The sequence below is a fragment of the Ammospiza nelsoni genome, chromosome 14, assembly GCF_027579445.1.
Source record: "Ammospiza nelsoni isolate bAmmNel1 chromosome 14, bAmmNel1.pri, whole genome shotgun sequence".
In the NCBI taxonomy this organism is placed as follows: Eukaryota; Metazoa; Chordata; class Aves; order Passeriformes; family Passerellidae; genus Ammospiza; species Ammospiza nelsoni.
This window is the reverse complement of record NC_080646.1, coordinates 13173142-13244772: the sequence shown is the minus strand read 5'-3', so window position 1 is coordinate 13244772 and position 71631 is coordinate 13173142. Positions and strand designations below refer to the sequence as shown.

General features: G+C 42.7%; 1 protein-coding gene across 1 annotated transcript; it reads left to right on the top strand.

Annotated features, from left to right (window-relative positions):
• The first annotated feature begins 14730 nt into the window (after positions 1–14730).
• RFX7 (regulatory factor X7) lies at positions 14731–63932 on the top strand. The gene is made up of 9 exons (XM_059481935.1): positions 14731–14959; positions 36388–36421; positions 43442–43524; positions 44302–44424; positions 50322–50438; positions 52221–52305; positions 52994–53201; positions 55448–55743; positions 56636–63932. Exons 1-9 carry the CDS (start codon positions 14811–14813, stop codon positions 59945–59947), a joined length of 4407 nt encoding a protein of 1468 aa, XP_059337918.1. The 5' UTR covers positions 14731–14810; the 3' UTR covers positions 59948–63932.
• Positions 63933–71631: the final 7699 nt, after the last annotated feature.

Below are 71631 nucleotides of genomic sequence, written 5' to 3'. Positions count from 1 at the left end.
GGTAGATTATTAAGAATGACAGTAATTCCCACATAAACAGGACTGAAGCCAATTTCAGTTGCAGTTGTCAAACTGAGCTAAGCTGGCAAGGGAAGGAATGTGTGTTTGTAATCAGTAGCTGTGCACTTGCAGTGGAGCAGGGACTTGGGCATGGCACTCTTGGCCAGTCTCAGCTCTTCCAAATTTGCTCAGCCTGTACAGTATCCTGCATTTTCCCTCTTTGCTTTGTTTGGTCCCAGCTCACAGATGTGTGAATCATCCAAGGGGAAAGTTTGAGAGATGCTGTGTGTCAGGTCAGTCCAGGTTCATTCACTGTTTATCCTTAGAAAGCCAGAAACACTGGTGTGTAAACAAGGGGGGAGGGGAAAGGAAGGTTTAATAAGACAATCAGGGTTAATCTTTTCTTTCAATATTGCATGTAATTTGGTTTTCTGATTATACACTAAACAACAGTTGTATTTTCTTTAATTCAGTTATACAAACACAGCAGCCAATTAATATTCCTGCACTCTCTGTGTTGTGAAGAGTGTGCAGAGAAAACCTTTGTTATTTTTTTAGTGCTAAATCTGTCCATGTTAAACCATATTCCTCTACACAGCAACAGCAAAGTAAATGACAGCATCAATTCAATCGAGAATGCTTGATAAATTGAGAGGGGTTGTTTACCTAGTGTATGAAAAAGTCCCTTGGGGATGGGTTTTATTGCAATCTGCATAGTCATCCATATTCCTGTACTGTCTGTGCTCATGTTTGTGAGTTAAACATATACAGTAATTTAGCATTCAGATAATCCCACGGCTATAATCCAGACAGATTTAGCTCAAATTTCTCTGGGATTTCTATTATCTAGATTTAGCAATGTGGTGTTGACTGGATATTTTGAATTGCTGCAAATGCTTTTTTTTTTTTTTTGCAATAAACAACATATTTTGATGTTCTCATAATTGAAGCTGTAGATTCTTTCTGGCATTAACCACATATAAAAATGTATCTTTGTGAGGACAGTGATTGCACAGCTGGAGCATGCTTTTAATGGATTCCAGCTATTTGACTATATACCACATAAGATCATAGAATGTTTATATGAAAACCAGGATAACATATGTGAAAATATTAATAACAATTATCTGAGGAATGTTCATCTCCACACATCATCTCCTTGAAAATGAACTCAACTGCTTCAATTTTAATCATGTTTTATTACAATATATTCAACAATATAATAATACAGAGCCTGGCTCTCCTACAGCACTTTTCTTAAGTAGACCAGAGCATTTATTGTTTTCAGTTTCCTCAGATGGAACTTCTAGTCTTTCTCACTCAGCAGTTTTGAGGAAAAGAGGGAATCTAGGGGGAAGAAAAGGCATCATTATCCCATGAAATGAGGGGATATTAAGCCCAAGTGCACTGGGTACCTTTCACAGCAGACCACCCTTTGTCATATGTTGCTCTGATTAAGTGCAAATGTATTCAAGGGAGCAGAGCAGACACTGTAAAGAGGGTCCAAATGATCTTGTACCAAAAATGCCAGCCCTCCCACATGTGCTAGCATTGGTGGGGCTGCAGGAGTAAGAATGCTTGTGTGGGAGACTTTTAGGAGGGATGTACTGTGGGAAAAATTGTAAAGCTGCTTCTTCTACCAGAGTAGCTGGAGTGAGAGTGTCTGAATCGAGGCAAACGGAGCAGGGCAATGCATGCTCTGTGCTCTGCCTTGTAATTGTGTTGCAAATGCACCAAGTACATTATTCACCCCCAGGCCAGATCTTCTGGGAAGAGGCTTGTGCACACTTGGCAATAATTTGATGCTAAGATTGTGTCATCCAGAAGTGTCCCAGAAATTCAAAATAAGCAAGCCACTTAGAAATATTTGGAAAACAAACTATTTGGAACTATTTATGGGATTTAGCAGCTGTGTGTCATATTTTAGTTCCCCAAACTGGAGGATTGAGACACCAGTTCAGTAAGTGAGTTCAGGTATGCTGCCCCTTAAAGCATCCCCATCATGCTGTATTCCAAATGCCTTCTCTGACTGTGCATTACTGCCAGCCTCAGCAACTGTAAAAATCTTGAGAGGTATCTTCAATGTGAAAAAAGAAAGAGGATGTTCATTAATTCAGTTGTGATAAAATTGTTCCACATATAAAATGTATTTGCTTAGTCCCCAAGCAGCAGGTTCACAAGAATGCTGGAAAAAAAAAAAAAACAAAACAAAACAAAACAAAACAAAAAAAAAAAAAAAAAAAAAAAAACAAAAAAAAAAAAACAAAAACAAAAACAAAAAAAAAAACAAAACCAAAAAAAAAAAAATAAACAACATGAAAAAGCATTATGAGAAAGACTTTTATAGCTATCAACCATAATTCTGGGCAAAAACCCTCTGAAAGAAATATGCTGTGTCTGTGTGGCAGCACTTTTGGTTTCAGGCTTGCTCTGAGTTCCTCTGCAGCACTCCAGCAGCTGGGTTTCAGCAGCAGCAGGGCTCACGTTCTTGCCATGAAAAGGAGACTGTGTGTTCACTGTCCTTGCTTCAGTGCCCTGCTAAAGCAGTGGGCCTGCTCCTCTTGCACTAAAAGCTGCTCTGAGAAGTTCTATTTATGCCAGATAGCTATCAATATCTGTGTTTGATCCCTAATAAGTCAGAACTATGAAGCTGCAATGCCAGTGAGATGGAAAAGCCATCTGATAGCTCTTAAACTGCTCTTCTTCCAGACTGTGCCTCTGGCACCAGCTGTTGGAACTGGGAATTTTCAAGGCCCAATTCTTTTCTTTCTCAGAAGAATTTCTTCAGGCCCCTAAAGAGTGATGTCAAAACCCCAGATGAGCAGAAGAGTTTAAAATGGACCTGACATAACTATGTATCTGCTGCATCTTATTTGAAAAGAGGTATAAATCAATTTCAAGTTTTACAGTCAGTGTCTGAGGAAGTTGTCAGTGCACCCACAGGCCTTCTCATTGCTGCACAGAGCAGCTCGACTCACCAGACTCACCAGTTGGGTTCTGGCCACCTGCTTTATTTTCTTTTGCATTTTTTTTTCATCGTACTATAGCTTGACCTCTCATCCAGCAATTATTTTGAATCATGCTGAGGACACTTTTCCTTTCCCTCTTTGGATTTACTCCAAATTTGAGATGCAAATGCATCTAAAAAAACCATCTTCCAAAGTTATTACATCCAGAGTTGGTGATGTGTACTGGGTTTAGCTGAAGTATCAGACCAGCAAAGAAAGAGCAAGAAATGAAAGATCACCATGTAAATATTGACAGATTGTTTTTATGAGTAAGCTATGATTATCCTTCATTAATTTGTCTATGCTTTCAGAAAGAGAGGAAATTGCTCAAAAGCAGAATAGTATTTTTTGCAACAGACAACTGTGTGCTCAGATTGTTAAAATTTCTATTCAAGAAATCCCTCAAAATGAAAGAAAAGTAAGAAAATAACCCACTCTCTTACAGAGAGACAGGTCTGCATGTTTAAAAGTAACAGCAGTGTGTTCTATATCTGTGTCTGTAATTTGAGATTAAATACACTGTGGATAAGGTTAAAAACATAATCTTTTCTAACCACCTACCAGGCATTTATGCAGTATATTGTTTCCTTTCTGACAGTTAAATTACTGGTAATGAAGCTCTGTAACTGTGCCAGGACAGTGTTTGTCCTCTAACATGGCTGGGCAACTGCTTCACCTGCTCTGAGCTGCACCAGCACTGTGAAGGCAGAATCTGGGCCTGTAACATTTCTGCCTGATTACATTTCTGTAATCAAACTGTGTTCCAGCAGCTGAGCTGATACCTTTCTACCCTCTCTCTTACCTTGGTGCTGGAGGAATAAAGGAGCTCAAACGAGTCAATTGCTGCAATTCTGAAAACAGATTTTCTGTGCACAAACTTGCCATCTGCACAATCATCCTTTTCCTCTTCAAGCAGCAAACAGCCAGAAGGTACTGAGCCCCCTCTGTGCTGCAGAGGGAAGAATCCCACACATGGCTTTGGTGGCTGAGACCTGCTGGCTTTTTTAACTCATTGAAGTATTTTCTAAAGATGCTCTTCTTTCCATGTGCTTGGCTGGTGTTATGGTGACCATGAGTGAATATATCAAGTTACTGGTATGGGAGTAGCCCTGCCAGGAAGCAGAGGGCACGGTCAGTGCTGACTGTTTTTAGATGCCTGAACAGGCACAGCTCTAAGTTGGGTGCCTGCTAAGTTAATAAAAGGACTAAACATTATTTCTCCTACCTCCTGTGTGTGGACAGAACACAGCCTGTATCTGAGGCAAGCCTTACTCCTGGGCTAATTGGCCTTAAAACATTGTGTAAATAGCAATATTCTAAAACTACAGTTAGAATTTTTGAGTTTGAGTTCTGCTAGAATTTGAGGAGAGGACTTTAGAAAAACTGAAAGGGGAGAAACTAAGAAAAGAAGCAAACAGAGAAATGCCCCACCACGAAAAAAATTATGAACAAAATGTGATCAGTTAATTCTCAAAGTTAAAGCAAATGAGCAGAGAGAATCTGCCCCTGCTTCCTTTCTTCTTAATGCTGAAAGAGATCTGTTCCTTGCTTCATGAAGGAAAGAAAATTATTTGAGTCAGGAAAATCAAGTTAGGAAGGTGATCTGCCAATTTATTTATTTTACTTTTTGCATGGTGGTAGAAAAAATCCAGCTGCAAAGTGTACTGGTTTGTAAACTGAGCCACTCCACTAGAAATTGTTCAGATGAAAAATGCTGAAAAGTTTTGAGCACCATCCCAAATAGTGAAGTCCAGCATTTTATTAATTATAAGCCCCATGCCTTCCTCCTATTCCCAGATCATATAAGTCATAAAGTGGTAGTTTTAGGTAAATTTCCATAATTTCACACATAATATTTATTTAAAAGGTATTTAAATACATGAGTCATCTCTTAGGTTCACTTAAAAACAGCAGAGGATATGAAGTGGTCTCTTGTATTAAAGTTTATACCTTTTTTCTTTTCTCTTTTGAATTGTTAGAGCAATGTTAGAAACCTGATAGTGTGGTAACAGCTGTTTCTTGGCTCTATGTGGTATTGATTTGTGAGAGTGGTGATACAGAACTGTTCGGCTAATTAAGACATTGATAAAGTATCTTGATAAAGGATGCCATTCTTCTCTTATCTGGACTGATTTGATACTGGGTTTCTTGCTGAGCACAGTTAGGACCAGAGGTACTGAGAGCATCAGCAGCACTGCTGCCTCATTCAGTGCTGTGCTCACTGACCCAGGAGCTGCTCCCCAGCCCTTTCCTCCCACCCCATTGACAGGCTGGTGTCTGCCCAGGGCCCAGGTTCTCTCACCAGCTCTCTGCTTCATCCCCATCTCACTGGTACCTCTCTCAATAGCCTAATTTTGGCTCTGAGCTACATCTAGTGCTTAGATAGGATAAGATTTCAGCCAGATGGATGATGAACAACAATTTCTTTTCAACGTTCTTGGCTCCAACCCCACAGAAGGTTGCTTTAGCCCAACAGAATAAAGTTCTGTCCTTCAGACAGCTGAGCCAGTTGCCTTTAGCACCCAGTGTAGCTGTTTTTCATGTTTCACAGAAGGCATTCCACTCACAGCTTCAGTTTTGCACCTGGAATCTGAATGTGCTGCTGACATCAGGACACCACAGTGCCTTATAAAGGCAGATGAAGGCATTAAAAATCTGGACCTTTGTACAGTAACGTAAATAAACCATTTTTCATTTCTTATATTTCATCCTGAGAAGAGAATATAATGTCTGTGCTCCACTGAGCTCTATGCTGGTGAATAAAACTTAGTGTCAAGCTTATAAATTCATGCAAACAGATAATATGATTTTTCACCACCTTGATTCAGATTATAAATCAATGAGATTTAGTCCATCATTCCTCATGAGTAATTCTGCAGTCACATTCTCATGCTGAGGAAAACTTTTCCGTGAGATTTTTTTCAAGATAAGTCTTTGCCAGCTTTTGGAAGTATGATCATTGCAGAGCCACTAACATTTTCCTGCTCCATATCAAATGCATCACAAATTTTGCCCAGCATCTTTGTCAATCATTTAGAGTGTAGCAGACAAAAATAATATTCTTAGAATTATTATTGGAAGAATTTATGGTCTCTTACGAAGTGAAAGTGATTTTGATATATGAACAGCATTGGGAGGAACTGCCAGTTTGAAAACTCACAGCAGACCTGTGTGTGTAATATTCTTGTCTTGCAGGAAGTAGTGGGAGTAATATGTGAAAAAGAGTTCTTCACAAGTCAGAATCCTTAGGAGCTCTCTAGATTACTCTTCCTGCATTTTGTGATATTCTGCTAAAAGTTCCTCCTTCCCCTTCTTGAGCCTTTTTATGTCACAAACCGTGCACACAAAGGCATGTGTGTAACAGCTCACACTGGTTGCTCAGCACAGGATGTAGAGTAGGATCAGGTGCAAAACAAAGGTTCCACTCATGATGGTGGTTACAACTACAAATCTCAGTGCAAAATAATGATAACTATTAAAAGAAAGATGTTCTTAAAAGTGTCTCTGTTGTTAAAAGCTGATTTATCTTTCCACACTATAACGAGATGAATACCAGACAGGGCTTTGCATTGCCTTCACTCACAGCTTAACTGGAATCACAAACAGTTTTCCTAATGAAGTATACAGCCTGCAAAAAATTTGTATTCCAAGTGTGTGCACAGGCCCTGTTGTTCCAGACAGTACTTCTTTCCCAAAGTGTGCACTGACAAGCTCTTCAGTGTGTTTATTACTGTACAACACTGTAAGCCAACTGATGTTTATTATTGGCTGTGCAATAGGTCAATGCAGTTTCACCACAACAAGGTACATCCTGGTACAGGCTGTACATGAAGGGCACTATCCCTGCTGGATCAGCTTCATGGGGAGAGGAACCTGCATCTCAGTAGGGATGTGCTGAGCACCCACCTCAGCCTCAGGGCAGAGCAGTTAAAGTAGCAGGTCCTGTCCTTGTAGTCTCCCAACACCACCATTCTTGATTTGTACCTGGCCTTTTTCCAGGCCTCTGTGGTGAAGGAAATCCTCCTCATGTCCTGCCTCACTCCATATAGCTGCACTAAGGCCAACTGCAATTCCTGGTGTGTGTATTATGCAGACTAATTACATCTATGTAACATAATAAATGCATGTGTATTGTACCTGTTATGTTCTTAGAGCAAAGATGCAGCCATAAAAATATGCACCAGACTGCTCTGTACAAAGAAGACAGATGGTATTTATTCCATATTAATTAATATTGCATGCAGAATTTCCTCCCTCTTTAAATATCTTGAACATCCGTTTTCAAAATTTAAATGTACACATACAGATTCTTTTTGTTTTGACAGCTGACTTGTATTTTTTCTCCATTCAACATAGGTGGCCTTGGTTTGTTCTTACAAGTGCTATCTTGTATATCTTCAGTCTACTTGTCATTATTCTAGTTCTCCTTTCTACTTAAATCAAGTTAATCAACTGATTTAATTAATTTAAAGATGGAAAGAAAACAACAGTGCAAACCCTCCTGAAATTTGGAGAATTAATAAATTAGGTTTGACAGGCTTGTGTCTGCAGGTTTTGTCTTCATTGGCCATGACCTTATTTAATAGTTTGCTTTTTCTCAGTCACATGTTTCAGAATAACATTACACATAAGGATGAAATGCAGCCACTGATAAATTTTATTGTTCGGTGTAACTTATTCACAAATGCTCCTGGAGACACGTGGTCTTTGTCTGCCCTTGTAGTTTTACACTGGAACATTTCTGCCTTACAACTAGAGCCACACATAGACATGGCTAAAAACAAAAAGAAATGGCACTATTATGGATATTCCAACCCCATTGCTTTAAGGGATACTTTAAAGGAAAGTAGGCCAAAAAGTTGACCTATTTTAAAAGACATGGCAATCTGTTCTTTTAAAAAATCTTTCACACTTCATTGAGTCCTTCTCTGTCTCCTATACCATGAAAAATATTGTACAGTAGCCAGATTCAGAATTCTTCTCTACTGTTACCCATACAAACAAATATTGCAAGCTGAAATCTGCAGTTTAACAAATATATTTTTCTGCATCACTGATCTTGAAAAAGAAACCATCTTAAAAATTACCAAATGCATACATTGAACTAATTAGGTGTAACTAACTAGAATTGCTACATCACTGCACTTTCTCCAGTGTTAGTTGCAATGGATCCATTTGGCAACCAAGAAATCTTAAGATCCATGCAAGATTTTTGCTTCTAGGAACTTCAGTGTTTTGAATTCGAAAACCAGAAGCAGTGAGCCATATTTCTCAGTTATTTTGCTGTTTGAAATCTGGCTGTGAAACTCTGTTTACTTTGTGTTGGACGGCCGCCAGAGGAGGCCTGGTTTTAGCAGATGGTCGTGGAGCGGAGGCCAGACGCTTCCTGCTGCGTCCTGACGAGGCACTGATAGCAGCGCTCCCAGGCGAGGCACCGCTGCCTTCAGCAGCCACCCAGGCTGGAGAGCAGGCTCTGCTGACACAGAGCTTGGGAAGAGCCCATGAAGCAGCCCCTGGGGCAAAAGACTTTGTGGAAAAGAGGGTCCTGAAATGGTACTCAGAAGTGGTGGAGCTGTCACACAGAACATGACCAGGGGAAGAGCTGGAGTTTTGACCAAGAGGAACTGAAGTGTTAAGACCAGATGGGCATAAACCAGTACTGAGGAGATGTGATTGCTTTGATCTTTGACAGGACACTCCTCTGCCTTGTCAAGAAGAGACTTGAAAGAAGAAGGCCCAAATGGAGGCTTTACTGTGGTGAGGGTTTACCTGTCTGCTCTACAGTCACCATGTGCAGGGAGCATTTTCCTTTCCCCCATTTCTAGGGGGGCAACTTCTCTCAGAACAAATATCCTTAATATGTCCTCAGGCTGGGTTTGATCTTTCAAGATGCTGCCTGCTCTCAAGATGGGGAATCAAAGGGCAATGCCATAATAGCAAGCACTTGAGTATCGCTGGATTGCTGCCTTGGCAATTTGCGTACAGGAGAAAATGCAAACAAATTTCTCAGGAGGCTGTATGACTTGGAAATCTTCCAGAAATCCTTCAGGCATTAGTAAGATTAAGGACATTCATAGTTTATCTGGGGATTCGGATCTTGAACCAATGTAGCTAAAATTCCCAGTTCCCATGCCATATGGCTCTGTGTTTGGGGATTTGGTGCTCTCCCATTCCCTGCTATCAGATACCTAGAACCACTGCATTAGTGTGTCAGGCTAATTTGGTTGATGATTTTGTGCAGGTGGCAAGGCCCCTGTGAACTGCAGCTGATCCCTTCCTTGCACTCCAGCCAATCTGCAGGTAGGCAGTGTTGGATTTTGAATGCTTGTGCCTTTCCAGTTTCCTTCTCAAAAGGAAAGAAATCCCAGGAAGACTCATGTGTTGATTGCTTTGTTACATGTCACTTGCATATGTTTCTCCCTCCTTGGCCATTATTCACTCAGAATCTCCCCAAAACTGAGTCTCAGTGTAAGAGACAACTGACAAGATCAGGCATCTGCATAGGGATCTGACTAAAAAAAATTTTTCCATGACCTTCTACCTGCAGAGCATCAACAATCAACAATCCCAAAAATGGTTTAAAACCTCATTCAGCCAAGTACCAAACTTTGGTATTTCTTTCAGTGAGAGCCCTTCCTTCCTACTTATCAGTCTTGTACAGGACAGTCTGAATCACCACTTTCACGATCCACTGTCCTCTTCTATGTAGTTTTCGTAGGCTATAGGAGTTGCTGACTTTTTCTACCTTATTGACTTCTTCTGACTTGAAGGCAAGAATGCAGTATCTAGGAACACCACACTCCATTTTTAACAGCTCAGCAGCTGAGCCCATTTGACCTTACACTGAGACAAAGATTTATTGTACTGTACAGAGAAGACAATCTACAGAAATGGAAGTTTCAAAGTATCTGTATCATCAAAGAACATGGATAGACCTTGGGAATTTCATCTGGTTATCATCACTTATGGTATGCAAGTGATCTTTGTCTTACTCAAGATGCAGAATGCCACATCCTCCTCTGAGCAGCCCTGGTGAGCCATAGCCAGGCTGGGAGCCTGGGCCTTGCTGTCTTGCACCTCATGATTGTCCACATTCACACAGAGGAAGGGCTCACATCCTGTTCATTAGCACCCAAAGGTGCCATGCAGAGGTCTGAAGCCCGTTTCCATCACTAGGCAGAGGGGTGGTTAATGCTCTTCCTTTGCTAGAGAAGGACTCATGATCATGGGACCTACTTCAGACTTCCCCAGCACGTTTTTAACATTTCCTGTTATTTGCCAAGTGGCCATACTGTGCACCACACAAAGCTTACTCCCACTCTGAACAGATGCTGCAAGACCCAGCAAAGCTTAGAAAATTTCTGGTCAAGCAGGCTTTCATTGTAATTAAAGTAGCCCCCTTTTCACTGCCTGATTTGAACACAGACCATTTTCTTCTGTCAGCTGGGATGATGTGAATCTGAAGCTAGGCTAACTAGCTTTTTTTTTCTTGCTTTTTTTTTTAATTGTCTTTTTCTTTTTTTTATTGTTTTTTCTTGGTTTTTTCCTTTAATAATTGAAACCATAAAAGCTGAAATTTTCATTAAAATTTGTTAGATGAATTACTAGTTATCACACTCTGATTTTACAGATACTACACATGAATGGAGATAAGAAAATAAACAGAACCAGAGCAAAATGTCTTGGGCATAGCTCAGGATACACAGGCATCCCTGGGGAAGGAGAGTTGCAAAAAGGCATCAAAATGGAGTTCACTGAACTCGCGTTTAAAGCTTTTGGGAAGTGTCTTTTTTTAGCAAACCTTTAAAGTCAATTATCCTCAGAGAATGTGCTTCATGTTTGTCTTGAGGATAAAGATAGTGAGATTTCATATTTTATCTGGCTAGTCCCTCTGAGCGTGCAGGTCTCTGGCCCTGTGCTAGACAAGAGGTGGCAGATCCCTCTCTACAGACAGGAGAGCGGGAGAAGCGCCTTCCCTCAGTGCTGGCTGCGAGCTGGAGAAAGGGCAGCGAGGCATTCCTCCCTAGAAGTGAGAGACACTGTATTCCCCAACTGTCAGACACAATCCATTATGGAAAAAAACCAAAACAAAACAAAACCACACTGAGCTACAGCAGAGAAAATCCTGGAAAATAGGTTGGATGGTACTTAAGCACAACTTTTCCCCACAGAGAGGGAATCTGAAGCTCCAGAAATGGAGGGAAAATAAACAGAGCTTTTGGAATTAACCTGGCAAAATGGAATTGGCTCCCACCTGTGTCAGGACAGCACAGTGGAGATCATCCTTCAGCAGACAGCCAGCTCTTTCTCCAGAGATGATCTCTTCTCTGTTGAAGATCATTCTCAGATGAATATGTCTGTCCAGCACAGGAGACTGGCAGTGCTCTTGAGTTAGAAAAGACATGAATTTTAGCACCAGTACAGTAACATCAGTTTTCTAGACAAGTGAACTCCGCCTGCAGAAGGAGAGAGGAAGCCCTCACCCACTCACAGTTCAGCTGCTGTGCTCTTCCACAAGGGCAGATGTTTGGAAAACAGGGAAGAACAGGTCCTGCCAACAGTAGTCTGGTTTCTGACATGCTTAAACTTTCACACATCTTTCTTTACAGTAAGGGGACTTAAAATTAACTCATATGTATTACTTTTGGTGTGTTTCTTATGCAGTGCTGACCAGGAGCTAAATGTCTGCATCAAATTACGGTTCTCAGAACCATTAGGTACAAGAACTCCAGCAGATGGTTGTAGTGGTCCTTGGTGGATAATCCCTGGAGATGTCCAGTCAGACCATCTCATAGCTGTTCATTTCCTAGCAGTTAAATAATTCCTTCAGCATCTTCAAGTTAATTCTGTCAGCACGAGTCTTTGGTGACCCAGTAATTCTGGATCTGTTTGTTCTTTGCTGCAGTTACACATGGCCACATAAAGTGTGTATGAGCTGCCACCATCTTTGCCCATTTTGCACAGGTGCATGAGCCCGTAGGAAACACGAGGCAAATTCAGCTGGTTGTGTGGGAGGCAGCTGAAATGGCCCCCATTTATGAACCTGTGAGCGTGTAAAGGGCAGGACTCTCCAACTGGTGTGGAAACAGGCACGTAACAGACCTGTGCCAATGCCAGGACTGCACCCAGGGGAATTACTCCTGACAGGAAAAGGCTTGTGGAGAGCAGGGAGTGAGCTTCTCTTCTGTACTTATACACAGCACAGTCCCATTGTGAAAAAAAAGTTAATTTTTAATTTGCTGCTAGGCCTGAGAAGGAAATCTCTTCTTTACACAAAACAGGACCCTGATCTCAGTTTGGGCTTTTGTGGAATCTTGTTTTGGGCCTGATGCTCAAACCCAGCAATAATAACAGGCTTATACTTGGAAGGCTTCACACCAAAGGCACAAAAAAAAAGGAAGTATTTTCTCTAGAACAATTGATTGATAGTGAGATATGGGAGCATAAACATAGCATTGGAAGCCCATGGACCATTTTGACTACCAAGATGCAACCTGGGAGTCTGGCTCACTTGTTTATCTCTGTGCCAGTTTAATATCATTCTGTAATTTCAGGGTGGCACTGGTTGCCTTTGGGTGCCAGCCTGGCATGGTATTGCAGATTTTGCATAAGAGAAGTGACTCTTTTTTGGTTTTTTGGGTCACATGATGCCCATACAGCTGTAAATAAACATGATTAAAAGGACATGTCTGGGACCTAAATGAATGAGGAACTAAATAATAAAGTTGTCTTTCAGCTGCTGGCTTAGACTGAAGGCAACACTGAAATGATGTGTATTTTTTAGAATTTATTGTAATGGTCTGTGCTCCTGCAAACATGATGCACATCTGTTGAACCTTATTCTGAGGTGTAGGGCCATCAGTTTCAATCTGGGACAGTATATTGGTGTTGGCCAGAATGATTTTATGGCTTGGATCCCTGTGGGTTAAATTCTGATCAGGCAGATGTGGCTGAGTCCAACAAAAGATCTCAACAGAAGCAACCCTGGCTGCGTTGATACAGTTGCTCTGAAGTGGAAATTGCCACAAAACGAAAAAATATCACCAAGGACATCACCCTTGTCTTCCTGTGCCAGTTTACCTGCATACTGATGTAGTTGTCTTGCAAAAAGCATAGCAGTTAGGATTTAAAATTGATTACTTTTCTGTTTACTTCTGATTTAAAATTTACTCTTTTTTTCCCTTATTTTTAAATGACCTTCAGAAATGTTCAATTATCATTAAAAACATTTTTAATTAGAGGCAGAAACAAGAAAGCTTAGGTTTTTTGATTCTGATGAAAGGTTTTTTAAGGGGAAGATCACCATCATTGTCATAGCCATTAATGTTCTGATTTTGGAGCAGTGGAGACGTAAGCAAATATTTATTTTTGAAAGGCCTTTGCTTCAGTTGATGACAAAATGCTCATCTCCTAAATTTAGCAATGCTGTGTCTCCATGTGTATATTTATATTATTTGTCACCTTTAAGCCCACATTTTCTGTGATCAGCGCAAGCTAGGGAGTCACTGCATCCTTGTGTCAGAGAGGGTACCTGCATGTCCATGCCCCTGCCAAGCGGGCTGAGCGTGCCAGTTGTGAATTCCAGTGGGAACAGACCAGAGCTGGAGTGGCTGGGAAAAGAGGGGTAACAGGGGGGCAGCTTGAGCAGGCTTTGTTACCTTAACCCTCGAGGGAAGAGAAACAATAACCATGGAATATCCACAGTTGGAAGGGACCCACATGGGTCACCGAGTCCAACTCCTAATAATGACTTTAATAATGGTCACCTTGTATCATCGTCCTTAAATTTAGGTATTTACCTGTCCACTATCCCAGGCTGTGCAGTTCCTCTGCCTTTTTTCATTAAAAGCCATGACCCATAGGAGCAGAAATATGGCTTGTGCCTATAGCTCAGAGAAAGCAGTTGTGGTAGCTGCTCAATTGAAATTTTGAGAAAATATTTTCGCAGAAAGGTTGTGGGTAAAGGCCGCTGGGACTAATGGCAGCCCGGCCCCGTTTATGTCTGGGGGACACGCACAGGAAGCCTGAGGGCGAGCAGTGGCCCGGCCTAGCGCCGCCCGTGCCGGTGTCTGGCTTCCTGAGCGCCATGTGAGCACGGCGGCACTTGTTATTTTGTTACGAGCCGCGGCGGAGGGCGGGCCGGGCGCGGGGGCTGCGGGGCGCACCCGGCCGCGGTGCCGCAGCTGATGTAATGCTGCTGCCGCCGCAGCGCTTTCACGTGTCTGCGGCGCGCCCGGCCAGCGGGGCAGCAGCGTGTGCCGCACGGTGTGTGCGCCGTGACACACGGGGACACACACGCACGCACTCACACACGTGTTACTGGCGCCGCCGGGCCGCTCCGGGCGCACCCCGCCCCCGCCCCACCGCGCCGGGGGTCCCGCGGCTGACGGAGGGGCCGCCCCCCGGCTCGGGCTGCACTCGCCGCCCCCGGCCCCAGTCGCGGCCGCGGCCCCGGCCCCGGCCCCCTCCCCGGCGGCGGCGGCGGCGCGGGGCGGCCCGTGTGTCGGGCACGCCGAGCCTGCGCACTCGGCGGCCGGGCGGGCACGGCGGCCGCGGGGCGAGGAGCGGCGCGGGGCGGGCCGGGCCGGGCCAGGTGCTGCTGCGGGGCGGGGGAGCGCGGAGCGACCCTGCGCGGGGGCGGCGGGGGCCGGGCGCCATGCGCCGAGCCGCGGGCCGGGCTCGCCATCCTGCGGCGTAGCGGCGGGACGGGTTCCGCCCGTGATGTCCCCCGGGCAGCGGGGGAAGGCGACTCACTCGAGCGCTGCGGCAGAGGCCTAGTGCGGCCAGCGCCGCTCGCGTCCCATGGCCGAGGAGCAGCAGCCGGAGGGGGGGCAGCCGCCGCGGCGGCTCGCCGGCACCCCCGCGCCCGGCGGGGCCCTGCCGGCCCTGGTGCCGGGGCTGCAGGGCGGCGAGGCCAGCGCGCTGCAGCACAAGATCCGCAGCTCCATCTGGTAAGGGCCGGGCCCCGGGCCGGGGGAGCGGGGGAAGGGCCGGGGGGCTGCGCGGGGGGGGGCGCGGCCCCTTTGTGCGGGCAGCGCGGAGCACACGCGTGTTGGCGGGCGGGGGTCGCGGGCGGGCCGTGCCCGCGGCCGGTGCCGGTGCCGCACGGGCAGGACCAGCCCCGTGTGCGGGCGGGCGGCGGCGCTGCCCGTCTGCGGTGGGCGGCGGGCTCGGGTCACCTGCCGCAGGCGCTGCTGCAGCCCCGCGCATCTTGCGCGGCCCGCGGCGCCCCGGCCGTGCTCGTAGCGCGCACATGAGCGCCCAGCACGGCGCTGGTGCAGCGGGGGATGCGGAGCTGGGCACGAAGGGTGCGATTGTCCAGCCTCCCGTAAGCCTCTGCTCTTCTGAGGTCCCACTCAGGCAGTTCAGATGTAGTTGTGGCTGGAGCTTACGATGATTTTCAAGTTTCTGCATAGGAATTCAGGTTATTTTTTGTTGATTTTTTTCCCCTAAAAATTCAATTTCTAAGTAAACCAGCATTTTATTTGAGGATTTTATGTCTATTGGGGGAACGAGGTGAACCTAGTTTAGGTTGGTGCAAATAGAACACTTTGTTGTTCTTATTTTTTGGTTTGTTTTTTTTTAGTATCTGCAAGAGGCTGTCACCTGCAGCATTTGTATTTTATGTACGTTTTTAAAAGCTGCTTTTGGCTGAGGACACTGGTAAAGAGTACTGAAAGTTGGGAGTTGTAAATACAGGTTACTCATGTAATGTTTTCCTTTATATACACGCACACGCCATGTGTATTTTATACATAAACTCATCCCAATAAACACATACTGATCAAGCTTGCATATTACGTCATATTACAGTTAGATTGTGTGGTTTGAATGGATGTCTCTAGAAAATAAAGAGCATCTAAATATAATTTTGCCTTCAGATTTTTTTATTGTATGGCATAGTGAAATAGCTTTTATTATTAGGATGGTGGTTATTTTGTTTTTATTTATTTAAACAGTACATAATAGTTCATTCTCCTTCATCCACACATGCTACCTTTTGTTTTGGTCTTCTGCAATGTGATCTAGAGAAGGAATATGATCTGCAGAATTTTCTGTCTTTTTGGATCATAAAATCTTCACACCCTCCTAATTTATTATGGTATTTAGTGATGGTCTTTTCATGTTTGCTTCCCTTTGCATGAACGTGCTGTTTGGAAATGAGCCTCGGAGAGCATGTTTACATTGCATTCAGATTAAGAGGTATCATGTCCAAGTTGAAGACAAAATGGCTACTAAGTAAAACCTCTGCTTTTATTGTGGCTTTTCATTTTCAAGGAAAAACAGCACGTATGTTAGCTTCTGAAATGAAAGCTTCTTGTTTGATTAAGGTGAACTTGGTGAATAGCCCAGCCCATGTTTGGTACAAAGGAATGAAGCGTTTTGCCCGGGGTCAGGGGCTTGCCTGGTGCCAAGTGCCTGTGGCCGGCAGAGGTTTCCCAGCACCTTGCCGCCCTGTCCCCTGGTACTTCCCAGGCGCTCCTCACCTTCACAGTGTTCCTCCCGGCTACCTGCTTCTGCACGGGCTTCAACTTCCCTGCTGCTCTCAGGCAGCATCCGTTCCCTGCAGATTGTGCTCTTGAAATGCAGTATTTGAAGATAAGGTTATTTTTCATAAGAAAACCTTTTCTTTTGATGTTTTTAAATCTTACATTTCTCTGTTGTGATCAAGCAGTCTTCCTTTAAGGTTGGAGTTTAATGTGGATTTGCATCTTCCTGGACCTGTGGTGGTTGTTTGGGTGCAGCAGGGATGAGGAGCACTGCCAGGGGTGTTGTGCACCCCAATAAACAGTGGAAAGTCTCCTTCTGAACTGGCAGCAAACTGGGGCTTGCTCTCTGTTCAGTGGGTGCTGGTGATGGATAAACAGCAGCAGAGGTTGTGGAAGGCCGGGGTGGAAATGGCAGTGCACTGCTGTTAACAGAATGAGGTGTAATGTGCACAGCAGAGCTTCTACTCTTTTCTCCTTCCCTCCTCTTCCTCCCCTCTCCTTTGCCGTGCAGTTGCATGTGCTGGCAGGTTGGTGCATTCAGTTCCCCCTTTGCTTCCCAGCAGGTTTAGCACATCCAGCTCAGTGCTCTTCTCTGTTGTGTTCCCCCCACCTCCTTTTTTCCAACACGTGTTTGTACATAGTGGATGGAGGCTTTTAGTTGGTTGTGTTTGTTACAGGTTTTGTTTGGTTGGTTGGGTTTTTAAAAGGTTTCAGTCTTCAGATTGTATTGTCAGTGAAAATAGTATAGCAAAATATAGCGGCTACGTAAATACTGGACTTGAGGATCACAAACAAGTCTGTGCTTGTCCCTCCACTTCACAGACAAATATAAATATAGAGACTGATGCAGGCCACGAGTGGGACAATGAGCTATTAATTATCTCAACTCGCACTTATTTTATTCTGTTTATTAAATTAAAATGTAGTTTGACAAAAACATATTAAATAATTGTGTGCATGTGGAGTCCCTTAAATTGAAACAATAGTTTAAGCCCTGCTGGTTACATTTGCAGGCATGGTCAGTATAGATACTGAAGACTTAAAAATATGCTTTTTTAGGTGTCCAGTCTGTTGGTGTTTGGGCTTTTTTTCTTGGGGTGTTTTTGGCATATAAGGTGACCACTAGTTTGAGCTGAGGAGAGGAAGATAAGAGTGACTTAGCTGTGCTTAAAAACAAATCAGGAAGTATTCATTTGCATTACAACATCGTAGACAGGTATTTAAGTGCTGTTTGGTTACAGTGATTGAAGCTCATCACTGTCTATGTGTATTTGTGTCCTGGCTGCCCCACATGCAGCAGAGTGGTGTCTGGTTTTGTTCCCTGCTGTGTGTGAGGTGCTGAGGCGGTTGGATGTGTTCTTACGGTGTGGGTGAAGCGGGCAGAAATAACACTGGATGTCTTTTCCCATTGACGGATTAGAAGTCTAGACAGAGAGAACTCGTCTTTGGGAGCCCAGCCTGGCTGATTAGTGTCAGCATGGGCGGGTTTGTAAATTGCCCTGGTCTTCGCTGGACACTGGGCCTTAATCTGCCTGTTTTTATTTCTCTTTAGATTGGTTAAAGCTTTCATATTTATTAATAGCTTTTTGTCCAGACGTTGGAGCCCGAGGCGGGAAAACCTCCCTAGTCAGCTGTCTGAGCATATAGACTAATGGGATTTCACTTATTTCTTTGGGTGAGGGTACTGTATTACCAAATGTGTATTGTTTGTATATGATGTTTCTGTACCCAAACATATGGTGGTGAAGACAGAGTCTACTCAGTATCACGTTGACTTGCCAAGGAATATCTTACTGAAGACAGCCAGTGAAGTAGGGATGTAAAAGCAGCGTGGCATGAGGATTGAGATGCAGAGATGGCCAAGGGAGGATGGTGTCAGCTGAGGGTCTATCATTGCTGGCATAAAAGAAAAAGACGAACAGTTTTAGGCAATTTAATCCCTTTGCTCACTGTAACAATCCAAAATCCGGTAGCTGTGAACACTGAAGGAGCAGACAGGTTTGTTTTCTTGTTCACTGTTGCAAATAACTGGTGATGGTTCTGCAATGAGCACTTGTTTACCCTTGTAAATAGTAATCTGGTGCTTGCATCTGTGCATGGGTTGGCCCCGGCTTCTTTCACCTTCCTGCATCTCAGCTCTTTTTGTCCTAAAGGCATCTGTTAGGATTTGAATATAGCAATTCTGCTTGAGAGATTAATTTCTCTCCTTCTCTGCGCCAGTGTCTCATGTGTAAACCAAGCTGAGGACCAGGCAGTGTGGAGTGGCAGACACAAGGCACTGCATTTGCAGCCATTTCAGCCTGGACGTGGCTGTGGGTTTCAGACCCATAATTTTTGTCCTCCAATAGCTCTTCTAGCTACAAGTTGTATTGGAAAACCACATGAGTGAGTCTGGGCAGTGCTGAAATTGTGTCCTAATGCCCAGTTGTCTCATGCTGAAGAAGAAGTAGGAGATGATTTGTGCCCTTGTTACTTTTGGACTCTTGTTATTGTGTTAGAAAACCAGATTAATACCAATGGGTTCTAATATTTGGAAGGCTCCTTTCTTTTTTATGACTTAAAACATTCCTGCTCCCTCCTGCAGTTGCATCCATCACTCCTCATTAGGCATTGTCAGCAAGCGTGGCTTGTCACTTAGCTGTTGGCAGAGCAAATGTTTTGCAACTTGGGAAATGCCGTTGAGGTTTTTCATAATAGGAATTGCTACTTATTTGTATAGTTAGGTCAACAGAAAAATTGATTGACTTGATATTTTTAATAAAAATTAATAATGATTGATTTGATATTTTTAATAAAAAGCCTGGCAATGAAGAGGGAAACTTGGGGGGTATGTGTTTCAGGCTTTTAGCAAATGCAGATGGATATACCTTTTTGGTAGTTTTCTTTTGCAGTTGAAATGTTTGTATGTATTTTTTTAAAACAAGTATTTCTTGAGTCAGGTTGGATTAATGTGTAAACCAATCCATCTGCATTTTCTCTCTTTCTTGTAGCTTGAGAGAGGGAGACAGGAAGTAAGAGAAAAAAACCCTACTATAACTTTCAGTATTTTGTTAAGTAGCCTGTCAAAACTGGGAGAACTCCAAATGTCCTCTGATTACAGAGTACTTGTGGTTATTCTGTGCCCCCAGCCCAAAATGCAGTGGCCATCATTCCCTCCTTCATCCTAATTAATTCTTTGTTGGAGGTGGGAAACACAGGTTATCATTCTTCAGTTACAGATTACTGACTTCTGTGAGGAAAATCAAATAATTGCCATTGACAGGTGTACAGGCTGCACTTATTTAATTTAATCTATGCAACATCAGAAGTGTGTTGTTTACCTGCTTTGAAAAAGTACCTTGAGCCCCTTAGCTGAGAGATGATGGGAGTGTAAAACTGCAAAGATTTCTTGTGACTGACTCAGTTTTCCGTGGCTTCTTGGTTCCAGTGATTCCAGGTGTTGGTAAGGTTTGCCTGTCCTGAATGTGTTTCCTGATATGGTGTATAAGCAGTCAAATACATAGGAAAAAAATGAACTATATTGGACCATATTTTAGAGTAATTCCTGGTGATTTCAGGGAAGGTCACCCCTCCTTGGGCAAAGCATTTAGCAGCTTGTCATTCTCCTTCACAGTCTGCTTCCCCAAATGGGTAGGAACAGAAAGTGGAATTTGTTTCATTTCACTCCACCTGGTTCTGTATAAGTTCCCATGTAGTTATTGTGGAGGAAAAAAGGGCATTTCTGAGGTGAGGGCTAACTCCTAGGAAAGATGTTTCCATAAAACAATCCATCCCATCCCTTCATGTGCCGAATTCTCTGACTGCAAACAAATTTCAGTCCAGGGTGTGGTGCAGAACTCATGAATTAGGCAAAATAAATCCTACACCGTGTGTCCCTTGGCTTCTCCTGGAGATGGCCTGCATGGGTTGTTCAGAGAGCTTCCACTCCTCTGCACAAGGGCCAGGTGCACCCTTTATCTGTCACTACACATTCCTGTGTGTGGGGAATGTGGGGAAGCCCCCCAGAAGGATCCCTGCTCCCCAGGGCAGGGTTCAGGAGCTCTGGCTGTCCCTGCTGCAGTGCATCCCTGTGCTGAGGGGAAGCCCCAGTGCCAGGAGCGGGCAGTCAGCGCTGCCAGCGGCGTGGGAGGAGGAGCAGCTTCCCAAAACGGGGCACGGCCACCACTGTGGGGAGATTCTAGGTCAGCAGGTGTGGAGGCCAATTCGGTCTGCAGGCGTTTTTACAAGGTTAGAAAATAAACCTGAGTAAAATGAATGGTGACCTTTATGTAACCTTTGGAGAGCAGAGCTGAGGTTTTATTGAATATCCTGGCTCTGAGTTGGAGGGAATAGCTTTGCAGAAAAAAGGTCTTTATAAACCTGCTTTTAGGAAGAGTGGATTTTTTGCTCTTGTTTGTGGGTTTTGTTTGTCTTTGCTTCTTGAAACAATAGAATCTAAAACACCATATGGGAGGAAAGCACTATTCAAGTAATAAAAGATTTGGATAAGTTTTACTGTTGTTCATTTGGAATTCATTGGAGTGCATGCAATTGTTGACTTCACAGCATCAAACATACGCAATTCCTTGTTTCATAAACATTTTACTTTCCACTGCAGGAGTTTCTTCACTGAAGCAAGTCAGATGGTGTGACATTGTGGTTCAGTGCAGCAGTTCTAATGAGTCCTTAATAAGCACAGAATTGCAGGGTTGTCCTCCCAGGCCTCTGTAGCTGGGTTGTTTGCCATTTAGGAGAGTTCTGTGTTATTTACATGTGTCTGTATGCCACTGGCAAGTAGGAATCCAAATCTCTACCTGGAAAGAATACTTGGAACCTCCCCCTAAAAGTTTCTGGATAGTGTATAAATTAATCAGAAAAAGTCATTTAATTGAGTGAGATGGCAAGTACTGCTCAGGTTGGGGTGATCAGACTTATACTGAAGCACTGATAAGTCTTTTAATTAATTGGAGCTTGGAGTGGTTTTGTTAGTCTTTTCTGTGTGTTTGTGTAGTTTTGAGGGCAGGGGTTGAGCTTAATGTTTTTATACAGATCCCATAAGTTATGTATGTTGCCTTCTCTTGTTACTCTACTCAGCTGCTTGCCAAACAGAAGTATTTGGAGAAGGGCCAGAGCTGCAAAATTCAGATCAGGATCCAAATTTGGATTTTTGGTTTACGCCTTTCTAATATCTAATATTACAAAACCTTATATATAAATAAGGAGCTCTTTATTTTTAAACTGTGGCCACGAGGACAGGGAGGTAGCTTCCTCTCCCTCTGGAGCAGTCCAGGTAGAATGCTGGACTGTGTGTTACAAAGCTGTCAGCAGGTGATTCAAGAGGTAAATTGAATAGGTGAAAAAGCACTGTCACCCAGAAAGAGCCTGAACAAAAGGCCAGCACAAATTGGTGCTTTCAAGCCAGTGAGAAGAATCCCCTAAATCTAAAAATTCTGGAAGTGGTGGGATGTTTTGTGGTGTTTCATTAGATCTTTGGGAATTTTGAGGGTTTGTTTTGTTTTGTTAGCCACTATCTCAATTTTAATGCTTTCTTGCTTTAATGGAAAAAGGATTATCTCTCACCAAGTAGGATGCTTGTTATCAGCTGCTGTGCCATCAACAGGCTTTCAGTAAGCTGCCCAGTGTTTTGTGTTGTTGAACATTTAGTCATTAAGACAGTGAAAAAAAAATACTCAAAACTTCCCAAATATTTTCCTTGTGGCTTCTTTTAGATAGTTTGTGGTTGCTGTGGTGGCACTGTACCTGTCAGAGGGTGGGGAGGCCTGGTGTTGCTGCAGGGATGGGGATGGGGGTGGCTCTGGCTGGTGGCACCTGCACCCGGTGAGTGGCATTGTCCTCATGGCTGTGTGAGCAGCTGTGAGGGCAGCACCTGCTGCTCCAGGCCAGGACGTGTGTCTGTGTGTCCGTGTGTCCAGGGCTGTACCTGTGTTCCTCCACTGCCATGAGTCCCACTCTGCTTTTCCCTGGAGCTGCCTGGGAGTGCTGTCTCTTACCCATTGGCAGGTACTTCAAGTTTGGGAAGAAAATCTTGTTCCTGGGGAGAACTTGTTTATTAAATGAGGCATATTTGTATCTCTCTCGAGAGGAAGTTTGTGGTTAAATGTCAAGGTCCATGATGGATGGCTGTCCTTTCTGATGGATGGCCTCACAGGCATGCAGGCCAGCTGTATTTCTCAGTCAGAAATTCCTAAGTGCCATTATAAGGTTGTTGGGACACCTGTGGGTGAAAAAGATTGCACTGGACAGTAGAAATTACAGTTTGTGGCTTTGCATATAAAGCAGTGGATTGTACTGTTTTTAAAGTGGTCAGCAGTACAAACTGTTGGAACTTTTCCTCAGTATGAACAAGGTTGCCTTGTAAGTATCAACACAAGCACCCTTTAGACAAACAAAAATTAGTCTGTAAGAAAAATGTGCTGGACAATAGGATGGGCAGTTTGTTCTCCTGTGTTTGCCTTGGCTCCTTCTTGCCCTTGTTCAGAAATCCCTTGAAAATACCTGGAGTAGTCTTTGTGACTTCAGTGGAAATAGTCCTGGGAGCCTTCTCCCTTCCTCTTCAGAACCACTGTTACATTCAAATACAGACTGGAAAGGCAGTTACTTAGTGCCACAAGTGGTAACTCTTTGAAGGCCTCTAAATTGAAAAGCTTTAACATTTATTTAATTTTTTTTGTGGATGGAATTTTAGTCTTGTTTTTTAATCTGCTCTGAAAAAATGTGACAGCTCCTTCTTACAGAACCATGTTAGTTTTATTGCTAGTTCAGTGGAGGAAAGCACTGTGAGGCTTGGGTGCTTGTTAAATCAGGAGGAGAATTCTGCAGGGGGATTCTGGATGCTGTGTGAATGTGGTGTCTGGAAGCAGTCTGAAATTGAAACTCAAGGTGTCTGCTGCAGGGCTGGACATCCCTGGCAGCAGCAGCTTGTGTGTGCTGAGGGTGTGTGGGCAGCAGTTTCCTGGGAACAGCACACAGGGGCCCTGCCCAGGGGAGCACCCTGTGCTCGTCGTGCTTGGCATCATCGCTCCCAGCTGGGTTCAGGTGCTTTCTGCAAGGTCCTGATTGCTCTGTGCTCCTTGTGCTGCTTCTGTGGAACCTGGGAGCTGTGGGTGAGGCACCTGTGAGGCCAGCCAGCCCTTGGTGAAAGCTGCAGCTCCTTCTGCTCTGATGGGACTGTCTGAAGAAAAGGCTAAAAAAAATTTTGAACTATTTTTGTGGGAGTCAGGCTGTGCCACATAACTTTTTATCCAAGCTCTGACAAAGTGTGACAAAATTCCTTTCATTAAGGATGTATAAAAATGTGGTCAATTTTCTTTATGATTTGATTTTCTTTCTGTATTAAGCCTTTTGGCATGATAAATGATGAGGGCTTACAGTTGCTATTAGTGGCCATATAAACTAAATTAATTAGTTGATATTTAAAAGACAGTCAAGTTACTCACTGGCAGTAATTGGAAGCTTCACCTGGAACCACATTTTGCTGAAGAGCTAAGCCTGCTTTTGTCTCCAGGAGCCTGCTCTACAGCATTACCTTCATTATGCTTGATTCCAGTGGTATAGTTCAAGTCACTGACTCCTAAAAAGTTGAGAAATTAAATGGCAGCTGAGGGAAAATTATTTACCTATTCCTTTCAACAAGTGAGTGAAATAGGAAAGGTAGATACAGTTTTAAAATGCATGAGATATCCCTGGATAAGGATATTTTGAGCATAATTTGTTAGTTGTTGCGAGATAGCTTGCTGAATCAAATAAAATGTTTGGAAATACCAGTGGTTTGTGTGTGTTTCATTACACTGGACAAAGGTTTGTCTAAATGCAGTTTATAGTGAATCTTCAGTTAAAAATTAATCTTCAGCATCATTTTATCATGCAAAAAAAAGCTAAAATGCTGACCCTTAATATTTGGTAACCTGTATAATTAAGTCTGTGATCCATGAAGTTATCCAGACACCTCTCCCTTATTGGTTACTTCTGAGTAGAAGCCAAGTGTCTGATTACCCTGTAGATCTGTGCTTGAATATATTCTGAGTAGTCAGTTTTTGGTTAATAGCTGCAAAAAAAACATAATAGTATTGAGCTGTGAGGCTAAGAATAAACATGAAACCAAATACTTTGTTTTGTTTAGTACCAGCGAGTTTAGGCAGTCCCCACTTGGCTTTCATGGAACAAATCTGCATGGACTGCATCTTGCTAGCAGCTTCCTTCTCTTGGAGGGGGGAGGAATGCGGGTTCATGTATCACTGTGGTTTGTACAGTCAAGTTGGTGACACTTGTAACTTAAATGAAAAACCCAGTTCAGCTCCTGTGTGCCATGGTTCTGTGTGTGGAAGCCCCTCTGTGAACACTCAGTCACCCGTGTATGCCCCAGGATGCTGCTGGTGAGCAGCTCCAGCTCTTCAGGGTGAAAATAATTGCAGTGGGTGAGTGTTTGCAGTGCAGGACTAATAATTGTTATTTGTCACTTCACAGTGATTCTTGTCACTTTAGTAAAGGTTTTAGTTATTGCTGAGTACCTTAAGTAGCAGCAGCTCTGTGGTAAGTGTAGGCTTTGAGGCCCAGTGTAAGATCTGGATATAGCTTGAGTGTGTTGTATTCTCCTGGAATTTGTCAAAATCAGGAAGGTGAGTTACAGTTTTGGCTTGATTAGTTCAGCTCCTGAGCAAAGGAGTGGCAAAGCAGCATACAGTTCACTGTGAAAATTGAAATAAAACTGTGTTACTAATCAGGAAAGGACATTTTCATTCTCGTAATGTGAACATCTGCTCTCCCGCTGCAATGTTTACGCATGGTGTGAATCACAGGAATGAAAATCCAGACTGATCAATTCTGCAGTGCTCTCAAACAATGTCTGCTTCTGGAAGGACCCCTCAGACAAGTTATTGTGGGTACCATTAGCATGAGACTTTTGCAGAAGCATAATTCAATGGATAGTTAAATGCTGCAAATGTGTGATTGTTAAATGTTAAATGCCTGCAGGTGAATGACAACACTGTTACCCTGGTGAGTACTTGTGTAGAACTGTCTGAAATATAATTCTGTGCTGTCATGATTTTTTGGAAAGTTAGAAATTTAGTGCAGCTTTTCTGAAGTCTGATCTAGTTTTAATCAAGCACAGCCTTTTCTGGTTTTGACTCTTTACAAAGTAATTTGTGGTGTAACTGTGCAGCTTCCTGGGATGTTTAGAATATTATGTTATGAATAATGAATCCATGCAAGTGTTCTGTAAATTGTCTGAATAAGGTGCTAAACTCAGTGGCCTATGTGGCTGTGGCTTCAGTACTTTCTACTAGCACAGGTCACGTGCCCTCTGCTGCATTTGCAAAAGAAAACCATGACAATATGAAAACTTCTGAAATAAGTATCAAAATGCTTATGGATGATGCTGTGTCTGCAAAGCAGGTGTTTTACTTGAGAAGAAGAAGATGGCTAAGTTAGGTTTTTGGGTCCTGTCCCCCTCATTGCCTGTAGAAGTAGGATGGTGAGGCAACAAACTGGCTGCACACATTGTTCCCTGTTCTGAGGGCAGAGAACTGAACCCTAAAGTTGTGGGGTATTCAGTGCTGATCAGATGGCAGGGAAGGAGGCAGTGTGTGGGGTGGAGCGCTTGGTGTTGGCCTGCCCCACACTGCAGGTTCTGAGAGCTGCCCTGGAGCTCTGTGCTCTGCTCTGGAGCTGGGCTGGCCTGATGGGGGCAGCCCCAGAGCTACAGACATGATCCAGGTGGGAGCAGCCAGTCCTGCCCTGCAGGGCCATGTAAGGCACCTGTTGGACAGAGTTAATTTCCACCTAGGAGTGAGTGCAGTTGTGTTTAAACTCCTTTTCATAAAATCTTCAAGAATTGGAGTAGCATGTGTTTGTAACTCTTCCTACTAAAGATCCTGGTTTAGGGTTTAAAACCATTTTAAAAAATGGCACATAGATTATTTTTTCTACCCCCAGAAGCAGAGTATGGAAAGCTGATGAGTTATTCTGCTTTAGCATTCAGTGAACTGACCTTTGAGATAGGCAAGAGTCTTCTGGCTACTTGCAGCTCTTTATTTGCAGAGAGCTTCTGTGTCTAGAGTGGGTGGAAGCTGATGAGCAGAGGTGAGTGAGAAGTGCCTCAGTGCAGGTGCAAGGTTGAAGGATGGATGCCTGAAAGAACCTGGGGAAGCTGAACAAGGGGGAGTCCTCTGAGGTGGGAGGCTGTATGGTCACCATCAGACAGCAGTGCCATGTTCATCCTGCATGTGTTCAGCTCTAAATTTTCACCTGATGGTAAAGTCAAGGACAGGAGAGGGTTCTGGGATGTGCCAGTGAGCAACATGGCACAGGTTGGAGAGAAGTTGCCTTTCCTATGGCAGTGAAGCCATGCCCGTCTAGCAAGAGAGAAGTGAGTGACCCTTTTAGTAGGCAGATGCTTGGAGAGTGCATGTAGATACTCAGGGCATTACTCAGCACAGGGAAACCTAAGAGGTTGCAAGAATTGCATTCCATGGGAGTCAGCAATTGGGTACAGGTTCCTCAAGTGGAAAAAAGGGTGCAGAGGAGCTGTGTGGTGGGCAGCCATGAGAGGAAAGGGAGCAAGGAGAAGGAGGAATGCATGTGTGCAGAAATCAGGGCAGAAGCAGGGTAATAGGATGTTGCCAGTAGCCTTGGGAGGAGAGGGCTGGATAAAAGCTGAATTTGTTTGCAAAAAGACAGGCTGATACCTTTGGGGGGAGCTGTTCAATGTGGAGGGGAGAGGAGGATGTCTGTGGCATGGAGGAGGGACAAAGAGTGTGCCAGAGAGCCCTGCAGGATAAGCTGGGCCTCCTCAGTGCAGTGTCTGTGCAAGGCCTTGGGCAGCCCTTGGATTGCTCCTCTGCTTCCCAGTGTGTGCCAGGCCCAGGGGGCAGCGAGATGGCAGCACCTTGGGAAGGCATTTCCAGGCTGGCAGTGGGACACCTGCAGCTGTTGGCCCTGCAGGGTTTGGGGAGGGGATGGCTGCTGTGTGCACTGGGGGTGGCTTTCGTGTGGGCAGGGCGTCTCATCTGCTCCCTCAGGATAAAGCCCTAGAAGAGCTTGGATGGGACTGGGTTGTGGCACTGCAAACCAGATGACAGCCCCTGGGTATCAAATGAGTAGGGAAATAAAGAGGTACAACCAGTAGCAGCAAATCTCTTCTGTTAAGAGAATGTAACTAGGATAGCTGTGGGTCTTGAAAACGTTGAAGGAAATAATGTGAAATAAAGAAGAAGAAACCCAGTTTTTATGAGCAGGCTTAAATCTGCCATTGAGGCACCTGTGCCAGCACTGGGAAATACGTGTGGTGGGAAAGCCTTGCTGCAGAGCTGCTGACACTGGAGCTGTTCTGCTGGGTTCAGCTCAGCTCTGAGCTATGTGCAGTAAACACAGCACTGTGCAGATTTGTACATTCTGGGTGTGTGTTACTTGGAAGCAGTGTAGAACTCTTCCTATTTTCTCACACGGATATTATTTTACTTTGCCATCAGCTGTCTGTAGCCACCATTTCCCAAGGGAAAGGCAGCAGAGGACCAGGTCTGTGACCTGTGGCAGGCAGGCTGTGATGCACAGCAGGGTGCTGCCTTCCTCCTCCTCCTCCTCAGCTAGTTGGCTCTGCAGGCATGGAAGAGAAACAATTTTGTGCACATGTTTTATAGATGCACTGAATTTCCTGTTTGGTTTTTAAGTTCTGCTGAGGAGTGTCACCCCCTTAGTTTCACTAGGCATCCTCTCTTGGAGCCATGTGGGACAAAGGCTGGAGGAAAATCCCAGTGTCTCATAGTTGGCTTTCCAGTGCCTTAAGTAATAGTGTTGTGATGGGGCTTCTGATGACCTCAGCTGAAAACAGCACAGCAGATCTCTTAGCTATCTATAGGTTGGATTGTGAAGCAACCAAAGGTTGATTTGTTTTTTCATAATTAGTTTCAAAACCCAGCAGTTTTCATTGTGGAATATGTGAGTTGCAATGGATGATTTGCTCTGTAGCCACAACCTGCAGGTCCGGTGACTGTTTCCATCTTTATACTTTCAGTGGGACATTCATGAGGTGAAATTTCTACTGAAATAATCTTTTTTTATTCTGCTTTTTTGAGATTGTAGATTGTTAGTAATAAATACAGGAAGCATCTCCTCTGAAGTCATATTATCTTCCTACATCCTGTACAGAGGGCACTGCATCCTTGGAACAGAATCTCCTGCCTGAATGTAACAATATGCACTGATTTTAATTCAGAGCAGTGCTGAAAGAACCAGGGTGAGAACTGTGTAAAAGCGTTTTCTTTGTCTCTTCTCAGAGTTCATTACACTAACTTATGGCAATATACTGAATTTAAATAAATGTAAAAAAAACTCCAACCCCAGGAACTTAAAAGACTGTCTTGTTGGAATAGAGCACCTGGCAGTGTGTGGTTGTTGCAAGTTCTTCCCAGTTATTTTAAGAATAGTGGAACAAGCCTTTAGCATTGAATACAACCAGATTTCTTCAGAGAGCTGAAAGAGATGTTTATAGACCTGTGTTTCAGACATAGGTATTCTGATGTCTGCTGGCTAATTATTTCTTGGCAGTTCGTTACAATGGGCTACATTTGAGACTTGGGCATTTCATTAGCAGCCTCATCTTCCTTCTTTGTTCAGCTGTTTGTATAGTTGGCTTTATTTATACTCATAAAATGATCATAGTGTCAGAAATGGTGAAGGGATTAAATTTTTATTCTCTATGAACTATTTTAACTGCATTTATTTTAGTAACAAGTGTTGAAGTCACCTGTTTGACACACTTTAGTGCCTGCATTAACTTTTGTGCTGAACCATTATGTTTTTCAGCACTGTGATATAGCATTGCTCCTTATGCCTGATGGAAAACTGGTTTAGCTTATTCTCTCTGGTGGAGGTGGGTTAGGTTACAGGGAGGGTGAAGTAGTTGCAGCTCACCCTTCTTGTTGCACTGTTTTATTGGCTTGCTGAGCGTTTGCCTCCTGATTTTGCTGAGAAGGGTGCTTTGCCTGGGATTGAGGAGGAATCTGCTTTCAGACCGAAAGAGACAATATTTACCAGCTGGTGAATTCTGGCTTTGTTTACTTTTGGAGGCCTGAGAGTTGGACACTTTTCTGCATTTCCTCTATTTTTATGCTTCAGGGAAATAGCGATACTTCATGTGTTTTTAGGATGCAGTTGTGGTCCTTGTGGCTTTAATATGGAATAAAAATATATCTGCATTTGAATCCTGAAAGACCTAATTTGTTTTGTATTAAGTGTTTTGCCGCTGTTTGCCTGTGTTTGTGGGAGGCTCGAGCAAGTGCCTGGTGTCTGGGGCAGACCCTGGGATCTCCCGGGGGAGGGAGCAGTGCAGGCAGGGACAGAGCCCCTAGGTGGCATCAGAAGCCACCTGATTTTGGCTGCTGCACGCCCCGGGGTTCGAGGTGAGGCCGGGAGGGGTTCCTGGCCCTGGGGTGCCGGGCCATGCTGGGGGTGCTTCCCTTTCCCGGTGCCCTGTGCTGCAGCTCGTACGGCATTAGCTGAGCAGTATGGATAGTCGTCATTTTGCTAATTCAAACAAGTTTTAACCTCGTGCAGCTCTGCTTTCTAAATATTTAATTGAAATGCTTTTACAGCCATTTTACTTCTTTATCACAGTGAGCCAAGCCAGACAATGTAACATGGCATATGTTAAGATGTTAATTGAGTAGCAGCACACATAGGCGGCTGTTTCATAATTTTCTCCTTAGATGATCCTTGGCTCCAGTTTAACATTTCTTTGTGCTTCTGAGTGGAAGGTTATATAAAGATATATTTAGAGCTGTTAGTCTAAGAAAGAGAAGCATTAATTCAGTAAGATTAAGAATTAAGGGCTGATTGCTGCAGGCACTGCTGGGACACAGTGCTTGTCGTGGTAAGGATGTGATAATAGTACCTTTCTGATAGTACCACTTAATGTAATGGGCTTGGTAATCCTTTTATTGAGTGGTTCCTCACAGCACACAGAGTAAATAGAGAATTTTTTTTTTTTAAAATGTCACCTGATGTCATCAGAGTAGTGGAATTCTGACTGAATCTTTCCAAAAGGGTATGTGGTCAGTTTAATAATGACCCTCCCTATTTTAGCAAGGTTTCCGAAAGATGACTTTGCCAAAACTGTCGCTGTTGGTACTTTGTAGTGGACTCTGTCTTGTTTTCCTTGGGAGCTGAAGTGTGTTTTTGCAAGAGGGAAAGGGGCAGCAGGACCCAGCACAGGAGGAGGAGTTGTGGGTGCTGTCAACACCCAAATGCCTCCTGTGCCTGGGAGACACAAGCCTGGCAGTGCTGCTCATGTGCTCCCGTTCCTTGCAGAGAACCCCTGTGCCCTTTGCTAAGCAGTTTGACAAACATCCTGCAGGGATGGTATGGGGGAACAGCTGATGCAGTGGGAAATGGAGGCTTTTCAGATCACAGTAATTTCTGAAAGGAGGTGTGGCCAAGACACTGCTTCGGCAGACAGCTCTAAGTGTTGTTTTGGGTATTCTTCTCTTGTGGAAGGTTTGTTTTCAGGTATGAGTAAAATGCCAGGGCAGCAGTGTCACCACGCACTGTCAGGGTTCTGTGCACTGCCTGTGAGCCACTCAGAACTGTCCTGTGGCCTGAACAGTCCCTGGTGCGTTTTTGGTTTTTCTGTTTTTCCAAAGGCCGTTTACTTTATAACTTTGTAAACATTTTCTCTCTCGGATGGCTGAGAGGGTGGTTTGCAGTCTGAGGTGAATAACTAGGTAACTGTGCCCCTGGTAAGTAACTGCATAGTGGGGTTTTCCATTTTAGTTGCAACTTTTTGCTGTAAGTCCTGCATGTTGGGTAATAATGTAACTTAATACTCTAGTACTGGAAACTGGGACCCTGCAGAGGGGAGCCCTTGCTGTCTGGTCAGGAGTACAGCCCTGCCTTCCTGATGTAAGGTTCAGTTATGAGCAGTGGTGGAAAGTGGTTTCTTTTCATCAATTGCATTATGGTTTGGCAGAAATTAATGTTTTCTCTAGGCTGTCCAGTAAGTGCCAAGCACAGGGAACGCAGCTATACAGAGGCTGTTTTTGGGAGGTTTCAGTTCATGCAAATATTTGCAGTCTTGGGCTGAATGGGATACAGAGTATCTGTGGCAATTACACAGAATGCACCAAACTTTTGATGAAAAAATCACTCTGGGCTTCCCACGTGTCACCACCTACTCAAACCATTATAAAATTCTGCACAACAAATTGTAGCTCCACTTGTCTGCTGAGTTTGGTTGAACTGGCTGTGTGGTTGACATCCTCCTGCATTTGAGGGATGAGTCCTCTGCCAGTGCCTGAATGGTGAGAGCCATGTCCTGTGTGATTTTGGGGCTGGGAGGTTTCCCCTGACGGACAGAACAGCGATGTCTTGGAGCTGCTGCTGTTCCCCCTCTGCCAGGCACCCAGCCCAGGAGCCCCTGTGGCAGTGCCAGGCTCTGGACATGTGTCCCAGGAGAGGAGCTGTGCTGCAGGGCATGTTCTCTGTGCTCCCACAGTGTTGGTCCTGCTGCTGCCTTCCATGGGGGCTGGATGCTCTCGGCTGCAAAGCTGCTGAGGGTTAGTTCAGTGCTGTGCAGGCTTTGGGAAGGCTCAGGGTTAACCAGGCAGTGGCTGATAAATTCAAGGGCTTTCTTTTATTTCTCCCAGCCACCTCCCTTTTTCTGGTCTCACAGACATAAGGATTCTCTTATCCCTTGTGGGTATATGGCTTCTCTTATTTGCAACATTAAGGAGGTACTCGTGCTCAGAGCAACTGAATTCTGCCACTTCTGCTAATACAGTAGTCCCATATTGCTCAGTACAATTCAGCTGCCTCTTCCTGAAAGTAAAGTGTTGCTTAATTAGAGGAAGGTTAGCAGCATCTGGTTTTATGCCGCTTAGAAAAAAAGAATTGCATCTCCTTGCCTTATTCTTGTGCTTTTTTCCCCTCTCTCTCCCTCAGAGCAAAGTTAACTCAGCTGCTCACCTGGGAAGAGAACACACTCCTCGTTCTGCCCATGCCAAGTCAGGGCTGTTCTGAGCAAAAATACATAAATAGGTCAGGGAAAACAGAAATGCATACTTTGGCAGAAGACAGAAGAGCAGTTTGAGGAAATACTTTCATCTGATTTCTCCCAATCTCATTCTCCCAAAGATAATTTCAGGAGTTTATCTTCAGCCTTTAGAAGCTTCAATCACTACAGCCTTTGAAACTTACCTTCAAGAATCCTTCAGAGGTCTTGGCCCTTCCTGTAAGGCTTTTTGCTGCAGACCCAAAACAGCCAACACATGGTTCTGGGAAGTTGTAGGGTCTGGGGTTCTCCATGAGAGAATCCACAGCAGCTTTTGCAGGGAGCTGCCCTGTGCTGCTTCTCCAAGCACAGCCTAAGAAACCTCCTTTTCTCTGCTGTTTTATTAATTAGTAGAAGCTGGGTGCATCTTTTGAGTGGCTGGTGGGTAGGTGACCAGAAATGGCCAGGTTGATCTGCACTGGTGGTGTTCAGAGCAGAGCTGACACTTTTGAGGAGCATTGCTGTAGACAGTACAACAGGGTCCCTCTTGAGTCACTTGTGTGCCTTAACTTTGAAACAATCAGTAGGATGGCACCCACTGAATAAATGCCTCCTTGGTGGTTGGGATAGTGTCTGTATTTTTGATTGGAGAGGAGCACACACAAGGTTTTGATACAAAATTTTATGTTCCATGGTTCTTGTGTTGGGTCATTGGGCACAAGCTGGCAAATCCAAGGCAGCTGTAAAAGCAGCCACATTTGTTGTTGCTCACAAGAGACAGCTACCCCCAGAATCACAAATCTTGTCCTGGATAAAACTGCATGAAGTAGCCTGAATTAATTTTTGGATCAAGTAAGTGAATTAGTTTAACTTGAGGGAGACTGCCATCATGAAGAGCTGTGAAAGAGAGAGTAACACCAGCTGTGCTGCTGGGTGGGGTGAATCACAGTGAGCCTCCAGGAGGGGCAGTGCTGGCTCTGGGCTTTAGGTGCACTTTCTGAGTTTCCAATGGGCTTAGGTTCCAAACAGATTCAAATGGTTATTTTCATTAGAAAGAACATCATTCCTGCTGCTCTCCTGCAGCTGCTCATGGGTAGCAAAAATATGTGGGTAATGGCCTCCAGATGTTAGAAATGGCTCTATGTAGGGCCAGATTCAGCCTGGTTGTTTAGGTTTTTGGTTGCAGGCACTGTATTTGCAGTAGTAATTAGGTAAGGGATGCATTTGACAGGGACAGAAGCAGACTGACTTACTTGTAAATGAAACTTCAGCTTTCAAAACATGTATATCCTGCTAGAGAAGAAGTGGGGCAAAATAAATGAAGGTGGCAGGTGTAGCTGGGATGTCTGTCCCTTTGCCACCTTTGTCACTTGTCCTTCTATCTCCTGATGTGCTGGGGATGCATCCTGCAGTGTCACCAAATGGAGTGTGTCTGTGCAGTGCTCAGGTCCATGGGAAGGTCACTCCCAGTACTGTCCCAGCCAAAGGGCTCATTCCTCAGGGTTGCCACTGCTGGACTGGGATTGCCTCTGCTAGAAGGGAAATAAGCATTTTTGTTGTTAGGCTCAAGCTTTATAAAATGAAGCAGCATTTACCTGTGATCTGGTTAGGAAGAAAAAAACCTCAGTTTACCACTAACAAATTTTAAAAATGTCCTCCCAGTACACTCAAGAGTGTTGAGCAGGAAATGGAAAAATTTTTTATCAAATAGGGATCACACTTACCCCTGCTGAAGCAGTGGGACCTTTGCCTTTTAAAATGTCACAACATCTGCTTGCAGACTGGAGGACATGAACTTGAGTGTCCTTTTTGTGCCACCAGTTTACAAAAAGGAAACACAGTGAACTCTATTTCCTGGCCCTGTTATTGCTCCTCTGCTGCAGCTTCTCAGTGCTGTTGGTCGGTGCTGTAGGAGCAGAGGTCACAACTGGAAGAGCCTGAACTAAATTTGAGAGTTTACATTTCCTGACTCAGACTGATACTTGGAGATAAAAGGACAGCTCTAGGTATCTCCTGCCCAGCTGCCTCCTGGCAACTTGCCTCTTTCTCTTTGCAAGAAGAAGATGTTAATGCAGATGGGCATGCTGATGCTCAGGTTGGCAGGAGGGAAGCTGTGCTGGCTGCAGTGTGCTCTCCTGAAAAGCCCAGTGCATGGTGTTGTCTGTAGAGGCTGTGTTTGGGCTGTTTCCTGTGTCTGTACCCTGCATCCCTTGCCCTCTCTGCACCCTTTCTGCATAAGCTGCCATGTGGAGCCATACAGGAGGTTTGGGTACAGGAATGGGTACAGGTGCCTGATTCCTGTTGCCTGCTGCTCTGTAGGAGAGGCTGGTTGGTCTGTAGCAGCACAGGGACTGCGAGACCTTGCTCAGGGTTGGAGCAGTGGTGGAGCCCAGGGTGGAGAAGTGCTGCTGGAGCAGTTGTGTCCCCATCAATTTGCTCAGCTTTGGGTCAGATGCACTGGCAACATGCAGCAGGTGTCCATGCTTGGTGTCCTTTGACTTTCTGGTAAGATGGTGATTTTTGATGAGTGAGATGACATTTAGGTTCCCTTCTTCAGTTGCTGCAGTGTATGTGAGCATCTTTCCCGAGGCAAGGCAAAGCTTCCATATTACCGTCCTCAGCAGTCCCTGTTCTTTAGAATCCCCAGCAGCTCTGCTCCATCTCCTTGGTGTGCCTGTCTGCCCACCTGGTGGCTTCTCCTACACAAAGTCAGATGAAGTGGATGTCTGCTGATGGATCTGTTTCAGTGAATTTGACAAATGTTCTTACCTGCTGAAAGCTTTTACTGTATTCTGTCACTGTGACCTGAGTGATTCCTGTATAGGAAGAGGCATCAGTGTCAGCAGCCTCTACTAAACAGATTTTTAGACTGTCTTGTTTCAAAGTGGAAGTGGTGTAACAAGCAGGGCAACCAAGCTCCTCCCTCTGGGCATCTGATGGAACAGCAGATGCTGGTTCCTATCGCCACCAGACACCAGAGCCATTTCTTTTGCTTGTTTCTTACTTAGAGTTTTAGGAGGTCCATCAGCTGCCTTACTTAGTCTAGCTTTTTTAGCATCTGTACAAAAGTAAAATAGCTTCCATGAGATGCTGTGTTGTTTAAGGAGATTGAATTCTGTTTTATTTTACTAGGAAAATAATTGCTCTCTGAACTCAAAAAGTAATTGATGCTTGTTCAGTACATGCTCAGGCTAGGGTTTTCTGTGTGGGAAACCTGCTCCTCTCCAGAGCAGTGATAAAATACCTTTAACTAATGCTGTCAGAGGAAGCATGTGGAGTGCAGCACCCTTAGAAACACAAGAGCTGCCCATGGGTGTGTTTAGAGGCAGTATAATAAGTTCCATACTGTTTGCCCGCCTTGGCACATGCACTGAGGTCATTCCTGGCATATTTCTATTCAATCCCCACCCACTGCAGTCTTAATAAGCCAGCTGGGAGGTAGAGAGACTAACTTGGAAAACTCCAGAGCTGCCAGTGGAATAACAGCTGTGTGCCTTGTAGCAGCTCTTTGGAAAGCTAGAAATGCATGCCTTTAAGTGGTGGGATTTACTGAAGCATGGGGAGAAGGGGATGGTAATTGTGTTTACAGATAAACGAGTCAAATGCATTTGGATTGTGTAAGAGCTACAATAAAAGTAGTGACATCCACTGCAGCTTGGGATAACAGTTGCAATGGCATTTCATTTAAAAAAATGGAGTTCTTATGTAGAAGAACAAGCAGCAAGAATTCTAGCAAGCAGTTAAATTTGGATGACTTTCTACAGAAAAATTCCATAGACTAACAAGATATTTCAAGTAAGATATAAAGCCTGTAGTGCAGTGATAGAAATTCTAATGTGTAATGTTTTTGTCATTGATTTTAGACTAATTCAGTATTTCTCTTTTCTCTGTCTTCCCTCACATCTAGCAAAACTGTACAATCTAAAGTGGACTGCATTTTGGTAAGTACAACTCCAGCATGCTTTTCAATATTTAATGAGCTGCAGGACCAAAATAGATGGCTCTGGAGACTGACAGCTATTATGAAGCCTTTCCTTAGCAGTATTTGAAGGTACTACCACTAAATGTGATCAAAATTAGTTACCATCTCAGGTACCTTCCCAGAAATGTGCAACACTGCAGGTCCTGTTAGCTCTGCTGTGCTGCTTAGGGATGAGAGATCGTTTTTTGGAGCGGGAAGGGCCCTTGAATTGCAAAATCTTCATCTGTGCATTAAAATAACAGGATCTAGGCAGTGATAAGAGATTATTTTTGGGAAGCACTAGTTCAGAAAGAGGTTTTATTTGTTTTTAGTAGTGAGCAGGTTTCAAGCTTTTTTAAATCAGTCTTGAGTTCATAAATCTTAGGACTGGAAGGGATTGCTTATCCTGACTTGCTACCTTCAGCACTTCATCCAGAAGTACTAGGGGATAAGACAAAAAAGTGTCATAGGCAGCCATCTGGATCCTATCAAATAGTATGGCTGAGCTAACAGAGAGTACTCATCCAGGTCACATTATCAAAGGCTAATTTAGGTGGTACTGAATATTCTTGCCATAAAATGTTTCAATTTATTGTTGTATAAGATTTAAAGCTTTACTGTGTTCCAAACAAACTTTGGACCCCATTTAACCTCTGTTTAAAAGTTCTTGGATGTACCCAATGGGAATAGGGATGCAGAATGTAATTTTTGTCCCCTTTGTTCCTTATAGACATTTGTGAACACCAAACAGGTGCCTTAAGATCTTAATTTTGTATGTGAGTCTTCAGAGGTAAAAGGACAGATTGCAAAACTGCATTTGTAAAACTCTTTTAACACCAGGTATTTCTGTAGGAAAAAATTTGGGGGTAGCTGTTTCTAAGTAGCATTGGAGAGGGAGTAAATAAGTAGGAGGCTTACCAGTCATCTACTTTTGGCAGTCTGTTTTAAGAAAATTGAATTGTTCTAGAACTATTTTTGCATTAAATTCTGCAAATTTATGGACCTTGTGTACTGAAATAGGGATTATCAGTTTGTATTGAGGGTATTGGGTAGGTCTCATGCATTGGATTGGCAGAGAAGTCTTGGACACAAAGCAGTCTCCATGGTTTGCCCTGGAATGGAGCAGCAGTGTCCTGATGGTCTAATTTTCTGTTCCAGATGCCTCCTTGTCTGTCCTGCTGATGAGTTCAGAGGAGTTGTGTCAACAGTGGAAAAGCCACTCTAGGTTAGCAAAGGTAGATCTAATGCTGTTCAGGTTTTAAAAAGAAAAATCCAAGATCAGAATAGCTTGAGAAAATCAAAATTTAGCTGAGTTCTGGCAAAATTGTTTCAGTGGTTTTAAGTGCTTTGGAAAGCTGTGAGCTGCAAGAGAGAATCTAAATGCATGTTGGACTTGGCTGTGGAGCTCTGAATCCCCCCTTTGGTAGCACCAGTCACAGCCCCATGTGCAGAGCAGCACACAAATGTTCTGGGCTGCCAGGTTCCCACAGCTCAGCAGGGCGAGCTCTAGCAAGGAGCAGAGGGGATGGAATAGCCTGGGGTGGGGTCACTCACAGCAGAGGGCTGTGCAAAGCACCGAGACTGCAGCTGCTCAAACAAGAGTCCAGTTACCTGCCTTCAGCTTGTTACACTGCACCCCTCACATCCCCACGCACTGTCACTTTCTGGGAGATCATAAGAAAATCATTGTGTGCTGTGCAATCCAAAAAAGATAATTAGCAAGAATTGTGGCGTAAACAGTCATTAAAAATTCATTATAACAGCTTTTTAACTGTAGTAAACATGTCTAGCAGTAGATTCTCTTATGATTTCACTTGTTATATTTGTAGCCACATACGAAGTGAACTTTTGAACCCGATTTTTAAAACTGTTTGCTCCATATAATCACTCAGCAAGAAGGCCATTTCTTTCCTTAGTGCTCTGAAAAGAGGTCAGTGCTGATTGATGGGAACCGGAGCTGCTGTGGGTGTGCTGAGGCAGTGTCCGTCGGTCCTGTGGCACCAGAGGTGCCACTTGTCTCTTGGGCCCATCAGGAGACAGGCAGAAGCTCCAGGAAGCCTTGGCAGCTGTGCTTGGCCACTGTCAGAACAAAGCTGCTCTGTGTTTTTAGGGCTTGTTTGGAGTGTTTAGCCCGTGAAATATGTTCCTGCTTCTGCTCAGATAAAGCATATCAAATGTATTTATTAGCTGCTCTCTAGAATTAAAAAGGTGTTCTTAGTATTAGTTATTTTCTGTCTTGGTGATATTTCCAACAAACCAACTGACCTAGAGTAATTCACCTTTGCTTTTTGTTTGTCTATTCTTAGAATGGGGAGATGATTGCTTGACTACTTTGCTATTTTTAGCCTGGTTGTTAAATAATAGATATTTGTTCTACTGAAGTATGACAAATTTTAGGGCCTTTCTGCCAGTAGGTGCAGGTTACATTGCCATTGGCACAGCCTTTTTCACTTTGATTATAGTTCTCTATAAATACTCAAAATGTGGAAAGAAATATTAAGAGCAGTCCATGCTCTCTAAAACAGTATCTTGCATAAAGCTTGCAGAGTTCCCCTGGCCTTCAGCTCCCCTTATCCAAACTTGAGGACAGAAATAACCTATAATTCTGCTTTCCTTATGGAAATTTGGAATAGATCAAATTGGAATGACACTGTGTACATTACAGAAGTAGCAGCTCTTCTGATTGTTCTTACTATATTCTTCTTCTGTCTTATTTAAAGTTTGGCCTGACTAGGTAAACAATCCAGAAAAAGCATATTTTTTTTTTGCTTGAAGTTTTGCTATGGTAATCCCCTTTGACAACTTTGAAATGAAGCTTGACAAATGTTTGTGACCTGACAGTAGATCAGCAGTCAGACAAAACCAGAAGGAGAGAACCAACCCACCAAGGTCAGAAACCCTGAGAGATATTCTTTGATTTTGGGGATTCATGTTCAAATCTCTAGGTTCTCTGTTTCAAGCAGAAACATGAATAAACTCTGTTTCCTATAGCACAGATTAAGTCCTTAACCTCATTTTATGCTGAATAAATCTTTGTTTCTTTATGCTGCAGAAACTTGCAGTGGCAAGTTAGTGTCTCCCAGAATGGAAACAGATATCAAAACCTGCTATTTTCATTTTAAAATACCCTACCCTACATAATTTTGGTCATCCTGGTTTATTTCACAGGTGTTTATTTTGCTCAATCAAAATGCCTGTTAAAATGATAAAGAAAGTTGCATCTGTTTCAGTGAAAATCTTGTTCTAGGTCTATGTTAGGCAGCAAAAGGACAGATTCATTTGGAGCAGATCTGTGTGGTTTAATTTGTTTGCTACTCATTTTGTGCATTTCTGTAGTTACCTATCTGTATTTGGTAACTGTCAGAACAGAAATAGCAGAGATGTCTGCTCCTTTATGTGTTACTGAAAGTCTTTGCTTAGCTGTGACTTGAGGTTTTTAATTCTTTGTCCTTAGCTTTTCTGTCTCAGAATATAAGATCACGGAGGTATTTTGAGTGCTTGATAGATTTTTTTGCTAAATTGAACCCAAGTTGTAAAAATTAGTATGAACACTGCCTGCTCCCCATCTTCTTTGAATCTTCCTTTGTTTTATAAGGCTCCTGTTGCAGGGAATAAAGGTAATGTGTGAAGAGCAGAGTACCAGAGGCAATGCTTTGTGCTCACCTCAGTCCTGCAAGCACTTTAGCATGCTTGTGCATTTTTCTAATGCAACTTCAAGAAATATGATTTATAAATAGCCTTTGGAGAATTAGACCATCTTCATTTGATGTGATAGAACCAGTCAATCAAGGTCAGGATACTTCATGCAGGATTTTTACTTAGATCCTTTTAAGTAGCAGAAAAGGATTCCCCAGACATTGCTCAGGCTCTGTGGTTTTTAGAACAACAGTAGCATGAGCTTTAACAGGCTGTACAAAGGGGAGTTTGTCCAAGGTGGTGCCAGCATCACATTCTTCCTTTTGATGCCACTCAAATGGCACCATTTCTTTTCTCTTCCACTCTAATGACCTGTTTTTTTCCACACTGTTGATCTATTTGGGAATTGGGGTGGGAATTTGTAGAATATTTTGTGTTCTTGTTTCTTTTTATTTATTTCCCTATGCATCCAGCCTAGCACAAAGAATAACACAAAATAAATGAACCTTTTTCTTCTTGGGCAGTTAGTAGAGCAGCTGAAGTGCTCCTCCAACTTCCCAAATTCTGTGATTCCGACTGCATTAAAAAATTGTAAATTCTTGATGCTTTGAACAATTGCAGTAACAGCAACTGCAGTTACTACTGGATTCACCAGACCTTTAGCATTGAGAACTGATGGATGTCGGCTGAGATTGAAAAAGAGACTGTACTTACCAAGACTGTAACCAAGTTTTGAGGGTTTCAGAAATGTGTAGAGAAAACAGCCTAAACAAAACACTGTTTAACAAATTTTAACCGAACAAAATGCAGGTTTTCCCAAATCCACTTGCACTGACTGTCACCCTCCATCTCCTTGCTGCCACTTCTTCAGTTTTAAGATGATTTTCTCTAAATAGATTCAGTCTCATCTAATAAGCTTAGGTTTATCTAATTATCAGCCAGGTAGGATTACCTCTGTGAACTGCTTGTGACTCCTTTTAACTCTCCCATTCTGAGGAGGTCCTGCCTTCCAGGCCTTCCCTGCTCCTGTTGCTGGAAGCTGAAGGAGTTGTGCAGAAAGTGCTGCCCAGGGCCAGGCCTGGAGAGGAGTGGGCTTTGAGTGCAGTGAGATAGCATCACTGCAGCTGTCTCTGCCAAGGATGGGAGGCAGCTGTAATCCTCAGGCACCTCAGATGTAGGGATGCAGTTTTGTTCCTGGGAGAGTGACCAGCTCACTCCTATCCTTTGGAAAAGGTTCTGCTAACATAGTCCATTTTTTCCTTTGTTGTTGGGTTTTTTGTTTTGTTTTCCTTTAATTAGGGGGGTTGGCAGGTGGGACCTGTGCAGCAGAGTGGCTCAGACAGGGCCCTTCCACGCTGCCCCTTCCTCCTACCATGACGCAGAACTGGATTCAGCTGCAGTGGGCACTGAGACTGCTGCAGTGGATTTTGATGAAAGGTTTAATATTTCTTCTAAAACCTTGCCTCCTGTGTTGCACTTGGGCATAGATTTGGAAGGGAGAACTTGTCTTTCACTTCAGTGTCAGACTCATGGGGAGAGGAGGGGGGGATTTATTTTGCCTGGGATGCTTTTGTCTCATGGATGAGTGCTTACCATGCAAGGTAATCCCACCCAGACAGTGCCCTTTGGTGTGCTGCTTGGGCTTTTGCCATTTAAAACAAAAAGAGCTAAAGTTCCTTGGACAAGAGGATGTCTAATAATGAAGTACAATTTTTCTTGTTAAATTTCTGTCTTCTCAAAAATGATTAATTTTCTGTAAATTCTTTCTTTGGAGAACATTGACTTTGCAATAATGATCTTGCTAAAGGAAGACCCACCAATTGAAATGCTGTGATTCATACAGGAAAGGCAGAACAGAGAATTTGACAAAATGCATGTGTTACTAAGAAATACCTCTCTGGATACTTGGTGGTCTGAGCACCAACCACTGCTGTGTAAGCTGCTGTAGAGCCACACAGAAATTGGTGTCAGCAAATTTCAGGAGTTTGTCAGAGGAAAAAAACCCAACCAAATGTTGTGGTTTGCTGCAGCCTATAAAAGCAGCACATGCAGTGTCTGTTACCTGTGTGCTGCCTGAAGGGTTTCTCTTGGCTCTGGGCAGGTCTGTGGCATTGCTGGTGGCCCCGTTGTGTGCAGCCATCCTGGGGTGGGGTTTGCTGTCTGGGATTATTGAGATCCTGTGCTCCCCCTGCACACCCTGTCCCACCAGTCCTTGTGCAGGGGCTGGGGTCAGGGAGGAGGAAGTGGAACCTCCTCTTTCATGTGCTGCTCTCAGTTTTGTGCCAGCAAGGACATGGCTGGGTCTGGCAGGGAGCCCCAGTTTGAAGTGAAGTTTAGGATTTTGGTTTCCCCACTCCCCATTCTGCTCACTGCTGAAGTGAGCCAGGTCTCACTGCATGCTGGTCCCTCCTCTTCTCTCTTCCTTCTGGATGTTACATTGGCAGTAAGACACCAGTAAAGGCAAAGAGAATTAGCAGTAATCCAGAAGCTGTGCTCTGACTTCAAAAAGGATCATGTGAGTCTCCAACTCTACTGGTGCTGCACCAGCTCAGGCAGTGCTTCTGTAGCATCTTCCCAAAGGAAACCTCCTGTGCTTCCTGCTGCATGGCTTCCTTGCATTGCTGCTGAGCAGGCCCTGAGCAGCTTATCACAGCTGATTTTCCCTCTATTGCCTAGTCCATGCACTGGTTTCAGATGACCAAAAGCTGATCTCTGTGTAGCAATCACTGGCTGCAGTCACCAGGTAAAACTCCCCTTCATGTCTGATCCTCAGCTGGTATTTCTAGAGGAGGAGTCTGGCATAACTGAGATGGATGTTCACTGAAGGGCTTGTGTGCAGTTTCAGTAAGTGATTTCCAAAGGAAACAAAAAAGTACATAGATTTTTAAATGGCTTCATGAAAGTCTATGAATGGATAGATATTCTTACTGAAGAGAGTGGATTGCAGGGTCACATCAGGCATTCTGTGCTGTTACAGCATAGCTGGTTGTGATTCTGCTTTCTCAGAGGTGCTTCTTGTTTGCTCTGACAAGACCAAGTTTTCATGTTATATGTCTGGTTACAGAAGCAATCCATTGTTAACATTTTTCCAGATTCTGCTTTTATTGTGTGTGAATTTTGTAATTGTAACAAGTGCTTTCTGGTGGTTGAGGATGTGCAAATAAAATAGGAAATCACATTTCTAGCCACATAGTGCTCACAGTCATGTTCTTTTACATAAATATATTCTTGTTTGAAATTATATTATTTAGGAATATACTGTTAGATAACAGTTTTTGGCTGTCAAGCTCAACTATTCTTACTTGCTTTTTCCTCTTCTACCTCTCTCCACATTTTTTTTTTCAAACCAAAACACCTTATTTAGCAAGAAGTTGAGAAGTTTACAGACCTAGAGAAACTCTACCTCTACCTTCAGCTGCCTTCGGGTCCCAACAATGGAGACAAAAGGTATGTGTGTGAGTGTAAAGGTGAGCAGTACTGAAAACTTGATTTACTTCCTGTGGCACTTAACTGCTGAGGAATCATTCACATCATGTTGGTAGCAGAAGAACCTTTATTAAACATTAAATACTCTTTTTTTCCCTGAAGATCAGATGTTCGGTTTTTTTAAAACTTCAGAATATTTTATTGCATGAAAAGCTTGTGATTATAAATATCCTGAAATGAAAGAGTCATCAGAGAAAGTGTTTCACAGTCTGTGTAATTGTTCCTACACTGTTTATGTATGAAGTCATAAAATAGCAACACCAATGTGATGGTGGGTGAAAGAAAAAACTGATGGTATTTCTGGTAACACTCGTTTGACTAAAGGAAGTTCTAGAAAATCAGCCTGCAGATCAGAGTGTCACAAAATAAACCCTTTCCCAGCAGGATGGTTATAGCAGGCAGATGCCTATAGGAAGCACACTGAGTATCTCCTGGGAAAACTGGGTGCTCCCAAAGGACAGCTGGCAAACTCAGTGGGCAAAAGCTTAGAGGTGGCCAGTAAGGAATAATAAATTTAAGAGTCACTGTGTACTCACAGCTGTGTATCAGTCAAGAACTGGAGTGTGGAGTTAAATTGTGGATGAAAGAGGGAGAAACTGCTGCCCAAGGCTCACGGAATAGGTAAATCCCTGAGGTGCAGGCCCTCTGTGTGTGGTGTCTCTCCACCTGTATAGGCAGGCAGTTCTGAAGTGCTCCCTAGAGCCACGTGCTGATGAGCCCTGCTGGTTGTCTCTGCAGTGATCAGCTGTCCATGTCGTCCAGCCGTGCCCAGCAGATGCACGCCTTCTCCTGGATACGCAACACCCTGGAGGAGCACCCCGAGACGTCCCTGCCCAAGCAGGAGGTGTATGATGAGTACAAGTGAGTCCCTGTGTGCTGCTCTAGCTCTGTGACACTGACTCTGCATGTCCCCACTGCTGTGTGGGACACATGACGGACCATGCTGCTGTACCTGAGAGTGCAGTAGCTGCTCTGTGGCAAACTGCATTCATTACTACTGCCCCTGGAGATAAGCCTGTGATGTTTAAATTGTGCATTACATGTACAGTTGCTGAAGGAAAGGTACAAGTATTTCTTAAAAAGTGAATATCAGTATCAGGTGAATGAATGAATATTGGGCTTGTTTTGTGCAGTGCACAGGTAAAAAGCATCAGTTACTATCTTACAATGTGTGTTGGTCTGCTTGTTTACATACCTATATGACTGCCTTAACAAGGGTGAGGGGTTGAATTGTTCCCCATAGATGCAGCTGTTTTGCACATATGATCTTGCCCACCACACCTTTCTTTCCAGAATGATGCATAAATATTGGACCTTCCTGCAGCAAACCTGATTTCTACAGAGGCACAATATATCTGAATATGTATGAAACCAGTAACCAAGGCCCCTGTGAGTCTGTGTTGTCAAGTCTCAAAGCTACCGTGAACGAGAAAGCGATTAGAAGCAAGGGAGAGGGAGCTGTCTGATGAAAGTTGGATTTGAATTCATTTACAGAACATACCCCATGGGGGAGGGGGAAAGAAATAATCATCCTCAGCCCAGTTGCCTGAAGATGAATAACAGATTTATGATCTAGTATGAATATTTCCATAATCTGAACGATTACTGTAATTTGCAGGGAGCCGAATCCCTTCACCTCCTAAGTGCCTACAGGATTCACCCCATAGTAATTGTTATTGCAGGGCTGCCTTCTGCAAATACCTCCTTTTAATGAAGTCTGTGTGCTGAAGCGTTTTACCGCGATTGAGCTGAAGCGGGATGGCGGTGGGGCTGACAAACAAGCGCACACCTATTTGTGAGCTCGCAGGGCGGGGCGGTGCCGCAGCCGGGCCGCGCAGCCAATGGCTCAGGCACGGCGCAGCGGCCAATCCCCGCGCAGCAGCGCCCGCCCGCGCACGGCAACAGCGGCAGCTGCTGTGCGCCGCGGAGATGATGGCAGCCTTATTCTTAAATATATTTCTTATTTAATAATTTATGGCCTGCTTCAGCAACAAATCTGCTTGGCTTCCATGCTGTGCCAAGCTGCAGATGCCCGGAAATATCATCATCTACAGATTGTGGAGTGTGAAATTTGGATGGCTTTGTATGTAGCTGCATCAAGTATTTGTGTATTGTATTTTTTCTTCCCTAACAAAATAAGGGTGGTAAGCAAATATTCAGGAAAATATCAAATGTTTGGAATCTATTCTCCTTTGAAAGCTTCTGTTCTGTTTTTAAAACATTCAGTTGCTTTGAATATTTTCATGAGCTATTCTTACCCACAAAAGGAGAAGTAGTCTTGGAGTGGGATGTGGGGAACAGGCATATAAATATGTGAGTTAGTTTTGATATGCTCTTTTTCTTTACCTAAGGGTGCTAAGACCTCACAAAATTCAGTTCTGTTATATTAACCAGTTCCCATATCTTTCTTCTGTGTGCAGAGATGGATCTTGCATGAGCTCACATAAGCGGGCTTATGCACTCTGCATGTGTAAATCAAAAGTGCCAGGCTTCAAAAGACTGCTGCATCATACCAGCATCTTCATTCCTGCCATAAATTTTGGTTAAAATAGATCTTGCAAAACTACCAGCCTTTTGCATCACCTTCCATATTTTTTCTATGAAGAGGGAAAGACAGAAGCTTGCACTGCACAAGAGTTCACCATTGGCAAGTGCAGATAGTGTTTTCAGCTCCACATTTCAGTAGCCCCTTCTCACTGAGCTTATTCAATACAATAATTCTTCTTTCTGTTTTGTTGCTCTTCAATTTAAGTGTGAATTCATGTTTCTATCTGGATAAAAGTGAGTGGATTCTTCTTTCTTTTGAAAGGGATAAAATAAATGTAAAATGCATCACAATATAAGGCAGTAGCACTTGGGAAAGCTCTGAGAGCTCGCAGCTGAATTTTAGAAAGGAGGTAAATGGAGCTGGTTCACCTCTTGTTGGTGCTGTGATGCTGCTTGTACTGACAGAATACATTGAGCTGTAAGAGGCTGGGTTTCTGTTGGGTGCTCAAAGTTCTTGTGCCATCTTCCTCTGGGATTATGTGGGAATACAGGCTGGAAAGTGTGGGAGCTCAAGGGGAGGTGCCCAGTATGTTATCCAGCCTGCAGTCAATGGATGCTGCTTCCCATTAGATCCTTTCAGTGTTTTCATGTAAGTCAATTTTACTCGGGTATCTTGTCCCTATTAGAAAACATCCTCCTGCACACAGCCATGTGTAGATTTAGCTGAGTTTAGAGAATTAAGATTTCAAATCTAAATGCAGTTCTGCAGTACTTATGCAGGAAAAATCCTTACTTGCCCACAAAATGATTCGTTGAGCCTTGAGTAAACACTTGAGTCCTCTTATCTTACTTCCACTGCCGTGACGCAAGGGATGAAAGTCACTCATATTAAAGTTTGGTGTCCTGAAGATTCACTTGATACACTTAATATGGATTAGGAGGTCTTTGAGTCATCCTGTATCTCTTTCCTTTAGTCTGTAAATCATTAATCCTTGCTTTACTGGCTGCTAGGCCACTGGGTGCCACCTGATGCACAGACTATATGCACTAAGTGTTAAGAATGTTAACCAACAAGTTAGAAGAATATTCAGAAGCTAACACAGAAGAGGGCAGTAGGTGTAGGTATACCGTGTCTGTTGAACACATCAAGGACACAAGGTACATACTAATCTTGTTGGGTAGTGCTTAGCCAGGGTTTTTATATAAAATTCTCTGATAGGAATAGGATGGGACCTATTGTGTTGCAAAGTCTAGTCCCTTGTCATAAGCAACTACCCATAGAATTGCTTTGAAATCAAACTCCACTTAAAACAGTTGTTTCTTACCGCTGCTGCTGCTGCTCCTGGGAGTCTGACCTGCAATTCCATTTCTCTAGCGGTTTTCAGACATCTGGTTTCCAACCTACCTGATTATAAGGACTAATTTATGTGCCAGCATTATTTGTCAGCCTAATGAGAGCCTACATCTTTCTGAGGTTCTTGACTCTAACCCATTTTTGCAGACCAGTTTTTTTGGGGGTTGGATAAACCAAGAACTCTGTTTTGTTTCATTTAATGGGTTCTTTATCATTTGCTATTCATGCTGGTTTTTTCTGCCCTGGAAGCTGTGTAAGCTGGGCTGCATAGCCTTTCTTCATCAGCTTTTTGGTTAATTTTTTTTGTGTGTTTTAATTCAGTGTATTTTATGTCTGGAGTACATTCAAGATTTGAAGATTTTACCCAAAAAAAAAGCCTTTTCTGCTTATCATGTAGGGGAGTTCTGTACAAAGGAACAAAGCAACTGCGTGTCCGTTGTCATTCCTGTCTCTGTCCAGACCTTCCCTCCCCCCTCTGTCTCCCACCCACCCTTCAAAGAGCAAAACAGCTCCTGGGCTCAGCCATGTGCCAAGAGTGCAGGGAGCAGAGAGAAGAGCTTCGGGGGAGAGACTCCTGCTATGTCCTGTCAAGACAATGAGAGACCACAGATGGACATGGAGGGTTCTCCGCCAAGCCAGGAGGGGGAAGGGCCATGGAGGATGATCTGTCTGAGGGCTGAAATTCCATGATATTACTGGTAGTTCTTGCTGCTAGGAAGTGATTGTCTTACAGCCGATGTGCTAGACACGAGGAATGGCTAATTTTATTCCCTTTTAATTTATTTCGTTTCTCTTAAGGGGGAAATAATCTTAAGTTAATAGTAGTTTGAAGTTAATAGTAGGTCCCCGATCCTAGGGACCTGCTAGCTTGCTACCTAATCCTTGCTAGCTTGTCTTTTTGGATTTTTTTACTTTATTTTGCTGACATTGTTGAGTTTCAATCAAAGATACTGCTGTCTATGGCAGAGAAATTTGGAGAGTCCTCCTTTGAATGGTATTTGAGATTTAAAGTCTTGTAATCAGCATCAGTAAACAAAAAGATCCTCCATTCAGGAATTTTCAGACTGAAGTTTGAATCCATGGAGGCCTGGCAAGATGCCAGGGACAAAAAGCACACAGAGATCTATTTATTAAACATGGAGCAATGTCTGATTCCTATGAGGGTACAGTGAGGCAGCAAAGAATTCCTTTGTAATAACTTCAAAAGGATATATCTAGAAACCAGCCTCTGTGAGTGACATATGTTGAAATGAAATGTGTTGGTATATAAATTGGATATAAAGTTTCTTGATGTTCCACACAGAAACTAGACTGATGCCTGTGTACCAGTTGTAGGCATTGTCTCCTGGTTTGAGTGTGGTGGGGAGGCTCTGCAGGGGAGTGTCAGCACCTAAGAGTGTAAATGTTGCTGTTTGTCTTCATGAAAATCTTTAAATCTGTGGTGATGCTCTCCAAGTGGAGGATACCAACATACAGCCAGGGTAAAAGCAGCAGATACTTGCTCTGTAGTAACCAATATTTTTACTGAGAAAGTAAAGGTAGAGGAAGTATCTCAAGAAATACATAAAGCTTTCTACAGAGCTACAGCTTGAAGAGAAGACATTTTGACTGGCCCACCTGGATACAGACTATTACTAGGTGATGCTGGGGGTGAAGCATCTGTTTCAGACTGCTGCTTTTGCTTTGCATCTGCGTGACTCTCTGGGGTTGGTTTGTGTGTGTGTACCTGATTAGAGGCAGCTGTGGGAAGTCACTGTTCTCTGCACTTTTGCTGGTAACCACTCTGATCATATACATCTTTTTGGAGGCAGGTTGGTTTTGTGTATTGCTGATAGGACTTCTCAGGGGAAAGGAGGGCATTGCTATCTCCTGTTGATGCTGTGGCTGTTGGCAATCTCACTGGTAAGGTTTTATACTGGTGCATTTTAGGCCACAGCACATTTGTGCAACAGTGCAGGGAGTTGCTGTCTTTGTGCAGCCTTACTCATTTCCAGAGCAGGTCCTGGTTTCCTCCTTTGCTTTATGTTTCTGATTTTCCAGAACATTCATCTTTTGCAGCAAAATCAACAATTCTTGTTCTCAAGAATGTATTTTTTAAATGTCACATAGGCCGAAACAGAATTCCTTTTGCTGTTTTTGAGAACTGAAGACCAGTAGCAGTGCCCATTTTAGTAGAACAAGTAAAGATGGCAAAATAATTACATTTTGTTTCTTTATTCCCCTATATCATCAGGTTGTATACTGAGCTGCATGATGATCCTCATTTGCAGCAGTTGGAATCTCTGTTAATTTAGGACTGTTAAATAGGGTTGTCTATAATCAAGCAGCTCTCATAGTTCAATAGAGCCACAGTGGTAGGAGGACTGAGTCCTCAATATGTGCTTATGTTACACCTATAAAGTTGGGTCCCTGGGAAGGCATCTTTTTAAGTTTACTTCTGTTGAGGTCTATTAAATAGAAGTTGTATATGCAAAATCTTTTCTGGACACTGACATATCTCTTACCTACTGCTTTTCAAATATTCCTGCAGGCCTTACCACACTCAAGCTGTGCTTCTGGCTAGAACAGGGACTCTGCTTTATTATGTCCTGAAATATGTGAATTGAAACATATGCTTCAGACTGAGACGTGGAGTAAATCTCAGCTGTGCTCTAGATAGTGCCACTGCTTGTTATGTCTCCACATGACTTGTCTTTGAACTCAGTAGAGAACAAGGCAAAAACTATGATATTAATAGCTCTGTTTATACATTTTTAATGCATTCAGTTCGTTGTGGATAGCTTCATTAATGTTAAATGTGCTTCTAAATATGGACGAGGATAAGTGTTTTCTTTTGAAAACCTTTGGAGTCTAGCATGTAGGCTGGCCTCTTGCATTAACTACGATTCCATTCACGCTTTCTTTCTCTTTGTTGCAGGAGCTATTGTGACAATCTTGGCTACCACCCATTAAGTGCTGCTGACTTTGGAAAGATCATGAAAAATGTCTTTCCAAATATGAAGGCCCGTCGTCTAGGCACAAGAGGCAAATCAAAATATCCTTTGCTAGAACACTTCTCAGTAACTTGTTCTGCTCTTGCCTGGAGAACATCTGTCGTTGTGGCTTAACTACCAGCTAAATGTAGAAGTAATGTTGAATAAAAAATGCCGACACTTTTCCAGTGTTCTTTAAAAATTATTAGTTGCAGTAGTGTTAGGTTGCAAGATATAACTTTGGAAACAAGTATTTAAATTTAGGTTCTGACACTCAGTTGTCACAGCAGCAAGGCATCAAAAAAAATTTTATGATTTAGTGCAAAGAGAGATACTGCAATAAAGGAACCAAAACTGTTAGTGATTTTCTAACCAGTTTTTTCATCAGTCAGAATTTTTTCTTTTTTTGTGCTGAGAATTGTATCTTCCCATGAGAGCCCTTAGAGGCCGTGATGAAATAATGTCCTACCTGCTGCATTCCCCAGGGCTGGCTCTCGCTGCATCCTGACGTGCTGGGTGGGCAAAGCCCCTGCAGTAAGTGGGGGAGGGAGAGCATGAAAAGGTTAAAAGGCATTGAGGCCCTAATTAAAACCCACTCAAAAGACGTAACAGTAATGATATGGATGTGCTGTGATACTGGCCTTTGCCAGGTCTCACTTGAAGCATGCACTTAGAGAATTAAATGCTAGCAGGCAGCCCAGAATAGCTTGTCTTCCATTGAGGGGAAAAACCTTCCATGCTGTAGTGAATGCTGAAGTTTTGTGTCAGTTAAACTGTTTCATAAAATACAATGTTGGATTATCTAGCAGTGAAATCTGAAACTTAGTGCTCATGTTCAGATAGAGCTAGAGAAGTGTTAAGGAAGAGCTCATGTAATTGTAGCTTGACCCAGGGGATCTCTTTAAGTTCTATTTCCAATGTTTCAAATTCAGAATGATTAAAATGTGACCTTGTCTCACACCTACCATAATTCCCAGGCTCCTTAGGTTTCTTTTACTGTAATTATGCTCCATTCTGGTTAATGCAAGCAATTGCAAACTACATGGCCTAGGAAAGAATCCAGACATGTTTACAGAATGTGAAAAACTAGTGATTCTGGAAAGGATTTGTGTGTCATGGAGAAAAGACGCTGTGTGTGAACTCCCAGACTGATGCTGTGGAGAGGAAAAAAAAAGGCTGATTTGATTTTTAGACCTATAAACAAGTGAGTACAGATAATAAATGGAGCATATTTTGTGTACCGATTTGATGAGATCGGTGTAAGAAAAAGTCTGGGTCTTTATATTTTCAAAGAAAAATTATCATGGATGAGGAGAGAGTGCCTCAAAAATAGTGTGAAATCTTAGGAAGAAATGCACTCATTGGGCACTTTATCTTGTCCTGGGAAACTTCAGTTTGAGGAAGTCCTTCAGGAGAAGGAAACAAAGTAGAATCTAATTTTGAGAATGCATTTTTTTAATAGTGATTAATTTTTTTTCTTTTTTAAATTAATTCTTCCATCTTGTTTTAGAAAGAGAGTTTAGTCAAAATTTATGTTAATTATTTGAATATTGAGTAGCTTACTGAAGCTGCCTGGAATGGTTCTTTGCTTGTTCTAAGTCATCAAGTGAAATTAATCATACCCAGCATCTCTGCATGGATTGAGAAACCCAATGACCTGGCCAAGAATGCAGCCATGGATGGACTTTTGATTCTGACTGGCGGGGAGATCATGCTAATGACAGGAATTCTTAGTTCTGTGTTGTTTGCTTTTGAAGCTTCTGAGGGTTATCAGAGGAATTACTGCCCTTCTACCCTATCCCCCAGCTAACAAGCAGACAATGTAGACCTTAATTGTTGCTCACATATTGCTACAGTGGACTGAGGAAGAAGGCTTTTGTGCATATGCCAACACTGCCCAACCTTGACTTTCATAAAACTGGAGATGGGGTATGCTATATATTTGCTTATTCATATATATTTCTGCAAGTTAGCATTTATTATGCCGTTTTTCTGTCAGAACTTTTCAAAACAGTGAAGGTCTATGCAGCTTTTAAGATTTTTCTTTATGATTCTTATATTCTTTATGATTCTTATTATTTTTGAATTGTTGTTTAATTTTTAATCTGTAAAGTTCATGATGAATTGCAATACTCTTAAACTAATTTAGGAGGTGAGGTAGATATCTACAGTGTTCCTATCCACCATATGCATATTTTAAACTCTGATTCTGTTTTGCTTTTACTGTATTTTTTTTAAGTCAGTGCTAGGGAAGAGATACCCCCAATGAAAGAAGCAGTTCCTGGGTAATAGTGACTACTGAATTGACAAGACCCTGAATACAGGGGAAATGAATTGTTGGTGCTCCAAATATTAGGATTCTGTCTGTGATTTTCTTCCAGAAATGTCAATTCTATATAATGCCTTTGGGAACAACCCACAGATTATTGTTAAGACATTTAATTTTGAAAGATACTGATGTTGTGATCTCATTCTCATAATTTCATGTAAAACTATGAACACACTACTCCAACTTCTGGTGTGATTCGGACAATAATTTGCTTTCTGTTTTTGTTTTCATGCCTTAATGACCCTTGTTAATGTAAGTAACCTTTCCTCCTGTGTTTGTTTGGTTTAGTTGGATGGAGCAGAGCCGTCGGGGCAGCTGCAGAGTGCTGATGAGGAGGTCGTGTCTGCAGCCTGCCGCCTCGTTTGTGAATGGGCCCAGAAAGTGCTGAGCCAGCCCTTTGATACAGTGCTGGAGCTGGCTCGTTTCCTTGTCAAAAGTCACTATATTGGTACCAAGTCCATGGCAGCTTTAACTGTAATGGCAGGGGCACCAGCAGGTAATGAGATAATGCTGAATGGTGAAATGGGGGAATCTTCCAACAGCTTGGTTTGAGAAAGCACTTCTCTACTCTTCAGGGCCAACTTTACCACTGACTCTGAGCATTCAGCATTCATTTATTGTGATTTTAGTCACATTGCTGAAAATCACTGTTCTTGCTAATAGTCTGAGTAAAGATCTGAAAATCAGCACTGGTCTCAGGTTTAGGTGGTGATCCTCCCATTCCTCTGGTGAGGATCCTGGTCTTCTAAAGCACTTCAGGGTGTGTGAGTAATTGTGCTGAACTCACATACTTGGCTGGAACAGGAGTTTTGTGCTGCTGCAGTGCTGGTTTGTAGATAGACTGCTGGTGTAGCTGTGTTTCTGTCTGCTAACTTGCCCTAGTTTGGAAATGGTTTTCTGTCAAGAGCAGGTTTTTGGGTGTGGTTTGTTTCCTTCTGCATGCTCAAAATCAATCACTTAATCATTTAGTGTGTTTTGGTGACTGTGAATAAAGTAAATTACAAAAATGAAGGATGAGAAGGGAAATGCAGGTGCACAACATGGCCCCAGACTTGCCTCTGAGAAGTTCTGACTAGGCCTATCAAGCTAAATAGTCTTCAGATCAAGGCCATCCTCTTGAGACAGTTTTAAATGGAAAGTGTTCAGGTGATCCCCTTCTGGATCATGTTCTTTTTCCTTCTAGCTCTCTTTACTTTGTTCCAGCTTGGACCTCACAGGTGGCATTTGCTGCTTGTGTGCTCCATTGTGACCTAACACCTTGGCTGCATTGGTCCTGCCTGCCATGCTGCTGGAAGGGACACTCAGTGTATGGACAGCTCTTCCACTCACGGAGCTTCCCCTCCTCACTTCCTTCAAGGAAGGTGGCCTCCTCCTTCAAGGAAAAGGGCAGTTACCTCCAGTGCATGCCTCTATGGCTTGGATGGTCATTTTAGAAGAGGTTCTTCCTAGGATCACAAAAATAATTCCATTCCTCCTGCAGGGACCTACAGTGTTTCTGTGCATTAACTGAGAAAAAAACAATTTTTACTGTCAAAGAAAAGTTTGAGGGTTTTTTCCTTATCAATATTACTTGCCCATATAGAATAATTGTGTGCCAGTAGTTGCAATATATTTGGGATTTCACTGCTCTGTGAAGAAGAAACTGTGGAAGTGCAGACATGTTGTGACATTCAACCACTCGTGGTACATGCAGAATGCTGCTGAGACAGTGGGCTTCAGATCACAGTTCCAAACCATGTGCTGGCCAACAAAACCAAAAACTTGGGTTTAGTATTGTAAAATTTGCATCAGTAAAACTAGTAATGTAGTAAGATAGTGTTGATTAATTTATAATTAGGAGTAATTTTAAAACTCTGTAACCTCAAAGTGTAAATGGAACAATGTTAAACCATTTCTGAAGGGGTAATTCAGCAAGGTTATTTGGTCCCTAAAGAGCATGCTAATCCTCTTGACTGTTAATAAACAGAAGATCATAAATATGATGTGATTTTGTAAGGGAAATTAGTGCTAGCTGCACAGAGGACACCAAGTCTGTTTTCTCCATGAAAGCAGCACTTGCCTGCTTTGTAACCAGTAAAGTAATTTCTCCAGGAAAAAATGCTCTCCCATTCTAATTTCCATTGTTTTTTGAATTTTTTCTTCTTTTTTTCTTTTTTTTTCCCCTGAACACTTGTCCTTTTGCAGTTTTCCCCCATTATCCCTGATCACACAGAGGTTTGGATCCATTCTGATATTAGATGCACTGTATTTAATGCCTTGGCCATTAAGTAATGTCACATACTCAAAACTGCTCCCCTGTGACACAGACCCGCAGCTTTCTGGAAGCATTTTTCATTCAAAGCTACCTTAGAGCAGGTAACAAAACCATGGCAGGTGCTGATTTTAAAGGCTCATCTGAAGCATGCCCGCCGCCCTCTGCTGCCAGTTCAGTGAAGAGCACCGGGCTGAGATTGTGCTGACACACAAGGTGCCATTTCACATTATTAGAAACAAGAGGCCCGTATGGAGCGTTTTAGCAGCTAATGCCCAGCTTTCCAAAAGACAGAGATTTTGTCACAAATGTGGGAATAAACTGAAGCTGAATAGATTGAAACATGAAGTGGATGGGAGCAGCTCATGGAGGAGGTGTTCCCAGAATGGTTTTGGAGATGCCTGCCAGATATTCTCTGTTAGATGTAGAAGTGGCACCACAGCAGACAGGGTATGGTTGGTTGTAATTCGTTCTCCTTCTTTTGTTTTCAGGAATAAAAGGGATCCCCCAGCCCTCAGCTTTTATACCTACTGCTGAAAGTAATTCTTTTCAACCCCAAGTGAAAACTCTGCCATCTCCTGTTGATGCTAAGCAGCAGCTGCAGCGTAAGATCCAGAAGAAGCAGCAGGAACAGAAACTGCAGTCTCCTTTGCCAGGAGAGTCTCCAGTAAAGAAAACAGAAGGCGCTGCCACCAACGGTGTCACCAGTATATCTAATGGGAGTCCTGCCATCCTGTCCCCTCCACCTATTGGCATTGTTGTGGCTGCTGTCCCCAGCCCCATACCGGTAATGCTCTCCAGCAATTCTCTAGAGAATCCACCCTATGAAAGGTTGTACATTGCCAGTAACCAAGCAGGGGTGTCAGTGGATTAGAACAGTTTCCATTCAAAGGCTGGAGTGCCTTGATGCTTTTCTGTGTGTTGTGTTATAGCACGTTAGTTACAGGGTTGATACAGAGGCAGCAGAATTCTGATCCTGTAACATAGGCCAAGTTCATCTTTGAAGTCATTAAAGTGAGCCTTGACATGAAGTTTAACCAGATGAGAGAGCTGACGCCAGTTGTGTGGGTCACTGAGGCTCTAATATGGAATCTAAATTGCTTTTCATTGGCCCAGTGCATTTAGTGACAGGTACAATTTTATTTTAAATGAATGTCTGTAGTACAGAACATTTTTGTCTTTCAGCCTTATAAAATTGGGCTAGGGAGTACAGGAACGTTATTTGGTGTTAAGATGTTCGCTGTGCTGTTCATTTTGATAAGTAAGCCAGTTTTTCTGCCTGATGGTGAGTTTGTATTTAACTCAATTTTGAAACGTTAACAATGAGCAGTATTTTGAACACATCCTCTCCTCTTTAGCCTTTGTATGTCAATCTTTTTGTCCCAGGTGGTGAAGGATTGTATGAGAATGATCCTTTCATTAGCAGAAGAGCAGACTAGTGTATACACCAGTGCCTCATGCCTTAAAAGTAGGAGGCATATGTCTGTCTACCAATCCTTAGGCAGGGAAATAGAAATCGTCTTGGACAAGTAGAAGAGCTTATTTTCTTTCAAACTGATATTCACTAGCTTTGGTGTATTGAGCTATATTGTCTTTCACTTTTGAAGTGCTTGGGGCTGAGGTCATGCGTGGGCTTGGGGACCTCTGGCTTTGTTACCACACTTTTTCTCTCTTTACAGGTGCCAAGAACCAGGCAGTTGGTGACTTCTCCAAGTCCTATGGGATCGTCTGACAGCAAGGTCCTGCCGCTCAACGTTCAGGTGGTCACTCAGCACATGCAATCAGTCAAGCAGCCACCAAAGACTCCCCAGAACGTTCCCGCTAGCCCCGTTGGTGACCGCTCTGCCCGGCATCGCTACCCGCAGATCTTGCCCAAGCCAGCAAACACCAGTGCTCTCACCATCCGCTCTCCCACCACGGTGCTATTTACCAGTAGCCCAATCAAGACTGTTGTGCCGGCTCCACACGTGAATTCCTTAAACGTGGTAAAAATGACAGCAATATCTCTCGCCCCGAGTAGCAGCAGTGTGCCCGTCAAACAGACGCCTTCGGTTAGCACTAGTGCAGGAGCAGTGGAAGAAGGGAGGACTGGTCCACAGATTAAAAATGGATCTGTTGTTTCACTTCAGTCTCCAGGATCCAAGCCTAGCACTGCTGCAGCTACACCTGCAGTCAAGATCAAAACAGAACCAGAAGCATTGCTGGATGAGAACTCTGCACAGGGCCAAGAGAGTTCTGACGTGTCTAAATCCATAAAGGCAACCCCTGACCTGCCTCCTGCACAGCTAATTAATTTTGAGGTTGCAGCCTTGAAGGTTTCAACGGATGATGTCATGGAGCTAAAACCAGGTAAGGGCTGTGATCAGGAAGCTGAAGAAGCAGGGACCAAATATAAGACACAGTCTGATGAAATCACACCAGTTTCTTCAGCAGGCAATAATCAAAGCACTCTTAAGCTCACAGTTGCCAGTCAAAACTTGTCCAGCACCAGCATCAATTCACCTCCTACTGGTGAATCTATGATTAAAGACAAAACATGCACTAAAAGTCCGAGAAAGAGACAACCTTCCACACTTCAGGATTCCCAGTTACCACCTGTAAAGAAACCACTATTGGAGCAGTTTGCACCTGGCAATGCCGTGGAGGGTCAAAAAGCGAACAATGTTAAGAAGGCTCTGAAGGTTGGATCAATAGCTAACAGTGACAACACAGCAACGCTTGCTCAAGTTCCCATCAAGGTACCTGTGACAGTACCTGTACCTCCTACAGCTGCTGCAAACTTAGCAACAGACCTTTCTTTGAGCACCAATTTAAATACCTGTGATCCTGCTTTAGAACAGCAGCTTGCATCAGCATCATCTCCAGATATAAAAGTAAAATTGGAAGGAAACTTGTTTATCATAGAAAATGATTCAAAATCTGATGGCAGCTTTAACCCAAATACATGGCACCATATCACCAAAACCTCTGATTTTGCATCTGTAAATTGTGATCAGCAGCAAGATATCAGTGTTATGAGTATTGCTGGGCACTCTGGCTCTAGTGACTTACAGGAGTCGGCGTGGGAGCCGGTGCACTGTGAAGGTATGCAGCAGGATGTGTACAGCCAGCAGTTACAGAGCCAGATCCAGGACTCCTTGGATCAAATACAAGCACAGTCTTCAAATCAGTTACCTCTGCAGTCTGAGCTGAAAGAGTTTGAGCATACAGTCCCTCAGTCAAATGAAAACTTCTTTTCATTTGATGACGACCTTACCCAGGACAGCATTGTGGAGGAGCTGGTGCTCATGGAGGAGCAAATGTCCATGAACAATTCCCATCCTTATAGTGGTTGTCTAGGAATGGCGCTTCAGAGTCAGGCTGCAGCTCAAGGAGCTCCCGTATCATCTCATCCAAGCAACACGCACTTTTACCATTCGATCCATAACAACAGCACTCCAATTCACACTCCCACCCCCACTCCCACCCCAACTCCCACTCCCACCCCGACTCCAACACCCACCTCCGAAATGATTGCTGGGTCTCAGAACATGTCTCGAGAGAGCCCTTGTTCAAGGCTGGCTCAGACGACGCCCGTAGACAGTGCCCTCGGAAGCAGCCGGCACACGCCCATTGGCACACCCCATTCCAACTGCAGCAGCAGTGTCCCTCCGAGTCCTGTGGAATGCCGAAACCCGTTTGCATTTACTCCCATCAGCTCTAGCATGGCTTACCACGATGCCAGCATCATATCAAGTAGCCCTGTGAAGCCAATGCAGCGGCCTATGGCTACCCATCCTGACAAAACCAAGCTGGAGTGGATGAACAACGGCTACAGCGGGGTTGGCAATTCCTCTGTTGCCAACCATGGCATCCTCACAAGCTACCAGGAGCTGGTGGAAGATCGCTTCAGGAAACCTCACGCTTTTGCAGTTCCCGGCCAGTCATACCAGTCTCAGCCACGCCACCACGACACTCACTTCGGTCGCGTGACTCCTGTTTCACCTGTGCAGCACCAGGCAGCCCCTGTCAGTAGCACTACCAAGCAGGAGGGCTTTGCTGTTCCTGCTCCTTTGGACAACAAAGGAACTGGTTCGTCTCTCAACAACAGTCTGAGATGCCGGAGCGTGAGCCCCGCTGTCCATCGCCAGCGTAATCTCAGTGGAAGCACTGTTTACCCTGTGTCAAATATACCACGTTCTAATGTGACACCTTTTGGAAGTCCGGTGACTCCCGAAGTTCACAATGTATTCGCTAATATCCATGCAGACACCAGTGCCAATAACATAGCACAGAGAAGCCAGTCAGTCCCGTTGACTGTGATGATGCAGACGGCCTTCCCGTCTCTTCAGAAACAAACAAACACTAAAAAAATAACCAGTGTGTTGTTAAACAAACTTGATTCTGATAGTGATGATGCAGTGAGAGGTTTGGGAATGAACAACATGCCCTCAAATTACACAGCCAGGATGAATCTCACTCAGATTTTGGAGACATCCAGTGCTTTTCCTAGTGCCAACCCACAAAGTATGATCAATTCCAGCACTTCAGTTTATGAATTCCAAACACCAAATTACCTCACAAAAAATAGCAGCACCGATCAGATCAGTTTTCCTTCTGGAGATAACCAAGCACAATCAGACATCGGAGAGCAGCAATTAGATTTTAGCAGCACTGTAAAAGACCTTTTAGGGGAGGACAGTCTGCCAACAAACCAGCAGCTGGTGAATCAGGTGGCATCAGATCTCAATAACGTTGCATCTGTCTTTCCCAGCGACATCAGGTTGTCTTCCGAGCTCTCAGGCAGCATTAACGATCTGAACACTTTAGACACAAATCTACTGTTTGATCCAGGTCGTCAGCAGGGACAAGATGATGATGCTACACTGGAGGAATTAAAAAATGACCCCTTGTTTCAACAAATCTGCAATGAATCCATTAACTCAATGACTGCATCAGGTTTTGAGTGGATGGAGAGTAAGGATCATCCTGCTGTTGAAATGTTGGGTTAATCTTGTTTTATAATATGTATGTAGCACACTGTATCTAAAAGACAGACGTATTGTATTTGTCTTAATGGAAGTGCCTCCCGCAGCAGAAACACTTGCTATGTATTGTGGCATTTTTAAAAAAAGTTTGCTGTACCTGTTGCTCATTCTTCAGTAAGGAAAAGGCAGTCTTACAAATTTTAAACAAATCTCTGAAGGTGATGGGCTATCAAAGAGCCAGTATTAAAATTTTAATTTTGAAGTGTTTCCCATTCAACATTTCTTGTTTTAGCAAATAAAGAAGTGGTTAATGGCAGCCAGTGATGACAGCTATGGTTGATGCTTTGGGAGGGTTTTAATTCAAGCTTGTTTGTAGGCTTTCCGTGCTTTGTATTGGTTGTTACTTCTTAGTAGGTGATCTTTACTGACCTTTGTCATCCAGGTTTGAAATGCAGGGTGCCTGCAGGTAGGTAATGTGGTGGGGAGTGGGTACAAGTGGACCAGGTGACATGCAGATGCCTGATCATTGTGTAGCTGTCTGGAGCACTGCTCGATGGTGAACCTGGGGAAATCTCTGTAGCACTGGTGCCATTGGCATCTCCATTAAAACACAGAGATGGGAAAAGCTAACAGGAATGATCAAGGAAAAAGATGCACTAAATTTTTTTATTTAAGAGAAATAAATCTATGTAGTTATTTTATCCATTAATATTCATGACATACTTGATATTTTAGTTCTCATGTCAATGTTTTTATATTAGGTAAAATTAATGCAAAAAGATTTTGAGCACTGAGTTTAATCTAGGGATGACCCCCATATATTAAAGTGATAGGGACTGTGTATCAATGCTAGAGAAGGAACATGATATTTTCCCTCTTTTTTCCTTTTTTTTAATAGAGAGCTGCTGGAGCTCATTAAAATACTGTTTCTAAAAGCTCCTTTGTTTTAAGCTTGCTCTTTCCTAACCTAGTAGAGGGCATAGGAAGATGGTATTTTTTTTCTATTTCAGTAGGTTGAGCCTTTCTGTCTTTCTTGCTCCCCCTCTTTCTCTCAAACAAAAGATTATTAAAATATTGGAAAATGTGGTTAATCTAAAAATATTTCATATAGAGCCATAATACTGCCAGGCACTTTAAAGATAAACAGTAAGACATTTGATCATTCTTTTGGTAAAACTTCTTTTGAAAGTACTTACTGTTTTAGAAGCCTGAATTCAGTTTTCAAAAATGATTTGACAGGGTTGATGAATCTGTTTTTTTTTTTTTTGTTTTTAAGGAAAAAAATGCTGCCCCTCTGGAAAATGAGAATTAGACTCCTGTCTCACTGGTTCACTCAAACCAAAAAGACCTTTTATTTTATCAGCATGGCATACCTGGATCTCTAATGGTCAAAAGGGAGAGGTATTTACCCAGCTATGCCTTGATACTAGAAAGAGGACTTGCAGAGGCAGATTTTTACAAAAGTAGTAGTGCACTGAGTATGCTACAATACTATCCCTTAAGCCTAGTATAAAATGGATTACTTTTCCTGTGACCTGACACAAAGCAGAAAATAGAGCAGGAAAAATTTTCTTCTTTTGCATTTCTTTGATGAGTGGTCATAAATTTACAAAGGGGGAGGCTCAGTAAACCCCCCCCTAGATTTCTCTAAGGGGAAGATGCTCAGATTTTTCATGTGATTAGTGTTTTTCTTTAAGTGACTTGGTGGTCTTCTATTTCTTCAGTTTTTGTAAATGACTTGAGATCCCAGTACTGGTCAATTTTTTTGGCAGTGCTGATTCAACTTGTGCTGCTGCATTGGCACTGGAGGTGCTGGTATATCATGGCTTCTCTTGCCCTTGCCCCAGTTCATCACCAGTTTATGGCTTCTGGAAGGACAGACAGGTGTGCCAAGGAATAGCAGCTTGTGGGGGCCTGATTTCACTGTGCTTGCATCAGAAGTTTTGCCACTTCATCAGGAGCAAACCTGGGGAGTTCTGATCCCTCCTTGAAGCACAAGGATGTTGATTTGCTTTAAGACCAAGTGACTCTTCCAAAGTGATGGGGAGGAGACTAAAAGCTGCATAGTAACTTTCTGCTTGTTGTCCTGCCAGGTGTGTATCAGTAAAACTTGAACCATTTTTCTTGTAGACTGAAGTTGCTGAAGGCAGGGCTTGAATTCTGTATTTGCCCATGGCCTTCTGAGAGGATGTGTTGAACATCCCCTCACCCTGGTAGGAGGATGGGTCTGAGAGACACTCAGCACCTTTTTGTTTCTCTTCCTGACCCTGTGTGAAGTGCCAGCACTACTGTGAATAGGTGAAACCTGCTTTGATGAAGGGGGAGGGTCCTTCCAGCTCAGCTCTTGTGTGATGCTGTGACTCAGTGGCAGCTGCAGCAGCCCGTGTCCCACGGTGGGCTGGCCTCACCTCGGGTCTCAGACACTGACACTGAGGGGAGCCTGGGGGAAGGAAGGTTTAGCCTAACTGCTAGATTTTTTAAGATTTCTCACAAAAGCAAAAGTAGATTTCAAGTTGATGCATTCTAAATTATGCAGCCATCACCAAAGGTTTTTAAAAGTGCGTTTAAAATTCTCTTTTAAATGCAAGCATTACATTGGGCCTAACATGTGATTTAATTAGCAGAAATATTCTATAATCAGTGGGTTTAAAGTAAATATATGTTTAAAATTAAAAGTATTAAATTTGATAAGAATTATTTGAAGTAAAATCCAAGGCACAGGCACAGCTTTGTACATTGGTATGTATCATTCTAGAGATGTTTGTGTGTTGGTGTTATAAGTAATGTTAGGTCCCTGTACTTAGTGCTAGTTAGTTCTTTATGATACATTGAGACAGAGCACTACTGCACACCAAAGTATGCAATACCCAAAGGAAAATTCTGTGATCCTAACAAATGGAAGCCTGTCTTTGTCAGATACTCCAAAACTTTGAATTTGAGACAGTTCTGACCCCTTGTTTACATTATTGGCTTCCTACTAACATAAGAAATAAATTATTTTGATAGCAGTTTTTGCTAAAGTATACAAACTAGTGAATTTGTACCCTGTGTACAGTATTGCAGCAAACACTTTAAATTTGATTGCTTGGTTAGTCCAGCAAACTTTCTGAGTTCATAATATTGCACTAAAATTCTGTTGAACCTGTGGCAGGCACATTCCTTAGGATAAATGCAACAAATACGGCCCACAGATTTAAAAAAAAGGCAAAATGAAAAAAAAACTTTTTAATGTGTTTCATTATTAGAAGGCAAAATGTCATTAAAAGTGACAGGTGAAATTGTCTTATGTAGCAATGTGCATTGATCTCAATGAGATATTTCTATTTTTGATTCTCTTACATGAGAATATTGCAGCAGGAAAAATTAAGTTTAGTTTGCTTCACCATGTTAATACATGATCACAAAACGTGCATGAGTGTTAATGACTTAATCTTGTACAGTACTAGATATATTCCTGTAACCACTTTTATTTTTTTTATTCTTTTGCTGTATTGAAGCTGGTTCAGTGTTAACCAGGTGAGCATAGTTATTCACAAGTTATTTACTTTTTTATGTTAACTAATTCAGCTTAGTTATTGTTGAATATGTTCCTTTCTTGGATTATTTTTTATTGTTCTGGTGTTGAAAAACATTTTTGCATCATTTTATCATGATAAGAATTCATGAAGTAAATAATTTGCAAATAATTGCAATAAGCACTGACTTCCGAACTGAAAAGAAGGAAAACGTTTCTTGTGCAGTGCATCTGAGGATCATATAATAGTCTTGTACTATACTGTGCTTTATTTACTGCACCATAAGGAAAGAAAAATCCCTGTTCCACATTTTCATTTAGTGCAGGAAATCCAGTTTCTCCCCTCTTCCCCAGTGTTTTGTTGTCTGTTGTACTGCTGAAACTACAGTAGTTGAATATTGCAGTAGCATTTCAGTTATTTTTTTTATTGAAAGTGCTCAAAAATTGTTTTTTAAATGTTTTCAAAAACAATAAAAACATTTTGTATTAAAATTATTTCTGGAATTTTTTCTTTATATGGAAAATGTGCTTTAGGGCTGGCCTAAAATACAGAACTTTGTAGTTTGTGCAATGACAGATGACAGCTGCCCAGTTGACCCTTGCTGCAATTGCTGAGCCCAGTAAAGCTGAGTGTGAAGGTGAATCTTCCTCGCTGGGGTGCCTTGGTCAGACTCAGCCCAAGTGTTGGTTTCATGCCTGGTGCCAGCTCTTGCAGTTGTGACATACAACATTCATTGCTGCTGTTGCCATCCACTGTATTGGTGCTTGCCTGGTTCTGCTTTCAATATTCATAAGGCACTCTTACAAGGTAGTGTTAGTGTGGCTTGAGTTGCTGACACCAAGGGGAAATGTGTGCTTTGGTCTATGGAGGCCTGGATTTGGATTGCAAAATGGCATGTAAACCCATGAGTGTGCCTAGCATAGTCTGTGAGAACAGGATGGAAAGGCATTGCCACAGAGCAGGAGCTGGCTACAGAAAAATGAGAGAGGATAAATAGTCAGGTTTTCATGCCAAAGAGAAGGCACTTGTTCAGACTTCGACTACATCCCAGACTATTGAGGTGCTGAGATGAGCTGGCAGGTGACAAGATTTGATGTTTGCACAAATCCCTTAGGCTCATCAACAAAGAAAAAGAATTGTCACAGAGACATAAGACAACATAAATGAAATAGAATCAGAAAGATACAAATTTTAACATATTGTGGGAGGAAATACTATTAATATATCTCACTGCATTCTAAACATGCTTTACAAAGAGGTCTCAATGAACAATTGACAGACACCCTTTATGCTCCACAGTCATAAAAATGCAAATTAAAAGCTCCCAAGGTATGAAATAGAATATAATGTAGAAGATAATAGAAGCTTACTTTAGAAATTGCTGATTCACCTGAAGTAATAATGGGTTTTAATTGGAACCTCTCAGCTGTAAATTTGAAAGAATTTGTCTTAATGGTTGGTAAAAAGGATCGAAAGATTCTTTTTAAACAAACAAATCTCTGAATGGAAATGTCCTAACAGGAAAGATTTAAGAAGGTAGAAAGCTTGGAGCTGAAGTCATGAGCTTTGTAGATTTCAAATTATTAGATGCTTACGTGCTTAATAAAGACATCCAGAGGAAGTCCAAAACAATTGCTTTGAAATATTTTCACTTCTCCAGAAATACCAGTCTGTATGTGTGAATGCAGCTGGTATTCCAGTAAACAGAATTCCACCTCTGGGCTTAGGGATTGCTGTGCCAAATGAGGCAGTGGTTCATGTAGTCCATACAGTGTCTCTGGCAACTGATATCTCTTCTCTAGAGCAGACCTGCATTATTACGTGGTCACTGAATAAATGGCTCTTTGGAAACTGTTCTAGACTCAAGAGACAGAAGCTCCATCTGAAGTTAGAGTTAACCAATGCTTGGATCTTGCTGCTCTCCTCCCTCTCTTAAAAATGGTACAAGTTGAGCTTGGATAAGGAGACAAGATTGAAGAAAAATATATAGTGAGGCTTACAAATTGGAGCAACCTGGGAAGTTATTCCAAACTTAAGGAAAGAGCAGGGACCTGACTGTATGCTTAAGATGTTTCTGAGTTGGGATCCACAAAATAGTTAACAATTAACCTGAGTGTGCCCAGGCCTGGGCTGTGCTGTCCTTGTGCTGTGCTGTGTTTGTCTCTGGCTGCAGGAAACCTTGGCCAGGTAGCCATAACAGAGGAGCTGCAGGCAGCTCCCACTCAGTGCTGGCAGTGATGCCACTTGGGTGTCCTTGCCTTTTATCTCAAAGTGCAGCTGGAAGTTCTCATGTGAACATCCTTTCTGACTGACCTTTGAAGTAGTGAGCAGAAGTTGTTTTCTGGTAGGAAAATCCTGTAAAAACTCAAATAAGGTGGCCTTCCATAGGCAAGATGTGTGTGTGGATTGGAGCCCATTCTGTGCACAGCTGAGGGATCTGAAGGGATGTGAGACTGTACTGTCCTCTCTTTGTAGTGCTCACAGCAAATGGCATTTTAAGCATTACTTCACAGGATCTGAGTGCCTTTGTTACTGCTTTTATAACAAACCAACACCTTCTACTGCATAGTTAACATTGCCTGATGAAATTGCAAATCTTTGTTTCTTTTGTTCTTCTTACCCAACTTGTTAAAAAAGAGAAGGGGGTGACATACAAACTCAGGAAAGCCAGATTAATTAAGTCAGAAGTGAAGTGAGGATATGGAAAAATTGTTTAGAAAGCATTTAGTGCTAAAAAGACAGCTGTTTCTTGCAGATTACAGTGATTAAATACCCCAAATAAGAGACTGTCTGTTATGCAGAATACATAACTGAATTATTCTAATTCGTGATAGGTTATAACATTTCTGCCATGTGCTTTGGATATGTAGGAAATATCCTACCAGTGATGTAAATACTTGAAATGTGTTGGAACATTTGCATATCTATTCTCCAATGGCTTTGTCATGCCTCCTCCTGAGTCTGTTCTTCCTGGGCCTGCCTACCCTTTTTCTATATCTGGTAATACCTCAGTTCTGAAATCATTAAAAGGCTCCATTTTTGTCCCTGTGGCTCATCTTTTCTCTGCTGTCAGCTTCCTTTTAAATAAACTGCTTTTATATGGATTATGATAAGTTATGTATCATTGGAACTTTGCCTATCCACACTACCTAATTAGATGATGCCTATTAGAATAAAATTGCAGTGGATCTCAAGCTGCTGGTTCAAGCAATGTTAGCAGTATCTACTAATCCAAAGCATAGGCTACTCTTTGTGTAGGGGGGTTTTGAGTCAAATGTTAAAATTGTACTTGAAAAATTGGCCCAAGGACTGAAATGAGCCTCAGCAGCTTGTGAGCTTCATTTTAACCTACCTATGCATACAAGGAGACACTTTTTGATGGAAGTGTTTTTAAAGTTGCATATATATTATACCAAATAAGCTAAATGTGCTTTTAAAGCCTTCATATGTGGTGAAGGTAGGAAGAAGATACATGGGAAGCTGGAAATACATTTCTGTTTTTTCAGGAGTTGATAGCCTTATGTTCACTTATTAACTTGTTGTAGTGCATTTTTGTGATGACTAAACAGAACAGGGCATTACCTGCCTGCTGCTGGAGCTGAGTCCATCTGTAGCCTCAGGTTTTTGAAGCACTCTGTGGAGGAGGTAGCTAGTGGGAGAGCCTGTCCTTCAAGAGAAGCTGTCCCTGCAGCCTTCCTCAGGTAGCCAACCTACCTATGGCTTCAAATCAGTACTTCTCAACACACTTACTTTAGAGAGCTATAGGGCTCTCTTTTTCCAAATATTCTTTTGTTTCTAGTATGGATGGGAAAACACAGCACTGTAACTTATCCTACATTATAAATTAACTGATAAAGACTTGGTCGTCTCCTTCCCCTATCAAGAATATCCCTGAGTGTTCTATTTGCCTGCTCTCTATCAGTACTTCAAAAGGACACTTGTTCCAAGGGCTATGATAATCATTTCCCAGAGGGATCATGCCCAAATCCTCCTTGCTCCGAGACAAGAAGAGGCATTTTGAAATGTGTTGTTTAAAAAGCTGTGTATAAGCAATGATTAATTCTGACTGGAAAAAAAATCTCCTTGATTCTATTTAAAATTGCTTTGAAAAATTAAAACCATCTTTCCTGCTACATATGTATGGATGAGAATGATGATGAAGTGCCTGTGTCTAAGAGGCCCTGCTCAAAGGTTCTTGGTTTTTGCACCAAAAACATAACAAAAATCTGCTCTGACAAGGATTAATTGTGGACAGCAAAACTAACACAAGGGCCTAAAATGGCTGTCTGTGAAAAACCAAAATAGCAGATCTCAGTGCTTATTAATAAGGAATTGCTGGAGACCTGTTATGAATTATCTGAGATTAACCTTTTATCAAAAACAGTAGCTGTATGATAATAGCAGGATATTTGCATTTCCCTTTGCTTTTGGCAGAGGTAATACTCTAATCATTAATAATTATCATTTTACAGCATGTACAAAGCTCTACATTCTTGTCAGTCAGCCTGGTTTTTAGGAGCACCTTCTTGTGGGATTACTGTTTATGCCAGCCAGACCTTAAGATACGTGGACATTTCTTCAATGGTGTGCTATTAAGTGTAGTTTGGTATTATCAGTAATTAATTCCCAGTGACAAAACTTTCAAGATCATTGGAAGCCAATCAGTGGACTTATTCTGGGACATTGAAAATCTGTGTACTCAAAAATATTTGAAATTAAAAACACCTCAGAAGTAATTCAAACCAACCAATAACAGCAATTATCTACTATTGCCATTTTCCTAATGAAATAAGAGAGAAACACTCTAAGAAGGAGCATCTTGTGTGAAACTGAGATGTGGGAAGATGAGAGTGCATTAGTGATGCTCAGTCACACACCATACCAGAACACAGCTTCTCCTGGTCTTAGCAATGTTTTAGGCACTGGCAAAGAGGATACAGCACATACTACTTCATACACATATGGAGAAGGATACTCTCAAGGTATTTAAAGAAGAAAAGCCCAAATATGTAATCCCTGGAAAGTTCTTACTTGTCTAACATTGCAATGGGTTGAGCTGTTAGCAAAAATATCCCTAAGTAGTGTGTTAAACATGGGATCACCGGTGGATAATTAATCTGGGAGCAGTTGGCTGGAGCTCATCACTTCAGGGTTTCTGTTCTGGCAGCTCTCCTCCCCCTCAAGCTGAAAATAGAGAGAAGAAGATGACATCTGAGTGGTGGTGATTCAGACAAGTGTTTACCATTTCATTCAAATGCATATGCACAAAATGAGTGTGACATTCCACCTCCACTATAGTTGCTCTTCCTACTATGCAGGTTTGCTCATCAAGACAGAGATCTTTCCAAAAGAAATTGCTCGTAAACTGTTATACAAGTCACAAAAATTAGGAAAAACATTTTTTATGTATTTCTCTTCTACCCTGTCAAAGTTGGAGAGCTCAGCATCTTTCCTGGGAGGCAGGGAAGAAGGGAGCTGGGCTAGAGCAGGTGTTGGTGCCTGGGGAACACAGGCCCACGCTTGGAGAGCAGTGTGAAATTTTGTCTGCAGGTTGCCCTGGAAAGGAGCTACTTGAGGAGAGAATTTCTGGTTCACATCTGGTCTGTCCTGGGTGATGGTCGCACCTCGCTGTCATCCTGCAGGAGCTGCAGGGCTTGGGACTGCTGGAGGCAGTGGCTTGGCTTCAGGCAAAGCACGTGTATCCAAACCAAGGATATGTTTGCTTTTAAGGGAAAGAAGAAAAGCTAAGGAAAACAGAACCTGTGACTTTGGAGAACTGAGAGTGAAAAGGAGTAGGAAGGGGCTGATGAAAACCTGCAAATGAGCTAAAAGCAGCCCAGTTGCAATGCAATGCAGAGACAGCTGCCAGCCTGGAGTGACTACCAGACTGAAGAACTTGCTTACAAAATATAAATATAGGCCTTCATGTTTGGATCAGTTTTGCATCTCGTTGTCATCGTGTTTGAAATCAGTATTAATTGCCAGGATCTGCCCTGCATTTAACAGTAAAGCCAACAAGAGTGTTAAGTCTTGGGCTCTTAACTCATCTCTGCATCAGTCTCTTTACTGAAACATTGCCTTAATAGTAAAGAAATTGAGATTATTAGAATAGCAATAGGTGTTTACTTCTCTTAGTCATAGCAATGACTCATGACCAGTATAATGTTTTTCTATGAATTCCCTGTTGTACAGATTTCCATTTACCTATCACTGTGACATTGTGAGTGGTTCATAACATTTTCTATTGTATGACTCAGTAGAACAAAAGACAATAGGACAAAAATCTGTTTCTGCCATTTGCATCTGGGTTTTTTTGTTTTATTTTGATTTGGGGGTTTTTTGTTGTTGGGGTTTTTTTTGGTTTTTTGGGAGTGGTTTGTTGGGTTTTTTGTTTATTTGTTTAGGTTGTGTTTTATTTTGTTTTGTTGCAGTTAAAATGACTTCTATTCCTTTGGTTTAAAGGAAGAGCAGCAAAGATAATGTATCCAGTTTGATTTAAAATCCTCTGTAGCAAAAATGTATCCTACATTTAATAAGTTAAAACATACTTTGCTGCTACTTGATGTCCTAGCTTTTATCACTTAACCATCACTACAGTTAACATATATTCTTAAATCAAAGGCTTTTGTGATAATCCTTTGGAATTCTGAAACAAATGTCCTTTATCCACATAATTTCCTCCTTTAAAAGCCAACACTGCTTTGTTGATTTTTTTTTTCAAAGTAATTCAGTATTATAGTGTAGAGATTCTCTTTGGCCTAGGAAAAGCATTTATGATAAAGAAAGACACAAACCATATTACCAATAAATGTCTATAAAATTCAAACCACAAATTGGATCTATCAGGATGAATGCCTTCAGCTTAGAGATGCAATTTTTTTAAAACTTTGTAAATTTTTAATCTTTCATGGGACTGAAGGTTAATTTAGGTGGCAAGAGAAGTCAAATTTGTTACCAGATAAGAACTCACTATTGGGATGGACTAATGAGATAAAATATTAACAGATTTTTAATGGTATGGATATACAAAGTGTTCCATTGCACTTAGATGATCCAAATTCAGGTTATTCTCTGCAACTGAAAATCAATTATTTGCTTTCAGAATATCTCTCTTCTACTAATAGTTTGTAATAGCATAACACCATAAAATATTAAATGCTGGAGATATATATCTAACATAAGAACTGAATGTTTGTTAACAAACATATCGTGGTTTATGTTCCCCCATTTTTAAGTAAAAGGATAATTTGGGTGAAGTGATAGATATTTTGCTGGAATATTGGAGATAACTATTGATCCCACTGAAAATGCACATAGACCTTACCTTAATGTATGGATGCCTCTGGGTATCAAAGCCAGAAAAACAAATTCTGTGTTTCAGACCTGTTCATGGCAGGTCATCTGCTTATGGATTTGGGCATTGACTGACTAATGCCTACTCTCACTAGTGGTCTTTCCACACAAAAAAAGAGTCAGGGCTGTGTTACTCTGCCACTTAAAAAATGTAATATAACAAAATGAGTATGTTAATGTCCTGTTGTAAGTTTCAAAAGGGCATTATTTTAAATTTCAAAGTTATTGAAATGACACATTACTTAAAATTTAATGTTTGAGTTTTGATGTCCTACAAAAAACCCAATAACTAAGGCACTAATAAAATATTCACAATAAAGCCTTTATTAAACAGGACTTTGGGATGCTTTTCTTATAGCCCTTACTGTACAGAAAAGCAGAGACTGAGACTGCAGAAAGGCAGGCAGAGTTCTGGATAGTGACAGTAATGTGTAGAAAGATATTTATAGGGAGAAATAAAAGAGTATCTTTTAATAGACTACAATTATGGAAAAAAAACAAAACAAAAAAAAACTCAGCTGTAAGCTTTTGGGGCTCTGATGCCTTTTCTTTTACTTGCTTTGTACACTCTAGCAGAGCATGAGACAGCACTGCAAAACCCAGTGTTGGTGTTTGACAGCCACAAACCCACATGCTTTTTCTAGCAAGCTGTAACAACAACTTACTAATCATTGTTATACTCAATCCCAGAAAAACCTGGACCTGGAAGTCATGCCTACTGTAACTTAGGCAGATTTTCCTTCCTTGGCTGTTACCCAGAAACTTCAATTGGGACATACTTCTAAACTTGAAGACTGATGTAGGCAAAGCTGAGCCAAAGGAATTGGAAACTTTGGGTGT

Excerpts from the sequence above, each read along its gene's own strand:
- RFX7 (XM_059481935.1), top strand. The coding sequence starts at position 14,811 with ATGGCCGAGGAGCAGCAGCCGGAGGGGGGGCAGCCGCCGCGGCGGCTC. Across the intron at positions 14,960-36,387 it reads AAGATCCGCAGCTCCATCTG|CAAAACTGTACAATCTAAAG; the intron begins GTAAGGGCCGGG and ends CCTCACATCTAG. Across the intron at positions 43,525-44,301 it reads CCCAACAATGGAGACAAAAG|TGATCAGCTGTCCATGTCGT; the intron begins GTATGTGTGTGA and ends TTGTCTCTGCAG.